Source organism: Melospiza melodia, chromosome 19 (genome assembly GCF_035770615.1).
Source record: "Melospiza melodia melodia isolate bMelMel2 chromosome 19, bMelMel2.pri, whole genome shotgun sequence".
Taxonomy (NCBI): domain Eukaryota; kingdom Metazoa; phylum Chordata; class Aves; order Passeriformes; family Passerellidae; genus Melospiza; species Melospiza melodia.
In genome coordinates this window covers 11,129,392-11,190,339 of record NC_086212.1, presented here as the reverse complement: position 1 = coordinate 11,190,339, position 60,948 = coordinate 11,129,392, and the positions used below count along the sequence as shown (strand labels likewise).

Genomic DNA, 60,948 nt, shown 5'->3' with positions numbered 1-60,948 from the left:
ACAGCCCAGCCTGGCTCCTGGATCAATGCTGTGAGCAGGGATGCTCTCTGCAGCCCTTCCCATCTCATCCCATCAGAGAAAGATTACAAAAAGCAATTTATCCACGTGAACAATAGCCCCCAGCAATGCTGCCGAGGTCAGTGTGAGCTGCTGAGCTGGTGCTCTGCTGTGAGCTGCAGCTGGGTGTCACACACTGACCTTTTCCAGAACACACTGGGGACAGGGAGCACCCAAACCCTCCCTTCCCACGCTCTCCTCCCTGCCCTCTCAGGGACACAGCCCCCTGTCTGCCCAGGTACTTGCTCCTCATTTAACTAGAAGAGAAAACTGTGGACTTTCCCCAGGTCAGACAATACCCACGTGAGTATGAAACCTGGTAGGGATTTAATTGAAGCAGGTTGTGCATGGGGCTCTGCAGTGTCTGGTTTGGTCACCACCCCTCAGCCACTGCGACATCCTTCATGAGGAGAGGGCTCTGGAGGTCTGCTCTCCAAGTGTGAAATCCCAGGGATAACACGGTTCTGGTGCAGGGTGAGGGTTCCAAAGAGACATCTCCTCTTCCCAGCTCCAGCCTGAGGGTCTGCTCTGGCACAGATCGCTGACTGTGGGGCTCCTCCAGCAGTGACCTGGCTGCTCCAGGTGTCACCTGCTTGGGTCATCCTTGCCCAGCCTCTCCTGTGGCATTGTGAGGACTTTCAGGGTGCTCTGCTCACAAACGAGTCCTTATGAATTCCCCACTGCCTGGCTCAGCATGACAGGATTCACTCTCCAGCATGGGTGGGATTCTGAGGGCTCTGAGCTCTGTCCTTTGGTCTGCAGCTGCTCCATCCTGCCCTGCTGTTAACTGTCCTTGGAGGGATCATTGTGGGAAGCAGAGCAATTCTCCAGCTCCTTTGTGATCCCCACTGGGCATTGCTCCACTTTGATTTTCTTTTTTCCTCTCATTGACTTCTTAGATCCTGTAAACAGCCAGGTGACAGCAGGAGTTAGCCACAGAGAAATGGATTTACACTTCTGGAGTCAGCATGGCCTCATCCCAAAACAGGGACAGCACAGGAGGAAGCAAAGCTGAGCACAGGAAAGATGGAGAGAAACCCCTCACATGTGAGATGTGTGGGTATCCAGGGGAGGCTGTTGTGCTCCTGGACACAAAACAATGTGAAGCAGAAACAGGCAGAGAACTGACCTGGTGCAGAAGCATCCCAGAGCAGCAAGATGCATTCTGTGGCTTTCTCCCTGTTCCAGTGTGGTCCATGGCTCATACCACATGCTGGGAGAGCTGCCCCTCCATCACCCCATTGCTGCCCCAGCTGCACCCACCCCTCACTTGGGACATTCCCATCCAGTCCCAGAGGGTTGTGTGTGCCTGCCTGGGGCTGCACAGCACTGCTGTGCTCCTCCCCATTGCTCCAAGTGTTTGGTTTTGTACAGCAAACCCTCTTGTCACCAGCTGTGCTGCTGTCCCCTGAGCCAGCAGGGCCCTCTCAAGGCCAGGCTGGTAAAAAGCTCCCTTCAGGCTTAAGCAACAGCCCTCTGTACATTAATGGCTGGGCCAACACTTGGCTGTTTTTGCCCCCAGGACAGAGTGGTGAGCAGCAGGGTTTTCTGACAGAGCATTTTTTGAGGCCTGACAGACAAACTGTCTTATCCCTGCCCTTATCAGGAGCAGTTTTCTGCTTGTTCACCTGGAGGGAACACGGGTACAACACATTCCTCTGTCAGCAGGGAAACCTCCACAGCCACACTGGAAGATCAACAGAGCTGGCAGGAACCTTTCTCTGACTGTCAATAACTTACCCCTGGGAATTTGGCCTTCCCCAGTCACCACCCCCCTGACCAGATAAGCAAACACAAGGGGTTAAGCTCTGTTAGCTTAGGTGCTTGGGGTGCTCTCCTGGCCACCCTGCCCACGCTGTCCTGGCTAACCATTAGCTGGGGCTCCTCTGCCTGGAGCTATGAGTGCTGCAAAAACACGGCTCAGAGGAGAACCCTCCTCTGCCCTGTCCTGGGGCATTTCTCACAGGAGTCCCTCTGGAAGCAGCAGGAGTTGTAGCCTTGAGCTGATGCCCCAAGGAACTTCTCCTCCCTACCTTTTATCCAGGGATCCTGTCCTCTTTTTCTCTTCCTCTGCTGCACGTGAACTTTGTCTTTGGTGCAAAAGTATTTCCCGTCAGCCTCAGCTTCTTGTTGGATCTCATCTTCATACTTCTCCTACACCAAGGAGAAGAACAGTCAGTCTACAAACCAGCCTGGCTTTCCCAGGGAGCTGGTGGCTTTGCCAGGGACCTTTGTGACCATTGCTGTGAGTGATGACAAATGCAGTGCTCATAAAGACTTGACTGGCTGGAAAGAGCGGCACTTCTGCCCCTCAGCAGCAAGTTGTGCAACAGGGTGGGAATGAGGTTTGGCACCTGGTGCAGGAAGAGCCATCGCCTTCTGGGACAGCCTGTCTGATATCTCTGGGAGCCACCAGCCTGAGCTGATGGCTGAGAACAAACCAAACAAGCAAACCAACCAACCAACCAACCTCACTGTCCGTTGTGTCTGGCTCATCGGATTCTTGCTTCCCAGACTCGGCATCATTGTCATCTAAAGAAACACAAAAGGAAGTTTTTTTGGCTGGTGGCAGGCTTGACAAGCTCATGAGCAGATGCAGAGCCACTGGCCCAGGCTCACAGAGCCACTGAGGCAGAAAGCAGCTTCAGCAATACACTGTGGTGTGAAGCAGAGGCACTGGAAGCTACATGGCCTGGAATGAATGTTTAGGAGTGATCCAACAAGACTCTGTTGGGAAAGCAGCTCCCAGGAAAGCTGTGTCCACTGGACTTTGCTACACCAAGGTCACAAGAGCTGTCCCAACATCTGTGGCTACATACAGGAGGGAAACTGGGGGGTATTTTAAGCCCCAGATTGCACTTTCCTGTTTGAGCCCCTGGTGGGGAGAAGCATCTTGGGGTGAAGAAGCCAAAAGGGACAATCCCACATTTGCTACTGGTTCAGTCAGCAGCTCTTGGCAGGGAATGTGTGTTGAGGAGCAGAGGAAGGAAAGGCAGGGGAGATGCTGCCCAGGAAAAGCATTTCAGTGTGCACAGCCCCTGGGGCTGCACAGCCCCAGACATGTGCCTGCACACACCCCACTCTGCTCACACTCATCTCAGAGGCTGGTGGTGGTGGCATCACCCTGTCTGCACACACAGTGACACACCTCAGCTGGCCATGGTGGGCACAAAGGGCTGTGCCCCATTCTGAGGGGCAGGGGCACCCCCAAAGCTCAATTCTTATTGCTCATCACACCCAGCTCTAGCCAGGATAGAGCTCAGCAGGGCAGCCCCCTCCTGCTGGCCCTGCAGAGGTGGGAGAGCAGGTGATGCTGCTTCCAGGCACTCCTGGATTATTCCCTGTAGCCTGATCCCATCCTCACCTTATCCTCCTGCAGGTTAAGGTTCACTAGAAGGTGCAGAAGTATTTGTGTATTGTTTCCCGGGCTTTGTGTCAACCTTAAGGTGAGAACTGAAGAAAGTCCTGTATTCCCACACCCTGAATGTAATCAGCTGAAATTCTTCTGCCATGATGATATCTCCTTAGCATGTAAATCACACAGGCCTCTTTTTTTTTTTCTTTTTTTTTTTTTTCTTTTTTTTTTCTTTTTTTTTCTCCACTGTGAAAAATCCTGCTCTGGAGAGTGTTCCCAAACCACTCCGACACGCCCAGACCAACTAATCCAGGCGAGCTCAACTTTCTGGCCGAGCCAGTAAGGCTGGTACTGAGCAGCAGACGTGCTTCCCACCCTGATCCCCATGGCTGCTGCCTCCCACCTGCCTGGACAGACCTGGCACCTGGGGGTCAGGCAGGGAGAGAGCCCTGGGAGGGCTCTTGTGGAGGGTGGGGGGAAAGGAAGGAAGGAAGGAAGGAAGGAAGGAAGGAAGGAAGGAAGGAAGGAAGGAAGGAAGGAAGGAAGGAAGGAAGGAAGGAAGGAAGGAAGGAAGGAAGGAAGGAAGGAAGGAAGGAAGGAAGGAAGGAAGGAAGGAAGGAAGGAAGGAAGGAAGGAAGGAAGGAAGGAAGGAAGGAAGGAAGGAAGGAAGGAAGGAAGGAAGGAAGTGGCGGAAGGAAGGAAGTGGCGGAAGGAAGGAAGGAAGTGGCGGAAGGAAGGAAGTGGCGGAAGGAAGGAAGTGGCGGAAGGAAGGAAGTGGCGGAAGGAAGGAAGTGGCGGAAGGAAGGAAGGAAGGAAGGAAGGAAGGAAGGAAGTGGCGGAAGGAAGGAAGTGGCGGAAGGAAGGAAGTGGCGGAAGGAAGGAAGTGGCGGAAGGAAGGAAGGAAGGAAGGAAGGAAGGAAGGAAGGAAGGAAGGAAGGAAGGAAGGAAGGAAGGAAGGAAGGAAGGAAGGAAGGAAGGAAGGAAGGAAGGAAGGAAGGAAGGAAGGAAGGAAGGAAGGAAGGAAGGAAGGAAGGAAGGAAGGAAGGAAGGAAGGAAGGAAGGAAGGAAGGAAGGAAGGAAGGAAGGAAGGAAGGAAGGAAGGAAGGAAGGAAGGAAGGAAGGAAGGAAGGAAGGAAGGAGGGAAGGAGGGAAGGAGGGAAGGAAGGAAGGAGGGAAGGAGGGAAGGAGGGAAGGAGGGAAGGAGGGAAGGAGGGAAACCATCCTGATCTGCCCGCTGCAGGTTCCAGCATCCCTGGCTCTGTGCTCAGCTCTCTGTGCTGTGTCATCACAGGACATGCTTTGGAGCAAGGGGACAGACAGGGGTGGTTTTCCAGTGCTAGTCCTGCAAACTTCTTGCATTTTCCCCATCTCTTCTGGGGCATTCTGAGCTGCTTCTTCCCCGAGAGGAGTGGGTAATGCTGGAGCAGCAACTTTGTCCTGTTGCTGCTCATTGTGGAGTGGGTTTTTCTAAGAGCATTTTTCCAATGCTGACTCCTCAGCTCCTGGAGAATTCCATGTAGATTCTCTGCTGAGTGTCCAAGGACACCCCAGGGGTGTTGGACACAGACACTGGGCCTTTCTCCAGAAAAACCAGGATTACTTTCTCCCCATTTATACTGAGCCTGAATTTCGGACTTATCTAGGGTAGAAAATGGAGCTCTCAAGGACAGAAATGTGAAACCTGAATTTCCCCCAAGGCCCAGAGGAGCTGGGAGCACTTGGTGCCTGGAGGGTGGGATTGCAGGTGTGTGCAGAGCCCAGCAGAGAGCTCTGGGCTGGGAAACGCCTTCACCTTTCACTCCTGCCTTCTCAAATGTCACATTTGCCTGGGGCTTCTTACCTGCATCTCCCTTCTGTGCGCTGGCATCCCGCCTCAGCCCGGCCTCAGGAGGGGCCTCTGGGTCACCTGGGGTGGAGCTGTTTGTCAGATATGCCCGTGAAAGCCTCAGCTGTGGGACACAGGGACACAAACACCGCTGTCACCAGGCAGGAGAGGACTGTCCCCAGCCCTCAGTTGATGACAGTGACATCCACAGGGACGAGCATCACAGAGATGCTCCTGTTCCTGTAGTGTTTGCAGGGAGCCCAGCACCCCCTGCAGCAGCCTGTGGGAGGGGGCACAGCCACCGCCTGCCCTTGGGCATGGATGGAGCCCTGGATGGGCACTGGAGGAAGGTGTGGAGTGAAGCCAGGGCTGAACAACCACGGCCCTGCCGTGTGCAAACTGGCTTCACACACACCAAACCCATCCTCCCACAGTGCTGCTCACAGAGGTGCCAGCAGCAGCGCAGGGGATGCAGGGGATGCCAGCAAGAGCTGTACTCACCACAGCTGCATCTTCCTCCTCCTCCTCCTCCTCCTCCTTGGCAGCCGCGGGCAGTGCCCAGCGGTAGGGGCAGCGCAGGCGGTCCCGCTGTGCCCCGTGTCCCCCTGCGGGCACGGCCGGGCTGTCCCCGGGGCTGTCCCTCGGGCTGCCGTCCGTCTGTCTGTGCCTGGGGTCGGACAGGTCCAGCGGGGCGTCCCCATCCTCGTCCCTCGCCTCCTTCCCCCTGGCTCGCGGCTCGGGGCGCTCCCTGCCCCGCCACAGCTGCCTGGAGAACAAACTGCTCAAAGTGATTAACTCTGATAATTGATAAAAACATCGGTCTTGTAAGCCAAAGACTGAAGACTAAACCGCCTTGTAGAGTTACCCCACCATCCTACCTCAGGAAGAAAGGATTCAAACCCTCATCTCCAACTCCCAAAGTTTTAACCACTTCCTGACCACTTCCTGACCCTTCCACTAAAGAGCCCGAATCGCCCCCCGAGACAACCCTCACACGAGCTCCAACGCCACAAACAGAGTCAACAATGTGGGAATCCATAAAATTAGAGGGTTTTGGGAAAGCTGCAAAAGGCAGGCCTCAGACACCGCAAGAATTGTGAGTAGAGCTAAAGCAACAGTCATGAGGTAGGTCAGCAGAAAAATTATTTAAACTGTAGGAAAAACAAGGGCAAATAGAACAATAGCCTGTGTATTAATGCTTGTCTGAATAGCTCTCTAAGCTGCAAAAAGTTTATCTAGCAAGATATTAGGAAGGGTAAAGCTTAAGAATGGAGCTCAGTGCATTGAGGCTTACGAGTGGGTATCGTATTCGAAATAAGCAAGCATTGTTTTAACCAAAGGTACCTGTGCTTGTGGTGATTGGATAGAACTACTGTCAATGTGCTTTCGCTTTGTGTGATTGGTCAAGAAGCTTATAAAGTATGTTGTAACATTAAGTTTTCTGGCCTGCTGCCTGGATTGTGAGCTGCTAGCATCTTCCCATTATCACAACCATGTAATGAGACTGATGCTGAAAAATAAACAGCTCGGGACACTTTCTATAGTAGCCCCGTCTCGTTTGTGTCTGTAAATAACCCCCCTCTGCCGACATCAAACAACAATCCTCACCCCTCTTCCTTCCCGTCCGCAGCATCCTCCAGGAACACCCTCTCCTCCTTGCAGCCCACGGCCATGCCCAGCCACGGGGACAGCGGCCGTGTCTCGGTGTCACCGTGTGCCCTCTGGCCCGGCCGTGTCTCGGTGTCACCGTGTGCCCGCTGGCCCGGCCGTGTCTCGGTGTCACCGTGTGCCCGCTGGCCCGGCTGGCACTGCCGCAGCAGGAGATGCTGCAGCCGCTCCCGCTGCTTCAGCAGCTGCAGCTTCTCCTCCAGCTGCTGGTCCCTCACGTACACCATGGTGGCAGGGAGCTTCAGCAGGGCTGCCTGCTCGTCCCAGGGGTCCCGGCAGCGTGTCCTGCCCTCGGCAGCCTTGCTCCTGAGCGGGTGCATGGGGAAGGCGCCGCTGTCCCGCTCGCCCGGGGCGCAGGGACCCGCCAGCCCCAGCTGGTGCAGGGACAGGTGCTTGTGCAGCAGGCACAGCTGCTCCCTCCGGGCACTCAGTTTCAGGTTTTCGTAGGATGGAGCAGCCTTGGGGGAGTCTGGGTTGCTCGCTGTTAAATAACTAAAAAAAGGGTGGAAAAAGATTTACATTACAGATCATGTCAGGAAAAACCCTTACACATTAGCACCAGAGCTTTCCCGTGGTTTCCCAGCTGTGCAGGGATGTGTGTGGTCTCTCCTGCTCTTTCCATGCCCTGTTGCAGCTCTTGGTCAGTACACCATGTTTGTGTTTGGGGTCTGTGCTGGGGAGGAGGGTCCTGGTGGCCAGGGGCATCAGGCAGCCAGCAGTAGGAAGCCATTCCCATCCCACGCAGCATGGGAAGCCATTCCCATCCCACGCAGCATGGGAAGCCATTCCCATCTCACCATCCAGCAGCAATTCCCCGTCCCCAGGCCATGGCAGCTCAAGGCAAGGGGTTGTGTTAGGGTAAGGTAAGTGACCTCTCACATCAGCACTGCTGCTGAGAAGTCACTTTTTGAATAAAGTCTTACAGCCAGCAACATCCTTACTAACCCCCTGGGCTTTCTTAGCGCCTGAAGACCCCCAGGACAGAGGGACAGCCCACCCTCCCCTAATCCCACTCAATGGGAAACTCTTACAGCTATCCTAGGAAGGTTGGGGCAGTGCAGGAACCTGCCCTGCATACCCAGTCCCTGCTGCTGCTGGTTATTTGGCAGCTTCCATGAGTGCAAGCTGTTCCCAGGCGTGCTCTGCAGAGCTACTCACACTCTGGGGAACTCTCTGTCTGCAGGTGAACTCCCTGGCCTTGCTCTGTGCTCCTGAAATCATGGGGAGGATTAGCCTGGGAAGTGCTGAGCCCTGCAGGAAAGCCCATTAGAATAGATAAGGAGGAGGAGCAGGAATTGCTGCCTGCCTGGGACGGTCCTGCCTGCATGTGGGGACACCTGGTTCACTTTGTGGGTCTGTCTGAGGAGCTGGAATAACGAGAGCCTGACCTCGTTGGGCTGGATTCCAGTCATTTTTCACTGCTGTAAACTGGGATATCCCCCCCTTCCCGAGGCTGTGGGGGAGGTTTGGGGAGGGAGGAGGGCAGGCACGGTGAATGCTGGCCATGCATCCACTGAGGGTGCTGCAGTGGGTCAGCCCATGGCTGCCAGGTACTCACGCCTCCAGGCTGGGGCTGTGCTCTCGTTCTGGAGGGAGAGGAGCTTTCCTGGCTGGGGGAGACACTGCTGCCTCTGAGGGACTCCTTTCCAGGAGGCAGGGTCTGGAGCCAGCTCTCACCAGGGCAATGGTTCCGTGCAGCTGGTTGGAAATCCTCTGGGATGCCTGTGGCAGAAAGTCCGGGTGAGCCATTCTGGAGGGAGCCTGCCTGAACTGGGACACATCTCCTCACCAGTGACAACGAAACAGGCAGCTCCTGTGTGCTCTGCTTGATATGGTGCTGGGCAACACCTCTATCAAGTTTTTTATTCATTTTCCAGGAAATTTTCCCTTCAGGTACTCTCCATTTTCTGGCTGCACTGATTTGTAGCACAGGAAGTTTTGCATCTCAAGTCATGATTCAGTGGCTTAACCAAGATAAGACCCTGCAAATTCCTTGTCCCATAGTCAGGCCTTTTTACTCATGCAAGGCTTTATTCCTGCAAGCTCCTGGCACACACTGCTCTGGTGGGTGTAATTCTGCTGGGCCAGGACATCACTGTCTCCATCAGCTGCCATGAAAGGCTCCCCACATGTTCTGACTTGACTTTCCCCTGCCCACCTGGAGATGTCACCAAGCCTTTCTGTGATCCCTATTAATTATCCCCACAGCCTGCCTGCAGCCTTACCAAAACCCCTTTTCACCTGCTCTTTCAAGTTTTTTTGTGGAGGTCGAGTAAGCAAAACCTGTGCCAAAACAGAGGTATCTGTGTGGGCGTGTGTGTGGACTTGAGTTCCCAGGAGCAGGTCCAGGTCCTGCAGTCTCATCTCCAGTGCCCAGTGTCACCATGTCACTCAGCAGCCCTGGGCTGACACCCTCTCTGTGTTTGTCCTTGCAACCACTGAGTGCCAGGCTCTGGAAATGACAAACTGCCCAAGTCTGGCTGATTGTTCCACCCCCCAAGTGCCTCCTACTCTGTCCCTGTCCCAGTCTGATCCAGTTCAGATGGCCACAGCAGTGGGGAAAAGGCCTGAGGACATCAGGCTACCTCTGACAACTCACTATTTCTGCAAGGCTGACTTCTTGGAGGAGAGTGCCTGGAGAGGTCCTGCTGCTTGGGGAGCTTCTCTGGAGCTTCTCTGGAGGCTTTTCTGTAAAAAAAAAGACACAACCAGCTGCTGTAATGGTCCCCCAGAGCTGCTGCAGCCCTGCCCTGAGTGGGCTGGAGCCATGCAGCCTCCCAGGAATGCCACTGGCTGCTACCAACCACTCTCAGTAAAGGTTTTGAGTCAAAATTACCTTTTGGCTCAAGCCAGCACCTGGCTGAACGTGCCTTTTGTTGCATGAGTGGGTGGCAGGAAGGCAATGCCATGGTCTCTGCATGAATTTTCTTTCATTGGGGGCACCAAGCACTCTTCAGCTCTAATGCAGAGCAGGGTGTTTCTCCCCTGACCTGCATTTCCCCCCCATCAGCTTTCCTGCCCGTGGCAATGCCCATCTGAGCTGCCAACAGCTTGGTCCTTGCCCTCCAGACCCTTTCCCAGGGCAGTTTTGCACCATGGCTCAGTCACTTTTGACACCCCCAGGTCCCTCAAGGGTGGCAGGAGCGGCAGCACCCACCTTCACTGAGCTCCAGCTCTGGCACGTCCTGCTGGGCTGCTGCTTCCCTGGGCTCTGCCTTCTCTGTGCTGGCATTCCTGCTCACTGGGGACAGCAGAGTCAAAGGGGAGCTTGGTGTGGAGCAGCTTTCTCTAGAGGACACTCCTGGGGTCTTTGTCCTGTCCCTGTTGGAAGGAAAAGAGCATGAATGAAGGAGAAGGAAAGGTTTGGAGCCGCTGTACTGAGAGCTCTGAGCCTGATACACAAATACACGTATTTATCTATGTGTGCATGTGGATATTCCAGATCCTCAGCCTCACCTCCTTCCACTGCAGCTTATCAGCAGCCCAGCTGCAGTCTGGAGCATGGACAGCATGCCAGCCCCACTTGGAGGTGTGATTGCCCCACTTGGTTGTGGGTAACGTCGGGTTGGGTAAGGCAGGACCCAGCTGTGGCTGTTGCAAAAGCTCTGTGGGAACCTGGCCCTGCCTGGGCTTTCAGCCTGATGGAAGGGAGGGTTCAGCACAGGGATGTGGTGTCTGCCCCTGTCACCAAACCAGGATGGAGAGGGTGATGCTCAGTGCCACAAGGAGTGCCTGAGGCTTGGGGACACACACAGAGCCCTGGCAGGACTCTGATGCTGAGGTGTGGATGTTTGGCTGGAAATCCTCCTATCCAGCATCTCGGGGGAGAGCAGAGCAGAGCAGAATCACTCAGTGCTCAGCAAGCCCAAGCCACAGCTCTGGAAGCACTGGGGAGGAAAAGCCAGAGTTTCTCTTTAAGCAGATGGTGCTCCCGTGCTCCAAAGGAAACACATTTCTAAACTAATCCCTCAGTGCTAATTCCTCTGGACTTTAAACCCTTGAGGAATGAGCTGATTTGTATATATTGGCCAGCCTGGCAGGTTACTTGGCTTCCAGCACAGTGCACTGCTGGGCTGTGAACCTGTTGGTGGAGATCCCTTCTCCCTCTTTAACCCCATCCCTGTCCCTTGGGTGTCACTGTCCTTCCCCCAGAGCCACCTGCTTCCTGCAGACCCTCTCTGGCTGCTGCAGGAGGGGAGCTGGTGCCACGGAAAAGCCATGGAATGCCAGGCTGAGCTCCATGCAAGCTGCCCAGGGCTTTGTTTCCAGGGGGTTAAATATCTTTGTTCCCCAAAAATTAATCACTGGATGATGGTGAACAGGGCAGTGAGCAAAGGTTAACAAGGATTTTGAGACTCTTAGGGATTTTTCCATGTCTTACATACGCAGGAACCCATGGGAATTAGGTGCTAAAATACCCCTGAGGATGCCCCAGTGTGGACCTTGCCCTGCCCAGCTCTGGGGATGCCCTTGCCAATGTCCCTTGTAGAGAATGAAACCAGGAAAGTGCTTACTCCAGGCTCTGGAGCCTCTTCAGTTCCTCCTTGAGAGTTTTGTTCTCCTCCCTCAGGCGATTGGTCTCGTTGGCTGCAGGGACAGAGGAGGGGCTGTGAGTTCAGGTGCTGCGAGGATGCTGCTCACAGCTCGCTGGGATGATGGAAGGGGAGGAGGGAATGGCACCGACTCTAGGAGGGATGCTGAATTTCCTTCCCTCTCTGTAAAAGTGCTGGGGCTAAGGGATGAAGGGGAGCAACTTTCTGACTCAGGTTTCATCAGGATTGGGTCTGCCTGCAGATCCCCAGCTCAGGGGAAGAGCCAGACCCAAAACCAGACCCAGACCCAAACCCAGACCCAGAGGAGGCAGTGGTGGGTTGGGCACAGTGAACATCTGTCACAGACATATTTCATGAAAATCCTTTTGCTAAGATCTTTTCTCCTGAGAAGCTGGGAAGCTTCATCTCCTCCATGTTTTGCTGCTTTAGAATGTAATTCAGAGAATTGTTCACCCAGCATGTGAAATTGTTTTTACTTGGTGACCAATGACAGCCACCTGTGTGGAAGCTGTAAGCAGTCACAAAATTTTATCATTCCTTTCTTTGCTAGCCTTCTGATGAAATCCTTTCTTCTAGTCTTTTAGTATAGTTCTAATATATAATTTTCTTTTAATATAATATATATAATATATAACATATAATATATACAATATATTATATCATTAATATATGTATATAATATGAATAATATATCTAATATATAATATATAATATATATTATATATTATATATATTATATATATTATATATATTATATAAATAATATATATAATATATATAATGTAAATAATATGAATAATATGAACAATATATATATTATATATATAGAATATAGAATATAGAATATATTCCAGAATATTGAATATAGAAGAATAATAAAATTATATAACAATATAATAATATAATAATATAATATTATAATAATATAATAAATCAGCCTTCTGAAACATAGAGTCAAAATTCTCATCTCTTCCCTCATCCCAGAACCCCTGTGAACACCAGGGCAGGGTGGTGAGTGGGTGCTGTGTTAGGGGCAGGCCTGGGGGTCTCAGGGGGGTCACACAGAGGCCAGAGGGAGATGTGAGCACCCAGCCCTGGCCACAGAGAGCATGGCTGGGCTCCCAGGCATGGTGCCCTGCCTTGCTCCTGCTCGAAAGCAGCACTCAGGCAGCAGTGCCACAGCAGGGGAGATAAACCACGGGCTCTTGGCACCTCTCCATCCCTCCTAAATGCCTTATCTCCTTCACCCCATGACCCTCCCCGGGCTGGCCAGATCCCCAGGGAAAAACACCCAGTGCTGGGAGCTGTGCCAGGGGCTCAGGAGAAGATCCATCACACGTGTTGCTTGATTTCATTTACCCATGCTGAGCTGCTGCTGTGACTTTCCTGTCTTTGCCAGAGTGTTGCTTCTGCCGTGCCAATGCATCCTTTCCCCAGGCAGCTGACACAGCCTGGAATCTCTCATTTTTCTGGAGGTGTGGAGGGCTGCGACCCCCAGCTCTGATGATTTGTGTGAAGCGTCATGTCTCCTTGCTCCCTCCCTTCTCCCCATCCCCAAGCCCTTCCCAGATTCCTGCTCACCACGTACAAATATCTGGGAGAGGGATTGACTGGCAAAGACTCAGCCTGCCAGAGCCAAGCTCACGGCGGATGTCAGTACGTACAGAGGATGAAGATGTGCTGCAGGCTCTGGAAGTGAGAGGTCTCATACTCATTCTGCTTCTTTTTGGCCAGCTCCTGGGTGACCATGCATCTGTCACAAAGGCCAGCTCGCAGCCTGCAGGAAGGAAACCCCACAGCTTGTTACCACACGAGAGAAATAAGTTCCTGCCCTGCCCATGGGGAAGGGTGAACACCCAGACCATCGCTGAGAATCACCCCCACAGCCCAGCACTGGCCTTTGCACCCCTCCAGCCCCACCACACCAGCTTAGGAAAGCTCCTATGCACCTGCCCAGACTCCTCCAGCTCTCCCAGCAGGCGAGTATGGGAAAAATAGAGGTTCATGTGCTGCATCCCAGTCCTGGGGAGACAGCAAACCCCAAACTTTCCCCCAGGACTGTGCAGTCGCTGCCACTCAGCAGCACCTTAATTAAAAAAAAATCTTACCTGTTTTCTAACACCTTTACATTTTCTTTCAGGACCTTCTGTTGTTCCCTTAATTGGTGATTTTTAGCAAACAGCTCTTCAATTCTCTGAGCATCGCTAGTTGAAGAAACACAACAAAAAAAAGCAGGGTTGTTAGATTACTTCCCAAAACCCGTGCCTTCATTCACAGTGCCCTTTTTCTTGTGTGGCAGGAGGGGAAACAAATGTGTTGGAGCCTGGATCCTACCCCTGACACCCCAGTTTATTCCTCCCACTAATTGTTCTCCAACGGGGAAAGCACCGGGTGGCACAAGCATCACCTGCCTGTGGGAAGGCAAACTGGAGCTGGGCTGGGATCACCCCAACCCTGCCTGGAGCCAAAATTTGGCAGTGCCAGAAGAACAAATGGTGGTCTTTAATGCAGCAGTGTTGGAGAATAGGTCAGAAGTCTGAAATCGCAGTGGTGTAACCACCCCTGTGCCCCAGCATCGCTCACCGGCACTTCTCTGTGGTCAGCTCCGTCACCTTGCTGTGCAGACCTGGAATAATGGACAGACACACAGACATGGGTGTTTGGGGCCAACTCCCCAGCACTCAGAAGCAAACAGCACTGATGGAATTTCAGGAAGGTTCATGGCTTTGCAGAAATCTCACCCATCCACAAGCCTGAGCTCTGATAAGGAATAACACATTGCATGTGTTAAACACAGCCACAGTTTACTGTAAGTGGGAAAAGTTGTACAGAATGTGAGCTCCTTTTGTATCCCCACCATTTAATGAGTCTGCATCTCCTTTGCAGACCCAAAAAGTCTGGTTTAGTTTTGTTTCTACTTATTTCTCTCTACAGCCTGCATGTCCCAGGTGGGCAGTATTTTATAGCTTTCATGGTTGGAAAGCATCTTGGAGAATATTTACAGCTGAAAGGCTTTCCTTGATGGATCTGCAGACATTGTATCCTGTCAAATCCATTTTATGCAAAGTAGATGTAAACATGTGGTTTAAATTGCTCAACAGTTTCCTCTAACTCTCACACGGCTTGAAATTACACAAGAGAAGAATGAATTCATAAGCCAGAATCATCCAAAAGTGCTGAAGTTTTGTTCATAATATTGATACTGGGAATTATTCTAATAGGAAAACAATTGGGTTTGGCACTTGGTTGCTTAACCTAATGGGTTTTATTTTAATAATGTATGGCCTGAGAAATAATTTATTCCCTAGAGGAATAAGCTATCCAACCTGACTCAAACGTTTTCTTTAGCAGAGCTTCATCTCCTGCTGCTTCTGTCTTATAGATTATTGCATCTCTGTGCTGTCCCTTTGATCCCTCAGTATCCAAACACACTGCAATCCCCACTGATGGAGCAGATGCCCAGCAGGTGTGAGTGTCACCCCTGCAAACTCCCAGCTCACCAGACAATGACAGCAGGGGCAGGAGGAGCCAAATGCCCCCTGGTTAATGCTGGGAGCACCTGGGATTCCTGCAGGGGCTGAGCACCTCCATGGCCTCCTTTCCACAGCATGGAGAGCAGGAAAGTCCTCTCTCTTCTGAGAGAACAAGTTACTTCTTCATTCAAAGAGTCACTTCTTCCTCAGTATGCCAACGAGAGGTACAAATGTGCCACCAGTGGGTGTTGTCCCCTGAGGGGCAGGCTGTGACCTCATGTCCCAAGCCATCCCCAAGGGTGCTGCTTGCTCAGCACTAATCCCCAAATCTCCCTAATCCACACCTGCTCCTCCTCCCTTCAGGTTATTTGACACCAAAGGGATCAAGGTGGTTTTACAAAGAAATGGATCTTGGCCAGGTTTTGGTAAGAAAATTTTGTCTGCCTACCTTGAACCTCTTTCTCATGGATTTCCTTGAGCTTGTTCAGGAACTCTGCAAAACTCTCTGTGGTCATGGTCAGGGCTGAGCCACACACCAGGCTGTGTCCAGTGTGGGGGTGTCCTTCTGCTTCAAATTTCAGCCTAAAATAGAAAGAAAAAGTCCAACAAAAGAGATGTGCCTGGTGCATGTGGTGTTCTGGAAAGGACAAAGCCCAAAGCTGGGAAGGGAAATTGTTTGCTAAACCATGGGATGCATTTTTGTCCACCCTGCCTCAGTGCTGAGCATAGCAAAGAGCATTTCTTAGATACTGCAAGAAGCCCAGCTGGAAAATCAGGCTTTTCCTCTACTTGTTGAGCTGTTTAAATTGCATTTCTCTGGGATGAGGCGGGGCAGGGCATCTTCTTGAGCATAAAGAAGGCACTGCAGAACTCGTGCTGGGATCACATGGGGACTGATGATGGGGAAATTCACAGCAGATCTGGTGCTTGAGCCTGATAGACTCATCTGCTGGGATGCTCCCTTGCATCCCTCATCCCTCTGGCACCAGGCACAGCTTTTACAGAGGCAGCACACAGCACTCAGGCTTCCCAGTGCCATCACCCAGCCTTCCTGCATGGCCTCACTGGCTGCAGCCTCCTCCAGCCCTTGGGAGACACCCAACAGAGCTTTTCCACCCAATTTTACAGAGAAACCACCAGAGGTGATGCCCAGAGCCAAGAGCTGCAGGAAGCTGTCATGGGCACATCCATGGGGTCCTCTGGAACCACCAAAACCACACTGGGAAAGAGGAACTTCCACATGAAGGTGTTCAGCATCTCCTCATGGGGACTTCTCCCCCCAAATCGTTCTGGGTTACTGAGTCACGGTGAGTAATTCTGATCATAACAGAGCACCTGTTAGGTGCCTTCAACCCCAAAGAGATCCCCCTGGAGCTGGGCAGTGAAGGGTGGGCTGGCACCCAGGCTCTGCATCCCCACGGGAAGGTTGTGCTGGGTCCCAGAGCTCTCCCAGCCCGGCTCCCGCCCGTGCCTTTATCTGCATGTGCAGCAGGGACGTGCCAGATCGCCTGCATATGCAACATGTGGGCATGCAGAGCTGGAAGAAGAAAGTTTCCCCTAAAGCATCTGATTTTCAAAAGAAATGAGGCACGTGGCAGCAAGCAGCAGCAGCGAGCTCGGCACGCTTGGGTCGGGAGCGGTGCCTGAACACAAACCCTCCTGAGCCACCCTGCCTGGCTTGGAGCAAATCTGCTGCAAACTGAGTGCAGACCTCATTCTCTGGGGAAACAACTGGAAATATTCATCACTCCTGCCTCCCTGGGCATAACTCATCCATTGCCAGGCCTGGGTGATGGAAGCCAGCAGTGAAAGCACAGTGTGGCTTGTCCAGCTTGGGATCTGTGAAATGGGTCTGGGAGGTGATCTCTGCCTCAAGAGCCACAGTGAAGAAGCAGCCAGGGTAAATAACATGCAGCTCTAACAGCAAAAACCCTCCTGGTGTTAATGGGATGTGTCGCAGACATCTTTTCATGAAAAATCATTTCCTTAAGATTTTTCCTCCTGAGAAGCTGAGAAGCCTCAAAAACAAAATGTAAACCATGGTTATCTGCTGCTGTGGAATGCAACAAGTAGATCTGTGATTAGCTCATGTTAGTTTGTTTGTGATTAATGGCCAATCACAGTCAGCTGGCTTGGACTCTCTGTCCGAGACAGAAGATCATTCTTTGGCATAACTTTGATCATAACTCTTTGTTATCATTCTTTTCTATTCTATTCTTAGTTTAGCTAGCCTTCTGATGAAACCTTTTCTTCTATTCTTTTAGTACAGTTTTCATGTAATATATATAATAAAATAATAAATCAAGCCTTCTGAAACATGGAGTCAGATGCTCATCTCTTCCCTCATCCAAGAACCCCTGTGAACACGGTCACAGGGATGCACTTCCCAGGATCACTGAGTCCTAAATGAGACTCTGCCCTGGGCAAAGCACCTCCCCAGGGCTGAGATCAAACCATCACAGGGCTGACACCTCAAGTGCCAGCTGGGAAGGCTCTGCAGGCACTGATTCCCACTGCATTCCCCAGTGCTGTAAGCTGGGAAGGGATTACAGCTGGTGGCTGCATGTGCTCCTGTTGCCCTTGCTGCTGCTGGACCAGCTCCTGCCCACCTTGTACCAAGGGTTCAGCCCTGTCCCCAGGGCTGGCATCTCCTTGGGCTGAACCCAGAATTCTGAGGCACGCGGGTTCAGCTCAGCCATCCCGGGAGGGTGACACCCAGGCTGGGACTGTGCCAGCCTCTGCGCAGGGAGTGGGGCTGGGCTGGTGTGTGGAGGGAGGTGTGGGGGCAGCCCAGGTGTCGCTGCTGGAGCGGGATCCCTGCAGCTGTGACTCAGTGCAGAGCCCGCAGATCAGGATTTGGGGCTGGGCTGTGGCAGCAGCTTCACTTCCATGCACAGCTGAGGCTGTGGTGCCACCAGGATTGGGGTTTGCTCCTGATTTTCTGTTCCTCTGAGCCCTCAGGTGAGTGGGGACCTGCTGTAGATCCAATCAGCAGGGAAAAGCTGCCAGTTTTGGTGCTTTTCGAGATGCCAGAGTGGGGACCTGCTGTATATCCAATCAGCAGGGAAAAGCTGCCAGTTTTGGTGCTTTTTGAGATGCCAGAACCCCTCTCTGCCTGCAGATGGAACAGCCACTCTGCGGCAAACCTGGTGAGGATCTCAGCTCTCCTCTGTGCTGAGAGATCCTTCATGAGCGTGGCTCCCAGGTGTCTTTTGCCAGGATTCAGCATTTTCCTGCAGCAGAACAGCCCCAGTGACAGCACAGGCTCCCTGAGGGCTCAGCTTTGCTCCCTCTCACGCTGTGGATGGGTGAAGCTGTGAAGCTGCAGCTCCTGCTCTGGAGGATTTATTGAGGGAGATTTACTGCTGCAGCCCAGAGCACAGAGCCCCAGAGTGTGGAGCTGGCTCCCTGAGACAGGGATTTCATTTGGAGCCCTTTGCAGAGCTGTCACTGTGATGTAGAGCTGCTGGTGCTGCATGCAGCCCCGTGGCAGGGCTGGAGCAGCCCTTGGGCACCCCAGCAGGGCTGGGAGTATTTCACAGTGACAGTGCCCTCTGCAAACAGAGCCCCAGTGGCAGAAACCAAAGGCAAACTCCTCATCCAACCCTAAACCTGGAGGGTTTGGGAAGCCCAAGATGGGGGGAGCTGCTGTTACCTGCTGTGGCTTTGCTGCTCTCTGCATCCCTCGATGCTCACTCAGGGTGGGACAGGGCTCCAATTTGGGTCCCTGGGTGTCTCCTCTCATGCACAGGGCTGGAGCAGCCCCCAGCATCTCCTGGGTACCAGTGACAGGGTGCTCCTGTTGTGAAGGGGAAGCAGCAGGGAGGTTATTTCTGTCCCATTGAGGGGGCTGGGGAAGGGGTGGGTTTGGGCAGCTGGCTCTGACGGCACAGCCAACCCTCATTCCTTGGTCCCCAGGGAGTTCCTGGCCTCTCAATGGCATCCCCAGCACTGCCTGTCACACTCACAGTGTGACATCCCACCCTGAGCCCTGTCTCCTTTCAGCAGGATAAAGCAGCTCATTAGCTAAACGAGCTTAAGTCATTAAAAAAAAAAAAAAAAAAAAAAAAAAAAACAGAAAAGAAAAAGAGGAAAAGGCATGACAGTGACATTCTGAAACTGTGGGATCAGTGAAGCTTAATGGATTAGGTATTTCCACCAGCAGTGCTGGAGCTGCTCATATCCAGGCTGGCTTGATGGCACACACCTTTCTCTGGGCAATGCTGGGCAGAGCTGCTCTGACCAACCAAACTTTCTCTCCTTGGCTCCCCTGCTATGTTCCTGGTCTAATTTTAGAGTTACAAAACAAGTGTGTACTCAGAAAAACTGCCTGAACACTCATGGAAAATCTGCAGTCCAGGAGTATTTCACAGGCCAGTGTGGAGCTGATGCTCTTTGCTGGTGTACTTCACTTGGCAGCTTAGAGAAGGCTTTTTTGGTACATTGGGGGATTCTTCTTTTTTTTTTTTTTTTTTTTTTTTTTGCTGGGCATTTATTTATTTGCATGACTTAACATGGCACAGACTGCCCTGAAATGGAGCCCAGTGCCTGCTCTCCACCGTGCTGGGTTTGCTGTGGGTGCCAGATTGCAAAATTACCTCCCAACAGGTGAGACAGGAGGAGCAGCCTTGGCTCTTGCCTCTCCAGGGGGGAGGATTTGCTGCCTTCCTCTACGTGGCACAACCTGAAAATCCTCCCCAGAGCAGAGCAGAGCAGAGCAGAGCAGAGCAGAGCAGAGCAGCTGCTCCGTGCTGCTCCACCAGCCCAGGGCCCGTTTGCTGGCTGCTGCAGGGGGGTCCCTTTGGGCTGATGTGGGGCTGCAGCACTGCTCTGGCCTGTCCCAATGGCCCTCTGGGTTTGTGGCACAGCCCCCCGAGCCAGCCCAGCAGGATCAGCAGCACAGGGGATGCTGGCCCTGCTCACAGACCTGTCCCATGCAGGGAGAGCTGAGCTTCAGCAAACCCTCCACCGTGCTGCTCCAGCCTCAAGTCCCAACCTGCACCCTCTGGGGCTCTGATTTACTTCTAGCCCAGAAAGTCTCTGTTGCCATAATAGAGCAGAGCCCTGGTGATCACAAACTCAGCAGCTCCATTTCTTCCTACCACCCTGGCCCTGTGGAGGCAGCTTCTGCTTTTCCAACTTCTGTGGCAATCACCAACCCCCCAATTTGAGTTTTCTTCCATTTCCTCATTTCTGCTAAGAGTCCTTATTCCCCTCAAGAGTCCTTGTTATTCCTTGCCATAGGGACATCCCTCCCCTTGTTATTCCTTGCCATAGGTTCATCCCTCCCCTTGTTGTTCCTTGCCATAGGTTCATCCCTCCTCCCAGCAGAGCCTTGGCTGCCCTGGCCTTGCAGGGTCACTAAAACCAGAGCTGTTGGTCCTCTGCAATGCCTGAACACACCCAGGGGTCTGACTGGCTTTCACACAGCAGGGTGGGCAGTCTGGGGGTCTCTCCTTGCACTGGCCCCATCTGGAAGGGAGGTTTTGTCCTCCCACTCTTGCTGCTTTGCTGAGGTTTGACAGTAAATATTTGTTCTCCTCCCCACTTGAGGACCAATGACATTTGGAGCCACCAGCCATGCCATGGTGCTCCCCAGAGCCTGGTGGGCTTTGGGCAGATCTGTGGGCAGCCCTGTGTGCCCACAGGAGGATTCAGAAGATGATTAAAAGTATTCACTTGTCTGCCTGTGCATCTCGGGGTAACCACAGCTTCTATAAACATTCCTCAATTAACACCTCAAAACGCTCTGGGAAGTGGCTAATGGGGCATTATCGCGTTTTTTGGGCGCTTTAATTGAGGAGTGGTGAGGCTCAGGAGTAGCTCAGGGCCCTGTTGGGATTGGAGGCACGTGGGCACTGCCCATCCCAAACCCTTCCACTGCCACCCCTGGAGCCCTGGCTGGGCAAAGGGGCAGGGAGATACCCTGGGAATCTCTGAGGGATGGTGGGTGTCACCCAGCCTCTGCTTGTGGTCCCATCACACTGCTCGTGGTGCCTGGAGAGCATCTTGGTCCCTCTGCCTTCTCCTCCCCAGCAGCATGGCTCAGAGCCCACGCTGCTCCTGACATGGGGAATTCACCATTCCTGGTCCTGCAGGGGAAAGCAAGTCCTGTGTGGGCACAAAGATTCCTCCCAACCACACTTCCACAAAGTGGCACCTCAGCTGCTGCTGTGTGAGGGTGCACAGGCACCCTGAGCCAAGACAATGACATGGAAATGGAAAAACCAGAGCTCTCTGCCCTGGGTATGGAGATAGCCCTGGATATCCCCAGAGGATGGAGTCTTGGGGAAGATCAGCTTTTCTCTTCAGCACCATTTAAAAAAGGAGAAATGTGTTAGGGAGAGCTGGCCCTGCAAACCCCTCCTGGGTGATCAGCCCTGCTGAGCACCAGGGATGAGTCTTGGCAGCTCAGCCCCGTGCTGTGCTGTCCAGCAGCTGGGACAGACAGAGCTGGGCATTTTCACAGACTGAAGCATCTCTGCACGTCCCAAATGCCTGGTGACACACACGGCCACCTAGGCTGGGCCTGGAATCAATGCATCAGTGTCCTGCATCCTCCAGAGGAGCATCTGTGGCCATCTCAGGACATGGCCCATCGTGGCACTGCTCCAGCAGAAGGGACAAGGAGGGGGCAGTGGGGACAGCTCAACCCACAGCAGCACAGCCCCGTGCAGTGTGTGGGCACATCTCTGCCCGGCAGCAATCCCACCACCACTTCCTTCCTGCTGGGCTGCAAAGAGGGAAGGAGGATGCCAGCCCTGGTAGCACTGCAGCTCCTGCCTGGGGCTGCTGCAAGACCAGGGAGCTGCAGCCTCTGAATGTCTGTGCTGCCTGAAGGAACAGATCTGCACAGCCCAGGAGGGCCCTGTCAGGATGTCCCACAGGGGACCTGGCCCAGCTAGCAGGGGTCACCACCACCCAGCTCGAAGCTGACACTGAGGGAAAAAGCAGCAAATTTTTCCTCAGCTTTGGCAACAGAGATGAGTTCAAGGTGTGAAATAGAGTGGGTAGGGAGACTGCCCACTCCATTTAAAGCATTTACTGCCCAGCATGTGCATGGCTTGGGGCAGGCCAGGGCTGCCTGAGGTGCTGCCTGGAGGTGGATCAGGTGTGGAAGGGGGTGATGCCCCCAGCACTCACACCCAGTGCTGCCTGCCCAGGATGGGCACGTCCTGGATCCCACACAGCCCCACAGCCCATCCCATATGGCCCCAGCTCTGCTCCCCACGGCTGTCACACTGCTGGATGTTTGCTCAGAAAGCTTTTCTGTTCCTGCCTCTGCTCCCCCCTTGCCAGATGCAAACACAGCTGGGGCTCCCTGGTACCCACACAAACCCTGACACCCACAAATTGCTCTGACCCTCCACAGCTGTTTCACTCCATCTGAGTGGAACTGGATGCTGTTTCTCAGCATTGAGGGTCGCAGGGATATCCCATTACCTTTCATGCTGAGGTGGAAGACGCCAGAGGAGGAGTTTTTAAGAGGAGAGCCTGGGGTCGTGGCTGGGCAGTGCTGCACAGCCCAGGTAGGCTCAGGTCTGCTCCCCACCGACCCCCAGAGCTGCCACTGCCCCAAATCACCGGCTACACAAACCCAAATGTCCTCCTTGAGCCCTCAGAGGGGACAGAGAAGCAAGCAAACCTGTGGCACACCAACCTGTGCCCATCAGATGGGAGCTGGAGCAGGCTCCGTGTGCCGGCACCGAGTGACAGCTCTGCCACGGCTCTGCTGAGCCCATTTTGGGCAGCTCCCCATGCCTGGCTCCCTTCATGCCAGCTCCCTTCCCAGCTACACAGCCCTGCCAGGATGCTGGGGGACAGATAAAACCAGTGCAAGCACGATACTCACTGTGAGCCCTGGGCCTGTGTCTCTCCCTCGGCTCCTGGAGAGGTTTGGGTCCCGATCAGGAGTCGGTCATCTGGGACACGGGAGGCAGGAGTGAGCAGTGTGGGTGAACTTGCACAGACAATAAGCCCTAATTTTTTCCTTGCAGCCTGACTGGTTCTACTGGTTTGCGTTTCTTTGCCCCAGCAGCAGAAAGGAGGCTCAGCTTGGCTAAAGCTGCCCAACAGGTTCTGCTGCAACACTAAAAGCGGCAAGACCAGTATGGTGTGAACCCAGATAGAGATTTGATTGTTTTCCCATAATTACAGCTCAGCCTGTGCTGTTGGTTGAAGTCAATCGCATTAGCAAACAGACCCTTTTAAATAATTCATCCAGCATTAAGATGGGAAGTTCTTTTTGTACGAGTTTTATACAACTTGGCGCTTTTTGAGAAGAGGAAAAAAAAAAGAAAAAAAAGAAGAAAAAAGAAAAAAGAAAAAAGAAAAAAGAAAAAAGAAAAAAGAGAAAAAAGAAAAAAGAAAAAAGAAAAAAGAAAAAAGAAAAAAGAGACAGCAGCAGCATTGACTAAACCAGAGTGGCTCAGCCCAGGGCACACAGCAACCTCCAGCCCCAAAACTCAGGAGATGGAAAGGGATGTGCCCAAATTGTCACAAATGGTGCTTCAAGTGCAGCATGAAAGCCCATGATCATACTGGATTTTCTTCTGAGGGCTCTTTGCGGTGGTTAGGGATGCTCTAGGGACCAGTGAGGAAGGGTTGGGTGACTTGGGCTACAATCCTGGCCAGCTCCAGCTTAGCCCGGGTTTCCTCCCAGCTCCAGCTGCTGACACAAGCAGCTTTCACCCTAAACCGTGGGCTGGTGGAGCCCAAGGCTAAATGGACACTTCCTGAGCCTTTGAAGTGCAGCCACTTCAGCATCCCCTGGGGAAAACGCTGGCACGGATTCCCCTGGCCAGGCTGGGCAGGGACAGCCTTCCCCCGCAGTGCTGCACACAGCAGGAGATGCGCTCGCTCCCCATCAGCCTGGCAGCGATAAAAAGGAATGGAAAGTTGTTGCCCACGTCTGTGGGGCCCAGGCAGCACATCCTGCTCTGCCCAAAGCTGCCCTGCGAGGAGCGGGGCCCTGCTGAGCTGGCACAGCCACTCTGAGCGTCCCTCTTGCCTAATAGGACACGTAACCCGAGCAGGGTGACTTCCCTGCCACATTTCCAGAGGAGAGGGAGAGCTCCTGGGGAAGGGCATTTGGAGCAGGGAGGCTGAGCTGCTCCTCCTCGGAGCCATCCATCCCATGGCATCCCCAGAGCTCAGTGCCATCCATCCCATGGCATCCCCAGAGCTCAGTGCCATCCATCCCATGGCATCCCCACAGCTCAGAGCCATCCATCCCATGGCATCCCCAGAGCTCGGTGCCATCCATCCCATGGCATCCCCAGAGCTCGGTGCCATCCATCCCATGGCATCCCCAGTGCTCGGTGCCATCCATCCCATGGCATCCCCAGAGCTCGGTGCCATCCATCCCATGGCATCCCCACAGCTCAGTGCCATCCATCCCATGGCATCCCCAGTGCTCAGTGCCATCCATCCCATGCCATCCCCAGAGCTTGGTGCCATCCATCCCATGGCATCCCCAGTGCTCAGTGCCATCCATCCCATGCCATCCCCACAGCTCGGAGCCATCCATCCCATGCCATCCCCAGCAGTGGTGCCATCCATCCCATGGCATCCCCACACCTCAGTGCCATCCATCCCATGGCATCCCCAGAGCTCGGTGCCATCCATCCCATGGCATCCCCAGTGCTCAGTGCCATCCATCCCATGGCATCCCCAGTGCTCAGTGCCATCCATCCCATGGCATCCTCACAGCTCAGTGCCATCCATCCCATGGCATCCTCAGAGCTCGGTGCCATCCATCCCATGGCATCCCCAGCAGTGGTGCCATCCATTCCATGGCATCCCCACAGCTCGGGGCCATCCATCCCATGGCATCCCCAGTGCTCAGTGCCATCCATCCCATGGCATCCCCAGAGCTCAGTGCCATCCATCCCATGGCATCCCCAGAGCTCAGATCCATCCATCCCATGCCATCCCCACAGCTCAGTGCCATCCATCCCATGGCATCCCCACAGCTCAGATCCATCCATCCCATGGCATCCCCAGAGCTTGGTGCCATCCATCCCATGGCATCCCCAGTGCTCAGATCCATCCACCCCATGGCATCCCCACAGCTCAGATCCATCCATCCCATGGCATCCCCAGTGCTCGGTGCCATCCATCCCATGGCATCCCCAGAGCTTGATGCCCACCAACATCTCAGACCCTCTGCTGCTCCCAATCCCCTCCATCCCCCAGCAGTGGTGCCACCACGCTGCCTCACACCCCAGTGCTGAGCTCTCTCCTCAGCCCTCGGGGTCTCTAGCTGGTCAGAGTGACCCCAAGAAAAGTTGGAAAGTCTCTTTTCCCAGCCTGGCGGTCAAAGGAGTCAGAGCTCTTCATTTCTCGGTCTCAAGGTTGTTTATTGTATCTTATCTATAAAATTCTTTCTCCTGTCCTGCCAAGGTCCACTCAGCAAGACAGTCTGAGGCACTCTGCCTCCTTTGCGGCGGTGTTATCTTTTTATACTAAAAACTACGTGTGCATTATTTACAATTCCCAATACCTATCACCTATGTTAGACAGTGAGCTTCTACTCTAAATCAATCTAAAAATGCCTACATCACAGCAGAAGATGGAGGCCAAGAAGAAGAAGAAGGAGAAAAGCTGAACACACCCAGATCCCTCCATCTTGCCCCCCTGAATCCCCACTCTAAAAAACCCCAAAAATCTAATTTTTCACCCCATGATAAATTCACTATCATTCCACTTAATTTATCGTGGCTTGCAGATCTTCATCTAAGGTTGGTAACTTGCTCCATGGGTCATAATCAAAACCACAGGGGCATTTTGGGCTCTGTGCCAGAGTCTCTGAGACCCCTGGCAGGGGTCTGGGCTGCTCAGGACAGCCATGGGGATGTCCTGGGTGCTCAGCCAGCCCAGCAGAGCTCTGAGCATCCTTGGCAGTGTTTCCCTGTGGCAATCACATCTCAAACGGTGGCTTGGGGCTTTGGTCCTGCTCATGGACAGGTTGGGCAGGTGGGGGCAGCTGGGGCTCCCAGGAATGTGGCTGCACACCCATCCCATGGAAATGGGTGCCTGTAAACAAGCAGCTGCTCAGCCAGCCGTGGTCCTGGGCAGACCTGTAGGGGCTGTTTGGTGATTGCTCTACGTGCATGAAATTCCTGACTCATTCCTCTGCAAGAGGGACCCAGCACAAGGTTAAGGGGGTGTTTTCCATCCAAGCCTTTTTATGAGCCACCTGCAATGGGCAGAGGGAAGCTCTTGGCTTTAATATTCCCTCTTTCCTTTTGAACTCTTTGTTTTATTGTCGGAAATGACAATTAGAGATTGACTGCTTGATGTGGGCTGGCACCTCGGGCTGGTGCTTGCGGTGGTGGAATTAATGGCAACCACATGGAGGAGAGATCCCTGCTCAGACCAGCCTGGTGACACCATGGGAGGGGCACTGGGGGAACTGGGAGCTGTGGGGCTCGGGGAGATCCCCTGCAGCAGCCAGAGCTCTGAGCAGTGACACGGGCACCCAGGGCACCGAGCCATGGGGGCACTGACACCATCCCACACCTGCCTCTGGCTGGAGCATCAAGGAGAGAAGCACCAAAAGAAAGGTTTAATGGGAGCAGCTGCTCGTGGGCCTGGGCAGGCTTGAGCAGAGCAGCTGTCTGGAAGTGTTGTGCCGGTGCAGAATGGACATTTCTGGGAATCATCTCCATGTTACCTCCTCTTGTCTTGCAGGTGTCTACTGATGATCACACAGATTGCTCACAGAAACCAAGGTCTGTCTGCTTCCTGGCAGGTCTGGGCAGGAAGGGATTTCTTTACATTTACAGACTTGGGGAAAAAAAATCAAGCCCTTTTTCTAGAAGGAAAACAATAAAATAAAAAGGGGACACAAATCCACTGATGCAATGTGAAGGTATTTGATTGAAACTGAGACAGGTGGGTGCAACTGGAAAGCCAGGGAGATGACAGAGCAGCTTTACTGGGCAAGATGAGAAGGACCTTCAGTAGGTTCCAACCTGCTTTCTGGATATGTAGTGGGGAAACTGCTCTGATGGTGACAGAACTCATCCCCAGAGCTGGGTCGTACTGACCCCCACCCAAAGGCAAAGGATTAGAGCAAGTTAGGCTTTCAGGAAAAGCAGGTCAACAAATTTAACATCTGTTATGGATGCAGCTTATTCTTCACTGCACAGGATCAACAGAATGGAATAAACCCTGTTTCAGGAAAGAAAGCACATGGTTTGTTCCCATTGAAGGGGACACCACAGGGCACTAAAGACACCCAGGGGAGGTGTTCCCTATGGGCTGGGCTACCTGAGCACAGAGCAGAGCTCTGATCAGATGCTGGCACACCCAGGAGCCCAAGCCAGCAGGTGATTTCATGGGGACACGGCCGGAGCTGGGGACCAGCATCCTGCAGCATCCCTGACAGGAGCTGACAGCTGGGCTGGAATGGGCCATGGATGTGCATGGAGGCCCCAGGTGAGGATTTGCTAAAGCCGTTCAGGGTGCTGACAAAACCATCCCCTCATCACTGGCACGAGGGATCAGGCAAACAGCTCCTCTGGGCAGTGTGTGCCAGCACCTGGAGGATTTCTCCCTGATATTTAACCTAACCCACCCTCTGCCAGTTTGGAGCCTTCCCTCTGGTCCTGTCACTCGTCTCATGTCAGCCTGAGGGCACTTCCCAGCCTGATCCTCTTGGGCTTTTCATCAAATCCCATCCGAGCAGACCCAAAAGAGTTCCTGCAGCAAGAGCAAGGGAACAGCACCGCTGGGCAGACACTGCACATGGCAGACACAGGAACAAAGGCAAAATGTGAAGAGGAGGTAGATCAAGGTCACCAGCCTGGTTCTGCAGGGAGGGAAGGAAATATCCCCCGGATGAGGGAATTTCCATTGGCAGGAACCCCGAGCGGCTCCGGCAGACACAGCACGCACATAGCAGGAGCTTCCACCAGAGGCTGCTCGATGGCTTCGAAACATCTCTGCCTGCAGCTGCCTGCCCAGCACACAGCCCCGGGACACGGCCCGGGACGGGATTTGGGAGCCGCGGGCTCGGAGGGCTCCCATCACCCCGGGCAGCACCCGAGGGATGGAGCATCCTTACCTGCAGCACCAGCGCAAGGGGGTGCTGGCTGCTGTTCTCACCTTGAAAGGGTGAAAAGGCTCTGTAAGAGTGAGACAAGGAGAGGCTTAGCTAAGCCGCTCGTTTTCTGGTGTGCTGAGCATTTAAATTACAGTAAATAACAAAGGCAGCCTTTGTGGGCTATGGTTGTGCCACTTCTCCCTGGATTTGCATGGGGTGGCACTGAGTGACACAGGGTGCAGGTGAACAAGGGATGCTTTAACCCTGGAGGTGACCACACGTCTCAGAAACATGCACAGAAAAAGCCACCTTGAATTTCCATTCCTAAAAGACACAAACCCAGATCAGCTGGGAAAAGGGCAGCCAGGTGTGAGGGTTTGCTCTCAGCTGGAAGGAGAAGCAGATGAGCCCTTTCCACTCTGTCTGAGCTTTCCTTCGCCTTCTCCAGCCTCCACCATCTGGGCTGCACGTCCCCGGGTGTGCAGCTCTTGCCTTCCAAGGTGCTGGGAATGTGCAGCAGAGTACAAAGCATCATCAGCCTGGGTGGCAGCTGTTCCGAGCGAGCTGCAAAGGGGTGCTGGGAATGTAGCTGTCCGTGCCAGGCTCTGGCACAACCTGTCTGGTCAGGAAACACCTTGTAGGTTTTTGTGATCCCACCTAAATTCACCTGTTCCTGTTCCTCTTGGTCACATTTTGCCAATAAACAAAAGTTAAAATATTTTATACCCTGAAAAAGTCTGTCTGTGTGGGTGGTGTGGCTTGCAGAGCTCAGGGTGCCTGGCTCCCTGCTGAGGATGCTGAGGGCTGGGTGGGCTGTGCCAAAACTTGAAACAAACACTTTTAAACTTTACAAAAGTGTTCTTTTTTTTTTTTTTGTCTCATCCATCTTAATGCCAGCTCTCAGCCAGCAGAGGCTCAGCCCAGGCTGGGGGCTCACAAACGAGCTGAATTGTTGGGGTTCCTCTCTTCACCTCTGCCTTCCCCTCCCTCTGCAAGGAGGAGATTAATGCAATTGGGGTTTTGTAACCATTTCCTCTCCCATGAAAACACGTAGGGGGAGTTCACAGCTGGCTCCCACTGCCCAGGGATGGAGGACAGCCAGGCAGCCCCTCTTCCAACTTGCATTCCCATCCAGGCTGCACCAGGATGCCAATCTTGGCAAATCTTGCCCAAAATTCCTCTTTTTTTTTTCCTATGGGTAGAAGGGAGCCAGGTCTTTTTCCAGCTGGCTCCCACTTGACTAAACCAAGGAGGACCCTGCTGTCCTCTGACACATCCTGGCTCTCTTTTAAGCAGTCATGACCCATAGTTTGAGAAACTCTGCACTTAACAGTCCTTCCTGTCTCTTACTCCTCCATCTCTGCTCTGTCTCCTGCAATATCCATTTTCCCTTGCCCCTCCCTCCTCCCCTGGCCAAAAAGAAGTAAAAAATTAAGTGTGAATTTCAGAGCAAAAGATGCTTTTGGATTTTGTTTTTTTTTGCAGAGACACTGAGAAGTGAATGCAAAACCCTTCCCATAAATTACAGTCCCATGAAAATGGCTCAAATTGCACGGAGTTTGCAAATTACAGAAGATGCAAATGTCAATTGAAGAAACTCTGGCAGTAAATATTTTTCTCAACTGCTTCGTTAGCAAAGCTTTTCACTGGAAAGGGTCCTGCTCTCCAGAGCTGGGGAAGGATGACAGCTCTTAGGCTTTAAATGGTTTACCCATAACACACAATTGTGTCATTTATCCCTCTGTAATTAATTAATCAATAATATATCAGCATTAAAGACAAGAAAACTTATTTTGAACTTCATTTCTGGCAGAGATCCTTGGAAAGAAAGAAGCTCCCTAGCTCTCCTTGGCTCCCCCTGATGTGTTATCTCCAGTGTGGCAGCACCTGAATACCCAACATAACAACCCTGAATGTGCCAGAATTGGGTCATTTTTCTGTTTCCATCTCCTCTTTCCCATGATGGAAAACCAGCAGCAAAGTGCTCATGCCACAATAAAAAGCAGGAATGAGATGATCTGCCTGAGTCCAGTTGAAGTGGAAAGAGCAAATGTCAAACCAGCTGTGGAGCATCTAATCCACTGATCCATCACTGGTTTCTCACCAATCTCTAATTATTAATAATTTTTAAAAGAAAAACATCCCTATAAAACATAATTCTTTGGTTTGCAGGGGTGGGTGATCAACTTTTAGGTAATCTACAGCAGCTCTCCCTCAAACGTGGCGCTGTCAGTGAGGTGGACATGGCTCTGCCATGCCTGGGATTTATGTCCCTTCCTCCTGAGCACAGACAAAGACAACACCATCACAAGTATTTTAAAGAACCTCTGCAAAATCCTTCTCCAAGTGTGAAAACCCCTTTGTGGAATGTGCTAGATTTGGGCCAACTTCTCCCCCACAAGGGCTGTGTGCGATTCAGAGCCTTCCAGGATGGGTTGTTGCAGGCTCCCCTTGCCTTGCTGTGGGTGGGATGGAGCTTGGCACACGGGGGTGGGATGGATCCTGCAAACCTTCCCTCTGCCCTGCATCTGCCCGTCCTGCCTGGAGGGCCCTGAGCACATCCACCCCATGAAACCACTGCAGCCACACACTCCTGGGTGCCCCCCAGGAGCACCCAACTCCTCATTGCACATCTCCCATCACACAGGTCCTTTGGGGAAGTGTTTTAGCACGTTCCTCTCCATCACCTGGTGAAAGCAACACCCACTCCATGATCTTTGCAGCAGTGAATGTGAACCTAGGAGTGAAGGGCTTCACTGCCTGCCCCCATGCTGGCCTGGCTGCTCCCATGATTTATGCTTTGATTTGGGAATGCCTCTTCCTGCCAGGTGATCACATGGGCCCTTGCCTGCACATTATTTTTATATTTGCTTTTGCTTCCCTTGCCTCCCTGCTTCCCCCTCAAAATGGTTTTCATTTTTATTAAAGCAATTTATTCTGGCGGTTGCCAAAAGCTTATCGGGTTCGGCGCACGTTCAGACAAGTTGAGCATGGTGATTTTGGAGCTGGGGGGTGCTTGGGGTGAAGAAAATGAATGAAAGCAACTCCAAAAAGGCAGTTGAGCAGAGCTGGAGTGATTGTGGCCCAGCTCCAGCACCAAGATTTCAGCTCCAGTCGAGGGTGGAGGTCAGGAGCAAGACAGTCTGCATGGAGCTGGGGAGGAGCAGAAAAGGGTCAGAGGGAATGGGGAGAGCTGTTTCCACCCCCTTGAGCTGCTTGCCATGTGGCCACTGCCAACCTGGAGCTGTTGGTATTTAAAATGGCACGTAGAGAGGCGTGCCTCCTCCCTCAGAGGGATGTTAATGAGCATCCTGTTAAGAAACTCCTTGGAAACTTCAAGCGAAGACAAATCCTCTTGGTTGATAAATTAATTTTCTCCCTTTGCTTGACCCGTCAGTCTGTGCTGCCAGCAACGCTCCCATTAGCTTTGGCGGAGTTTGCCAACATCTGCTGAGATCCAAGACCCACAGAAATCCACTGGAGCCTTTCCATGGGTCTCGAGGAGCTTTGGGTCAAGTCTTCTGCCTGTGGGATGAGGCCTGGGGCCTGTGCGCTGGCTGCCTGCACGGAGCCTGCCGGTGAGTGATGAGCTGTTGAACAATGTCTTCATCTCTGGGCAGGGCCGGGAGGAGGGCTGGGGATGCTAACTGGAACCAGCCTGCAATGAAGTCATTTGTTTCACCGCGCTGTTTCCCTTCTCCTGAAGGTTCCCAGGCAGCGATGGCTGCAAACCTCCAGGGCTCTTGTGCCGTTGTGTTAAAGCTTCACCGCCTCCGAGGACGTCACCCAACTCCAAATATTGCCCCACACCCTCGGTCCCACCACAGGAGACCTCCCGCTGCTGCTTTCCTGCAAACACCGTGGCTCTGCTGGGAAAGGGCTGTGGCAGATGCCAGCAGCATGAGGCAGAGCACAGCCCCTGGGAAGGCTGCCCTGTCCTGCCCAAAGAGAGTGAAAAATCTCCCGAGCGCCGGTTTTCGAGCGCTCCTCGCGAGGCGGCTGAACACAGCTTTTATCAGCATATGAGAGCTTGCAAAGATAACACTTCAAAGGAAACACGTTCTAAACACACCTTTAAGAGCCTTAAAATGTAATTCCATAAATGTTTGTGTTACTGGGGCAAGAGATAAAGCCAAGTGGTATTACTGAATTGTAGTGGGGCTCAATACCAGCAAACTTCCCTCGTGTCCCTATCAGATGAATGGTTCACTTATTAATCTGTATCTGGGTGCAGTGGAGCCCTTTCCTCTCTCCATAATCTTTTTCCCCCATCTCTGTGTGCTGGCCACTTTGCTGCTCTGACAGGAGCTCGCTGTGGGTGTGAATCCCAGCAGGATTGTGTCTCTGGGTTGATACAGAAACCCTGTCCCTGCAGCTTCACCCCGCTCCTGAAGATTAACAAAAACCCCAAGGCTGTGGGGAATTATCAAAAAGCAATTGTCACTTAATTGGTGATGCTGGTCCCAGTGGTTTGGAAGTGGTTGATTCCTTTTTCCTCTGCTGTTGGTGGATCAGGACTGTGATGTCTCCCTGCTCCAAAGGATGGAGGGGCCATATTTGCATAGGTTTAGATTAGGGCCATATTTACGTAGGTTTAGATTAAGGATTAACAAGAAATTCCCTCCTCTGAGGCTGGTGAGTCTCAGGCTGCCCATAGAAACCATAACTGCCCCATCCCTGGAAGTGTCCAAGGCCGGATTGAATGGAGCTTGGAGCAACCTGGAATAATGGAAGGTGTCCTGCCCATGGCAGGGAGTTGGAATGAGATGGCCTTTAAGGCCTCTTCCAACCCAAGCCATTCTGTCATTCTATGATATTTCATCATTATAAAAATTCTAGTAGAGATTCCTGACACCCAAGGACTATGGGGTACAAATATTCAATTTCAGGTGTATCAAAGAAATAATAAATAATAATAAATCAGAAAGACAGGACAGAAGCAGCCTGAATTTAATTCCTTCCCAACACAGTGATCAAATGAAAATGACTCCCACTAACACAATTCCAGAGAGCCTTGGCCCTGCCTGGGGCAGGAGTGAGGGAAATCCATGAAATCTCTGCTTTTGTTTTACTGTGGGTATGTGTTCACATTGGGCTGAGAGTCTGGGGGGGGGGACTGAGAGAGTTTTCCAATTAATTAATTAATTTCCCTGCAGCTTGTTTGGTGCCTGCACTGGTTATCAGGGAAGGCAGCACATCAGAACAAAGCATTGTCCTGACACCTCAGAAAATGTTGAGCCCTGGGAGCATCAATCCCAGAGCTATTTTAGGAAGTGGGTCCACCCACGCTGGCACATGTGCAGCCCTCCAGCTGTCTGGGCTGGCAGCAGGATTTGGCCATTAATGGAAGATTTTGTGCCTATTCACCCAAGCCATCCTTGGCTCAGGCTCAGCAGTTTTCCTGCAGCTCAGGATGGGGGGATCTGCCAGGGGTCCCACACCCATCAGTGCCCAGGAGCACGTAGGAGCCAGGTAAAGGGGTTTGGTTCTGAAGGGCTGCACAGCTCTGAGGGTTTTTCCTGTGTGAAGAGGGGAGATGAGGAGTTTTCCAGCAGAGCTTCTAGCCCCCACCCACAGGCACATCCCTGGCAGCACTAATGGCCCAGGAGTGGAAATCAATGGTGGTGCAATGGCAAAACAAATTGATCCAAACCCTCCTCTCATGGACAAAAGTTTTCCAGTATATCATTCAGTGCATTTAGTCTCAAATACTTAATTAATTTCTGGAGGTGTTTTCTTCTTTAACCCCCCACATTCACTTTTCTTTGACCTGTCAGACCACTTTTCAGTTCTCTTCTTCCTCCCAAAAGAAAACTCTCTGGATTTCTTTGGATGTCAGAAATCAAGTCTTTGAATGTTTGGGTTTGATCCAGAAACACTTCACTCACTCAAAGCCAAAGGAAAGGCATTTGCAATTGTTTTTTTTTTTGCACTGCACAGTGCAGAAAAGAGAGAGCAGGGATGAGGGGTGGCCCAGGGTGTGCCACATCCCTGGGACCTTGTTTCCACAACTAGGACCCAAAAATCCAGCTGTTTTCCCCCCTAAATCCACCCAGTCTGTAGGGAGCCCTGCTGAGGACGTGGTTTGCAGGGAAGGCTTCTCCTCCCTGCAGAAAATCAGAAAATGTCTCTGTCATCCCTGAGACCAAGGGAGCTGGGAGCCATCCCTCCCCTGGGGCTGGGAGATTGCCATCAGGAGCCAGCAGAGATGAGGGATGGCAGAGGAGAAATCCTGTGTTTTCTCTCCAGGAGGTGTTTTCTCTCCTTTATCTGCTGCACAAGCCATCCAGGCTGTGTGTGTGTGTGTTAGCTCTCAGTGCCTGGGACACTTCACATACTCCCTGCTGCTCAGCATCCCAGGGCAATCCCAGAAAAGGCACTGGCTGCCTTTTGGCAGCACCATTGCCAGCTCAAGAGCTTTAGCCAGGGCTGTGAGCACCCATCCTTCTCCAAAATTCCCTTTTGGAATCCTAATTCTGTGCCTCCTCTGGCTCCTGGTGCTCAGGATGAGTCCCCAGCCTGTGGGGTTGACAGGTCAGTGCCACAGCACAGTAAACTCAGCCATTAATGGTAAAAAAAGGCTTACTCATTTGTGTAATCTTCCTTAATTACCAAAGAAAAGCAGCTGCTCTGAGCCCACCCAGAGGCTGCAGTGTCAAACACTTCTCCCCACGGTGATTGATGGGATTGATGCTGGGTCCCCAAAACTCAGACTGATAGGAGCCTGTTGAGGGGATGCTGATGGGCAGGAGGAGGCACCTGGAGGGCACCTGGGCTTCATTTTCAGCCCAGAGCTCCTCAGCCCATGGCTGGGAGTGTTTCCACCAGGGCAGTCCATCATTCTTATTGTAGCTCTTCACTCATGAGAAGAAAACCCATTAAAATACCACTCCTACTATTTTTGCTTTCCTTTCAGGCCAGGAAGAAAGCTTCACCCAGTTTCATTGCAAAGAAGCTACTTTTTATTCCATTTTCTTTATATGCTTTCCTTCCTCTGAGAGCCAAGTGCTGTCCATGGGCACTGCCCAGGATTTTGGATCTCTGTGTCCGTCAGTGCTCAGTGGAAATGAGGGACAGATTTCTTTAGTTGTGTGACATCTTTGCAGCATGAATTGCCTCGTGTTTTACAGCCCTGGCTTGCTGTGCACGCACGCCAGAGCTGATAATTTTTGACTAACAGTGGTGTTAAATCATCAAATAAAAACTAATGAAGGAGAGAGCCTGAAGATGTGATGATGATGAGGGGGAGGAATTCAGAGTAGCAGAGGGCGCCAGGCATCATCCACGCAGGGCTGCTGAATTTATGTGTGTGTTAATTAACATTTTGATTCATTAGGCTTGGCTCGTGGTGGGGATTCATGGATGAGAAGGCAATTTAGGGGCTGGTGCCAAGCAGGAGAATTTTCTCCATCTTCCATTCTCCCCTTCTTGTGCTGGTGAGGGATAGAGGTGGATCTTAAGCTTAAGTGGAAATTAAAAGAGGCTGGAAATGGGAAAGTTTGGGGGCACAAGGCAAGAGTTGAAGCACTTGAGAATGGCCACAGAAATGCACAAACAAGGCTCCTGCCCACACCAAGTTTTCTGAGACATGGCCATGGGTAAGAGAGCTCACCAAAATCTGGCTTTTGGGTTCCCAGCCTTCATTTATACCTGTACAAAGCACTGCACATCTTCTACTGGATGTCATTCCTTGGCACAGAGAGGTCACTGCCATGGGCAGAGCCATGACCACATCACTCATGTGCAGCCAAGATATATATATATATATATATATATTTTTTTTTTTTTTTTTACAGAAGGAATATTTCCAGGGTGTTTTACAGAGCATCAATATCCTTGATATGTACTGCTTCTTTTATCCCTTTGCATAAAAAGCCAGGTGTACATTTTTTTTTTTTTTTTGCCATGAATTTTGGGCAGCCGGGACTGTGAAGAGAGAAGAGTTAAAGCCCAAACATTTCAGAAATCTCTAAAATGCACCTGTAATGGTCTCCTCATCCATCACTGCACTGTTATTTTAAGCTGCAATACCCTGGGACATGCCAAGGCTCCAAGTGAGCATTGCATGTACTCTTTTCACAGCTTCCTAAAAATTATTAACCACAATTAAGAAGGTGGACCAGCTCCTCATGGGTGTAAATCAGCCCAGAATACTCCAAGCTATCAAGCTTTGTCATTGTACAGCAGCAGAAGATTAGACCTGAGATCCAGACAAGGAAACACTGATCCAAGAACCAGAGGGAAAGGAATAATTCTCCCTGAGGCTTCCATATCTCCTCGACTCATAAACACAGAAAATAACCTGATTAATTCTAACTCAATTTCAAGAAACAAAAGGCTCAAAATCAGAAATTGGTGGTTATTGTGGCCATTCTGTTTTGCCAAGGGCCCATTGCCCAGGTTTTTTACTGATAATGCTTTTCCTTCAGATAAAAAGCCCAGCCAAGTTACTCTGCTGGCTCACTGTACTTTTAAGAAATGCATTTGGCCTCATGAGGATGCATCAAAATTTTGATGTTTAGCAGAAAATAAAAATATTTGCACTCAGTTCATTTATAGAGCTGCACATAAAAATCCTTCCCCTCGGGGCATTTCCAAGGAAAAGACTGGAAATAAAAATATAAATTCTAAACAGCAGTAAAATGTTTATCGCTTTGGGGGTTATGAGTGTTCAGCTTTTATTACTACAAAAATCAATTTACTGATCTTGGGTTTACTGCAAAATCACAAAAGTGAAAAGCTGAATTCATTTGTTGTCCAGGGCTTTGCTGCCTCTCCCTTCCAGTGTTTGGGGTGAGATGTGTCCTGCACCTCCCTGCTCTCCAGAATTCCCTCCCTGCCTGGCTGCCCACCTGAGCCCCTCCCACTGCACCTCTCCAAGGAGACCAAGAGCCCAACCTGAAAAAACAAAGTGGAAAAAATAAGGAAATGGCCAATTTCCTCTGGCAGGGGTTTTGGTTGTCTCAGGAGCTGCAGTTTGGGATGGGGGTGCAGGATATTGCTGAGGGAAGGGGCTGCTGAAAGGATCCTGTGTGTGAAAACATTCATGTGGACTTCATCTGTGGATTATCTGCTGGAAAGTGCAAATCTCCATGTGCACAATGATATTGTGATGTTGTGTTGGTCATTCCAATGGGCAAAATAATAAAATAAGAAGAAGAAAGGAGAAGAAGATGCTCAGATGTCACTCTGCAGTGACACTTCAGTGGCATCATTCAGTGCAACCCAATGCTCCCGTGTAGCCAGTCCTCTCTTTTAATTTCCAGAGTTTTTAAGGGAAAAAAAAAAAAAATCAATGCATGTTCTAACATATTTAGTGGAAGACTGTGCAAATAGTTTGGACAAAAATCTTTAAAAATCTTTAAAAATCTTTAAGCTTGCTGTCCCTCAGCAGTGTCCCAGAAGGGATTCATGGCTGTGCTGCTGCGATGGTAAAACTTTGCAAATCCTTCACAGTCTGACACATTCACCTCCCAGAGTCCCAGCCCTCAATCCAAGTATTTCATACAAAGAGAATTTCAGCCCTACTGATAATTTCTGGGGAAAAAAAAAATTTAGCAGAAAAATATTTTTTTTCTCCAAATATTGCAGGAGGGCTGGGTCAACTCTACAAAAAGTCAAAGCAAATGTTTTGGGGAGTGATGAGGAGGATGAAAACCCAGTGAGTCAGCAAATAGCTGGGGATAGCAGCAAGTTCTGGGAAGGAGAGGAGCAGGAGAGGCTGTTGGGGTGGGAGGGTGAAACTCCCACCTGATATTAATAGCTTTGGCCAGCTCTCCGTGCTGAAATGTGATCAGAAAGCCATGGAAACAGTGTGCAGGAGGGAAGGTTTGTACGTGCTGTGCTGGCACTGCTGATGGGCAAATTGATTTAAAGGCTGTTTTGCCCCAGCCTGTGGCCAGTGGCACCCAGCAGCCTTTGCCCTGTGAGCTGAGCTCACTGTGCTTCCACCCTCCCAGGAGCCCAGGGCACAGCCTGGGTGTCTGAGGAGGGGTCGGTGTCACCTCTGTGGGCTCTGACAACAGGAACCTGGTGTGACCGTGTTCACAGGGGTCTGAGGATGAGGGAAGAGATGAGGATCTGACTCCATGTTCCAGAAGGCTTGATTTATTATTTTATGATATATATTACATTAAAACTATACTGAAAGAATAGAAGAAAAGGTTTCATCACAAGGCTGGCTAAGAATAGAATAAAAAGAATGATAACAAAGGTTTGTGGCTCGGCTCTCTGTCTGAGGCATCTGACTGTGATTGGCCATTAATTAGAAACAACCACATGAGACCAATCACAGATGCACCTGTTGCATTCCACAGCAGCAGATAATCAATGTTTACATTTTGTTCCTGAGGCCTCTCAGCTTCTCAGGAGGAAAAATCCTAAGGAAAGGATCTTTCATAAAAGGATGTCTGCGACAACCTGGCCCACCCCAGGTGCAGATGGGACTCCTGCCCTTCCCTGTCCCCTCCCCACTTCCCCAGCATGCCACCCCAGGTGGATTTTCCAGCTCTTGCACCTAAGGTTTATCTGTCTATCTTGCAAAAGATGGAAAGTGCTTTATAATTTTTTATTTATAAAATTGTAATTTTATAACTATTATAAATTGTTATAATAAATTGTTATAATACATTATATTATAAATATAGTATTATATTATAACAATTTATAATTGTTATAATATAATACATTATATTGTTATACATTATATTATACATTATATTATAACAATATAATATATTATATTGTTATAATATAATGTATATTATAACATTATATTATAACAATTTATAATTGTTACAGGGGTCATCTAAAAACCCTGTCAGGATTAATTGTGCCATAATCGAATCCCCCCCTCCATCCCAGCCTGGCACAGGGCTGGATGAATCAATTGGGAGCAACCACCACTGACAGACCCCACCAATGTGGGAGGCATGAGTTCACAAATAATTCATTAAAAGTGTGCATGTTGGAGAGGATTAATCTTCATTTCCTTACAAAAAAAAAAAAAAGAAAAAAAAGAAAATAAAAAGGTGTCTTGGCTTGGAAGGCAGCAAATGAGATGGGAAAAGCATTAAACCACACCCTGAGGCACACAGAGATGCTCCTCTTGGCTCTGCTCTGCTCAGGACACAGATATCCCAGATCCTGCACCAAAAACCCTCTGCTGGCAGCTGGTGAGAGCAGGGGAACGCCTTTCCATGCTGCCACAGCACCCCAGTGTGAGCAATGCCACCATTTCCAGGCTCCTGTGACAATCAACACCCGAGTGTTTATTTATCACATTTCACAGTAAATGTCCCTATTCACCCAGCTCTGCAAGCCAACAGGGATTCCACCATAAATATCGCCATTAACCAACCTTCCAAGCTGCTGATTTCCAAACAGAAAAGTGCAGATTTTCTGTAGATTATTTAACAAACTTCTCCAAGTCCACCCACCCCTCTCTGCTCCCTCAAACCGCGATGAGAACCACAATGACACCGAGCTGTTTCCCACACAACTCCTGCGGAAGTTCCACCAGAGAGATTTCATTTCTTCATTTCCTCCAGGAGCAGCTCCCATGAAACATGGGAGGTGAGTGCCACCTCCAGCCCTGCTCCTGCTACTGGAGCCAGCAGCTCCTTGGGGGGAACCTGGAAACTTGCTTTACTGCCTGCAGAGATAAACACTGGGGCTGGAGAGCAGAAACACGAGATGGCAATTAGCCCAGAGCTATTAGCTGGGCCTCAATATCATGCACTCCCAGCTTTCCTTGATCCACTGGAATTTATATGACTGTTAATGGGCACTGTAAATCGCTGTCAGCGTGGATAGCTCAATCCTTGCCTTTTTGGAGAGGTGAAGCAATGGGGGGAAGTGGAGGGGAAGGTGGCCTGAGATGGACACAAGGAGCTGTACAACAGCTTTAAGGCGCTGCTGTCTGCTGGCACATAGCAGATAATAAAAATATGCTTTAATTTAGAATGTAAGGATACGGTGTCAAAATAAAATGTCTCAAGGACAAGGAGGGAACATAAAAAAGTCACAGCCCATGCTGTGAGCATCAGCTGCACATCATAAAGATACATTAATGGTATATTTCTTTAAAAGAAATTTTCATACTTTGGAGTTTTATGAGAAATAAGATTTTTAAATATCAAAAGTGGAAATTTTACGGTTGGAGGGGAAAAAATGTTCAGACGAAGGTGATGGGAACAGCAAGAGCCCAGAAATAAAACATTGGTACCTTTGCAGTGACCAAGGGGGTGACCCTGCTGTGCTGAGCCTGGTGTGCCAACCCTTCCCTCCACCCATTCTGCAGCCATGGAACCAGTGGGATTTTTTATTAAATGGGACCAGTGCCAGGCCTCAGAGAAACAGGCACAAAATAATGTTGGGTTGTAAAACAACAGGCAAGCAAAGCTGCTTCAACCAGATCCACCTTATGTGCCAGTGGTCAAAAATAAAATCAATGAAAGAAATGAGGTTTTGACGTAAAATTCAAATGTTAGAGATATAATCTATTAATCTGGGTGTGGATTATTCTGGTATTATTCTGAGATCAGAGAAATGTTATAGAAAAGCACATTGGAGCATCTTTGCTTCCTGGGTTCATCTGGGCTCTGGAACAAGAAAGAATCCCACGAGTTCATTTTTATCAAGGGAAAAAAACATTTTTAACCCAGTGACTAAAATATCCATTCCTATTGTTCCACCTGTCTGTCAGCCACTGGGAAGAATAACCTGGCATTTCCTTCCTGTGTCCTGCAGCTAAATCTGCAGGTTTCAAGGGAAAGCTCTCAAAAAATGGGGAATTTCTAAAAATTTGATCCCATGTGCAAGCATCAGTGGCAAGCAGCTGTTGTTGGCCACTGCTCATCAGCATGGTTCTAAAATGGATTTCACTGACATGATTGTGAACAGGATCAGGGTGCTGGGATGCTCCTGAGCTGGTTTGCAATCATTGGCTGCTTTAATATTTGGCTTTAGAGAGTTAAACTGGAAGAGGGGAGGTTTAGAGGAGATACTAAGAAGACATTTATCTCTGTGAGGCTGGTGAGGCCCTGGCACAGGGTGCCCAGAGGAGCTGTGCCTTCCCCATCCCTGGAAGTGTCCAGGGCCAGGTTGGATGGGATTTGGAGCAATCTGGGATAGTGGAAGATGTCCCTGCCCATGGTAGGGGTGGAATGAAATGAAATTAAATCTCTTGGAACCCAAACCATTACAGGATTCTATGATATTTTTCTGCAGCTCTTCTAATTCCTAAAGATGAAGAGGTTTTGCTGCAAAGCAGAGCAGAAGGGTCTGAAAAGGATGGGCAGTGCTTGCCCAGGTTGCATTTGGGGTCTCAGGTTTGCAGGATGGTGCCTGCCCTGCTCCAGCTGCACACAGAGAACTGTGCCAGCCCAGGCTGGGAATGGCAGATCTGGAGCAAGAAGGACTAAAATTCCATCCAAACCTCTTAGACATTTCAACTATAAAGCCAAATTTGCAATGTCTTGGAGAGTATCTTGTGCTTGTGTAGTGTGGCTACACAAGCACAATATACTGTGTGTATGTATATATATATGCATATATATATTTTGTATATATGCAATGTCTTGGAGAGTATCTTGTGCTTGTATAGTGTGGCTACATTCATGATGAGTAAATATCAATACCCTGCACCCAAAACCTCTCTCAGGGCACTCAGTGTCCATCAGCAAACCCTCACAAGAAGAGATCCCTCCCTCCATCCTGGCTTTTATAACCTGTGCTCAACCCAGCTGTGCAAGAATTGCCACTGTGAGCATTTCCCTTTTAAACCTTTTGGGAGAAACATCCTTAAAATAAACCAAGCCTTGTTCTCTTGGGCTCCTGATGCCACCACAGGACAGCCCAGGACCAGGAGGATTCTCCATGAGGATAAGGTGGCACCTCTCTTTCCCATGGTCCATAAAACGTGCCTACCATTCATTGCTGGGCTGCTCAGAGCCTTGTGTGGTCCATTATATTTTATGCCAGTTTCCTAAACATTCACAGTTAAATAAACTATGATAACACTTCATAAACATTTTTCTAACATGCGGAATGTTTGACATGAATTTCAGCTATTTTAAAACTAATAAACAATTGTCAATCGGATGTTGGAGACTAAGCAGAAGCCACAACTGTTCTTATGGAACATCAAAGGCATAATAAATATCTGATTTTTTTCTTTTTTTTAAGTGGGGCTTTTGTACTTTTGCCTATGAGCCTCTGTCAAGAGCGTGGAGGGATGAGCATGGGGCTGTGGGTTATTGACTGTTGTGCTTTGGGTTTCCAGCAAAAAACAGGAGAGGTTGCACTTCACGGGACCAGCTTGCACTTCAGGAATCTCCTGGTGTTTTGAAAACAAGCTGAGCAGACACCAGGCTCCTGTAAGTGCAGATGCACTTTCCTCTCACAGGTGAAAGGCACCTTGCAGAGCCCCACTGGTTCTGGCATCACTCCTGGGCTGAGCATGAGCAGGGGCACAAAGCTCACCCCCAAAGGGCATCTCTGCAGGGTCTGGCATTCCTGCAATACCCACACCATGTCCCTCAGCATTTGGGACAGGGCAGCACAGAATCAGCCACGCCAAACACTCACAGCTCCTCCCCAGAGCAGGACCAGCCCTTTGATCATGCCCTGATGGGTGGGAAGGGGAGACAGCTCAGAAAAATATGTGTCAAGAGAAATACCACGTCAGTGGAATAATTTTTTTTTTTTCTGAGGAGTGCCCTGGGTTGAGAAAAAACAAAAACAAAACAAAAAAAAAAAAAAAAAAAAAAAAGGAAGAAAAAGCTGATTTCAAATAACAGCTCATTTAGCAAGAGATACTCTGCCTCCTTTAATCTATTGTTCATCCCTACTGGTTAAATGTTTCCCGCCCAACAACAAGAGCTTGTGAGCTGCAGAGAGGAAACAAGCACAGCCTAATAATTACCAATATTTATCTCTGGGCACATTCATCAGGGGGGAGGCACCCCCAGCAGCAGAGCACCAGGCCTGTGCTCATCTTTCCTGTGCCACGAGGGATGTGCACCTCCAGAGAGATGAAAGCTGCTCCCCTGTTTTTGGGATGATGGATGGTGGCCAGGGCTGGGGAGGACTGCAGGGATAACTGTGCTGCTTTTCAAAAACTGCAGAGTTTTGGAACCAAATCTGAGGGAAAGTTGTGCAGCCTGAGGAGCAGATGCACCGAGATCTGTGATTTGTGCCATGACACAAGACAGAAGCACTGGACAGGTCCTTCAAAGCCACCCGTGAGGCTCACAGGGATTGGAGATGCTCTTGCCAAGATCTTCAGAGCCAGCAATCCCCAATGCAGGGCTGTCCTTGTGCCTGGACAGCTCTGCCTTCTGCAGCCCCTCTGCCCTCACAAACTCAGTAAAACCCCGGAGGTCCATGGGATGAGCAAACAGGAAGGCATGGAGCTGTCAAGCAGCTCTCCCACCCTTCCCCAGCTCCTTCTGTGGGCTCCCAGAATGTGCGATGCCATGAAAACCACGCAGGGAGCTGCTGCAGCTTCCACTGCTGGCTGCTGCTCTGCTCCACCTGACAAAACCCCCTCTAAATCCACACCTTTGTGAGCAGATGCCTCATGCTGCTGCTCAGGCCTTGTTTCAGTCCCTTCTGCCCGGCTCTGTCACTCCTTGCTGACACATCAGTGGCTCTCACATCTGTGCTGCCACTGAGAGCCTCAGAGAGCCACAGGAAGGGTTTTGCTGGCCCATTTTCAGCCCTCCTGCCGTCCTGGCTGGGGCAGGGCCTGCACCCAGCTTTTCCCAGCAGCAGGAAAAGGCTGGTGAGCCCCACTGGAGCCAGTCTGGCTGCTCTGGGCTGAGCTGGGCGCTGGGGCAGATAAGTAAACACTTGCAGCTCTGACATAAATTACTTCAGTCCTTGACAGCAGGACACTGACCAGGGTCGCCTGATAAGGGAGGGAAAGCCTTGCATGTCTCTCAGTCCCACTCAGATATTTCACAATAAATGTCACTGGGAAAGAATAGACACTTCTGTAGCCATTAGGCAGCTGCATGTTCCTGTCACCTTGAGGAGAAGGGACGCATTGTCAGAGCTGTCGGGGCAGGCAGGAACCAGCTGTTAATCTGCTCTGACATCCTTTTTCACAGAGAGAGTGTGAACGGGGCGTTGCAAAAACCCTCTGGAAAGGTGATTAAAAATAGGCCCTGCATGAACATCTACAGGGTCTGGCACTGTGCTGCTGCTGCTGGGGAGCCAGAGGAGCAGGATGGAGGCACTAGCTCCATCACAGTGCCCTCTGCCCATGCCTGTCACCCTCAGCTGGAGTCACACTGCCCAAGGACAGGCCATTTCCCTTCCCTGAGTGTTTCAGGCACTGATTGCTCAAGCCCAGGGGCCACAGCTGCAAAGCTGGCAGTCTAAAAACGAGCTGGATGGAGCAACACTGCTTCACCTAGATGGGTCCTGGCAGATGCAACAGTGACACCTGAGGATGCCACCAGCTCGACCAGGACACCCTGCTCCTCTGCCAGGCATCACCCAAGGGAACCTGCCTGCAGCACCAGTGTGCAGCTCCCTCCACTGCTCTGGAGGAGGGGTTCCTGCTCTTACAGACCCTCATTCCCACACTGATGACAGAGATGGGGTGCAGAGGTGCTGGGAACAGGAATCCAGGGAGTCAAATGCACCTGAGGGATGGCTCTGGAGTTCCTAGAGGGTCCACCTGGGAATCTCTGTGCCTTCACTGCAGGCAGGCAAGAGACACAAAGTCTGGGCAAGGGGCAGTGTGTCTGCTCTTCCACAGGGGCTCTGGATTAAGTGGGATGTGGGGTTGGAGCTGTATTACCTGCTCATCTTAGAGCCTGGCTTCAAATGATTGCCCAAGTCAAAGACCCCTGCATCCACACCATCTCCTTTTCTGAGGGACATTATTGACCAAGGTACAGGTTTCTGTAATGGAAATGGGTTTGGGGTTTGTCCCGGTGGGTGAGATCCCTGCAGAGATGCTCCTGGGCTTGTTGCTTACAGAGACACTTTGCCGGCCCAGCTTTTACTCTGTGTAAGTCACCTGCACACACTGCCAGATCTTTCATCTACTCTTGATCACCACATCCTGCAGATCTTCAGGGTTTGCTATGAAGTTTTTTAGAGGCAAATCCCTTTTAGTACTTCAGATATTAGGAAATCATGTATGGAAGACATCTGCTTAGTGTCTAAAGCATATAGGACACTCCTTAAAGGGATACTTCCCCTGATACCTCCTGTGTGACCATTGCAGGAGGGTGCTGGTCAGTCCGGCTGCAGGCTGCCACATCTTACCAGGCTCCCACCATGGCACAGGCTGTACCCTCAAGCCCCTCACCCCCTTGGGGACCTGGCCTTGGCTCCTGTCCGGGAACGAAAGGTCTGGCTCATGCTGAGAGATGAAAGCTCCCTCGCAATCCCATGTTCAATATTTGATTGTGCTCCACTGCTTAGCCTTTTAATGTGGTTCTGCTTATTTTTACAGGTTTCCCAATCTGCCCCCTCCCCAGATTGTTTATATATTTGGAAAGCCTTCTGTTTAGTGCCTGTAATACCCCTGACGTTCTTTCTCTGCAGTGGTCTTCCCTCAGCCTCTCCTCTGCTGAGACTTAACTGGGATTTGTTTCAATACTAATCTCTCAAATTGTTTATTAAACCACCTCCTGATTTATCTGCCACAGATTTTTCTTGAAGTTATAAAATTTCAATCAAAATTCCTCCGGGCATTCTGCATTCCCCTCTTACGATCACTAAATCCTATTTGTTCTTGGCCTGACCCCCCTGGCTGCCAGCCCAGGCTGGGGCAGTGGGAGTGCACACTGCAAGCCAGTGCCTCCAATTGCCCCAGCAGCCTCCAGACAAGGAGACTTCTTGAGTTGCTCTCAAACCATTTCTTCCCTTTCCACCTCCAGCTGAAGGTGCAAAGCTTCAGCAAATCTTCCCCGCAAGCTGGAGAGAGTTCCCTCCTTCTTCCATCCCCTGGCACCTAGTTCCAAGCCCCTAACATGCTAAATAATTCCTCTTCCACCTTGGTGTTTACATTCTTCAGATACTTTCTGCTGCTTTTCATGTCCCAGCTCATTTGGCCCTTTGCTGGGGGGTACCCAGCTCCTTTCATCTCCGCCCATGGAGCAGCCCTGGCTCCCTCCAGCCTGCCCAGAGCAGCAGCTCCAGCACTGCCCAGGCTGCTTTCTCCCCCAGAAAAGATTTATCCGCCCTCCCCAGTTCTTTCCAGGATGAGGTTGGCCCAAAGGATGAGCTCGTTCCCTGTGCCTGGATCCTGGTTATCCATCAATGTTCCTGGCTGTCTCACGTCTCTTGGCATAAATCAGGTATCAGTTGGATCAGGCAGTGGCTTATCTCCATTTCTGGCTCCACAGGGAGTACAGCTGACCAAATCCTGCTTTGAGAGGCAGTCCATGGATACACTTCATCCATGGCAAAGCTTCATCCTCCCAGGCTCTTCTGTCACCAACTCTACAGCTTTCAGACACAGATGAGGACAGAAAATATTTCACCTATTGGAAAAGAAAAAAGTTTGGTGGTCAGCCCTTCAAACAGCTTTTGGGATCTATTTAAAAGGAAGGAAACTCTCTAATGGTCTGAATACCAAATAATGTCACACCAGGGATTCAAATCCTTCCAAGGGTTTTATTCTTGATATAATTTAATTATATACTTGCTAGAGCAAAGGAATGATGAGTCAGTAATTGGAATAACACATCTATGCAGAGAAGAAAAGACTCACATTTTTAGTTTAATAGACACAATTTCCCCCAAACACAGTTACTGACCAAAGTTAGCCAAACCAAACAGTCCACCTACTGTACACAGGGCACTTCAAAGGGAAAATCAGAAGAGACAAAACCGATATGAGAGGATGAGGAATCGCAGAGGGTGCTTATCAGGATCCCTTTCAGTGGATGTTCCCATGTTTTAGTGGGAAAAAAAAAAAAAAAAAAAAAAAAAGCAACAACAACAAAAACGACCCGGGAACGTGAGCCTCTGCGGCTGATAGAGGATTTTCCTCTGGCTAGACACAGAGTCTTTAAAAAAGCTGCGGCAGAGTGTGGGATCATTAAACACCTTCAGATTCCTTCCCCGCTGCCAATCACGGCATCAGCACCCGCCCCCTCGGTGGCGTCTGCTGATGCCGCTTTGAAAAGCTCCCCATTTATCACTGCTGGGAGAGATCCTGCTGAGACCGCTGGAGCCTGCTGCTTGTCAACAGGGCACCTTATCTTCTCCAAACATTTACTTAACCCTTTGTCTGGCAGGCCGGGAACAATGGGAGCTGGGGATCCCGGTTCCAGCCCAGCCTCCGCCGGTCCTGCCCGCTCACAGGCGCTGGGATGGGCTGGGCAAAAGGAGGATGTTGGACACCACCAGCCTCCACCTCCATGGAAAAGGTTGTTTGCATCCTGGCAGAGCAGAGAATTCTTTTTGAGTTGTGTTCCACCAGGGGCAGATAGAAAGAGCTTTTCTAGCTCTAAGCAGGTAATGAAATACATCACCAGAAATTAAAATAGTCCCCCAAAATCAGCTATGTCAGCCCAGAGTTGCTGCGACACTACTTGGAATGACATGACCTTCAGAAGATGTAGTTCTTGCTGTGTACTGCTCAAAAGTTAATACAATTTTACTCTAAACTCATTACCATTTTAATAAGAAGATTCCAGATGTGTCTTAATTTAACAGCTTATTTCAAACCAGGTTTACTTATAAAAGCTGGTGCTTTTTTTTTTTTTTTTTGAGACAGAACTTTTCTATGATGCAGTGAATGAACCAGACTTACAGGTTCCCAGTGGAGATGGGCCTGACACTTGCAAGAGGAAAATGAGATCTCAGCTCTTGACCTGTGTGACGGTGTTCACAGGGGTCTGAGGATGAGGGAAGAGACAGAGATCTGACTCCATCTTTCAGAAGGCTTATTATTTTATTATATATATTACATTAAAACTATACTAAATGAATAGAAGAAAAGGTTTCATCTCGGAAGGCTAGCTAAGAATAGAATAGAATGGAAAGATAACAAAGGTTTGTGGCTCGGGCTGAGAGCTGGGCTGTGACTGGCCATTAATTAGAAACAACCACATGATGCCAATCACAGATTCACCTGTTGCATTCCACAGCAGCAGATAATCATTGTCCACATTTTGTTCATGAGGCCTCTCAGCTTCTCAGGAGGAAAAGAATCCTAAGGATTTTCACGAAAAGATGTCTGCGACAGATGTACAGTCCAACAGGAGAGAAACCCACAGCCAGATGTGCACCAGCACGCACAGAGCCAGCCCTGATGAGGCCCCTACTGCCAGGAAAGATGCCTGTGGGGGCACAGATGAGGAATTTGGGCATTTTGGCATGAAGGACCCCAAGGCTGCACATCCCCACGTGTTCCCCAGCCTTCAGCAGCCCTGCAGGGACAGACACACGGGCCCAGCAGCACAGAAGGATGGAAACCCCTCAGGACCCTGAGCACATGGAGAGGAGCTGTCCCAGCTCAGCTCTCCCAGCTGTGAAGGGCCTGGCTGGCCCAGGCTGAGGACAGTAACAAATGGCAGCGTGTTTGGGGCTGGGTTTGAAGCCTTTGTGCTGTCGCTGTAGCGCTTTGTGCGTTATCTGTGACAAGAGCCGGGAGTTCACATCTTTATCTGGGAATAAAGGCTCACAGATCATGGCAGTGCTTGACAATGTGACAGCCTTGGGAAATCTGGAATACACGAGGAGACAAACAGCCCTTCCAGCAGAGCAGTGGTGGCAGGCTGGTGCTCCTTTCTCAATCCCAGTCTGGATTAGGAGGTTCTTTGAAGTGTTTTTAACTATCTGCCTTTCACGTACTCGTTACCAACCTCTCCAGAAGAGAAGCGAGCTTGGATATCTGCAGGCCATCCCTCCAGGACAGGGGAGCATGGCCACTCCATAAGAAACTGGTGACCCAGGCAGAGAGCTCTGGTCACATTCTGAGGGGCACCAGCATTTACCTTCAAGCATTGCCCACAGCAGAGCCATCAATGGAGTTACTCCATGTCCTGAATTTAGGCAAGGGCCTAAATAGTACTTAAAGCAGTCTAATTTCTGGTTTAAATACTATTCACTAAACTAGGAAGTCTGCCATGGACATTATATTGGACAACATGCACTGAATTTTTTCTAGTGAGAACTGGGCCCCTCTACATGTAGAAGAGTTCTATTCAGAATTATTCAGTTACTCAGAGAGCTACACACTGGTCTCAGATCTACAGGAAATTTTAGTGATATTTTGTTACTTTCTGTCCCATTTCTGGACAGTAAAAGTGCCAACTTGCTCCAAATGATAACTTATTTTTTTCTAAAGATCTGTGATTGAGTATTGGTGTTTCTTCAGTTCTTCTCCACTCCCATATGCCCGTTCTGCAATTTTGGACAAGGAAAACACAAGCTTTGTACTGCTAAAATGGAGACAAGATTCCCTTGGGATGTTTAAGTGATATTGTGATAGAGACAGAAGCACAGAAATGGGTCAAAGAAATGGTGTTATATTTGCCTGAGAAGCAAAAGAAATCCAGGGTGTAAGTGGCTCAGATAGCTTTGGGTCTAGAGGGACCTTTGAGGGAGAAGGAAAGCAGACTTTGGATGTAGCTTGTACAGCCTGGCAGGAGCTATAGGAATGTGGCATATATTTAGCCAGCGTGCCTTGAACTTCAGAGGACACTGCTGTGCAACTCATCACTCCCATTCCCCGTGTTTTCATTGAGGAAGGCTTCCAGGAACTGCCAGACATCTGATGTGTTCCTGTGGGAGTGCAGACAGTCCCTCTGGCACAGAGACACCTTTTGTTTCCCAGCGCGTTGCTGGACTGGCTGCTCAAGTGGCTGTCACCCCGACACGGCTGCTGTCCCCCAGCAGAGTGGCACTGCCCTCCCTTGGCAGCAGGAGCTGTGCTTGTCCCTGGGGCAGGGTTTGGAGTGCAGCCCTGCGTGCCTGGGCAGCATCACCCAGCACTGCCTGCCCTGGCTCCATCCCACGCTGATAACGGGGCTGCGGCTGCTCCTGCCCAGCCAGGACCGGGGAATTGGCCCATCCTGAGCCAAGGGAGGGCAGCCCTGCCCACAGGGATGGGGTATGGTGTCCCCTGTCTGACCTGGGACAGACCACGGCTCCACCTGTCCGTGCACAGCCACGGGGCCCTGGTTTCAGGTGGGACAAAGGCAACAGAGCTGCCATTGCACTTGGATTGTCACAGAGTACACACAGCAGTGCAATTTAAACTCTAACAGAAGCGTTTAAAGATGGTTTTCTACACCTCACTACTGCTGGGCAGGGATTTGACACTGGCATTGGGCTGCCAGCATACCTGGAAGAGAGAGCTAGTCTGAAAACACATGCTCTGTTCCTCTTGCAAGCATTGAGCTGAATAAGTTTCTTTTCCCCCTAACCAGAGCTATTTTGGTTTAGTTTAACAAAGTAGGGTGGCTACCAGGAGTTAAAAACACAGTATTGCTTTTTTCTGCAGGTTGCAAAAGTCAAATCTCATCATTTGAGAACAGACATATCTGCATCAATCCACCAAGACAAGAACTGGTTTTTGAGCTCCCCCTCTTCAGAGCCCTCTTTCCCCAGCCCTGCCCAGAGCAGCAGTGTTGCTGTGGTGGTGGCAATGTCAGGCAATGAGCTGGCTGCTGTGCAAGGATCACAGAGCTGACAGCAGCTCACTGGGTCTGAGGCATGAGGGAAGCTGGAAAAAGGGCATTAAACCCATTAAACCTCAGTTAAAACACCAGGAGGCTTTGCCAAACAGTAATTAACTGGCTGCCACGGACCAGATCAGCTCAGTAGGTTAGTACCCACCAGAGCTGACTGCTTCACTGTCACACAGACACTCAGCTTGCCACAGCTGTGACAGGAGAACCAGTGAGAGCCTAGGATTATGTTCTACACATGAAAAAACCCCCATGTTATTAATTTAATTTGATAGAAGATGGCTATAAAGCAACAGGAAACAACATGAGATACATCCAAAACTGTCATCAGGAACCATGGGAAGGACTAGAATAAGAATAATCACTTAAAAGCGCTCAGCTGTTATCACAACAAAACTGCTGAAGCAGCCAGGACTGCCTGCAGCACCCCAGTAACCCCAGGTACAGATAAATAGCTGCAGGTACAGCTCCACAGGTGAGCTTCCCTGGGCCTGTCCTGCTCACGTGCCCACCTCTCATTTGGGCCACACCACACTCATGGATCACCCTTTGCACCCTTAAGCACAGAATTAATATTTTATGCACAATTAGTAATTTTTCATTCATTGCCACTTCTATGAAGCGGGTCCAATCTACAGTGAATTTGTCTAGAGTGATAAAAAAGTAATTTTGAGTTCCTACACTTTCATTGATTCAACATTTTCCCAAATACTCTTCCCAGTTCTTACATTGTTTCCCTACCTGTCATGGTCTTCTTTTAGACATAATTTTGTTATCTATTACTTTGATCCCAAAATGGTGAGGGAGTGCTACATGAAAAGAAAAAAAAATAATGGGAAATAGGCCCAGCAAATGAAGTTAAGGAGAGATAGGAAGGAGCCAGGATCTGTCAGCTCCCCGGGGCCCTGCAGGGTGCCTGGGAATGACAGACAGCATTTTCCTCAGACGAGGCCAAACACATTTCTTGATAAAGTAATTAAGCAAATGTGTTGAAACAATGTGAGTGTAACTTGCTGCTGGCTCTGTGCATGGCTGGGGCTGCTCCCGGGGCAGGAGGCAGCCCTGTGGGCAGCAGGGCATTCTGCCAGGGCCATGGGACCAGGTGAAGAGCAATCTGGGAGTGGGTCATGAGCACTGTGCCCAAGGTGCCTGCTCCAGGGAAGCTCAGTGAGTGCCCATCTCTGACCATTGTATGGAACAAGGATCACTTTGTGGGGTTTGTCTGACATAAAGTGGGGTGCTGAAGTGGACTGTGGCATGTCACTGTCCCCATTAGCTGGGATAGCCTGTGAGAGTCCAGGCCCAACAAGAGATGTGATATTTTGTGGGTCACACTGACAGGAGTAATGAGGGATGTGCTGCAGGGACCTTTGGGCAATAGCTCTGGGTAAAATCAGCTGCAGATATTGAATTACTGCTGCTGGAGTACTGGCAGGAGCAAAAAGGAAGATGTGGAGAAGAAGGAAGCCCAGTGCACCCATCAGGTGAGCTGGGAGGCAGCAGCTTTGGGTACCCTGAGCTCATTCTGTGTGCATCCCTTCAGTGCTGTGCCTGCAGCCTTCCTCCTCTGCTCACACGTGTGATCTGGGCCCTCACCATGGGACATGTGCACCTTTAGACCTTCTCCTCTTTGATGACACAAGAAACATCACTGAGTTTAGTTTGATGTCCCCAGCATTCCCTGCCTTTGTATTTTTCCTGCAGCCAGAAATAGAGAGCAGGAGAACAGTGCTAGGGCAGCTGTTCCCTGCCTGGGCTGGGGACTCCCTTCCTCCACCCCCTTGGAGCCAGACCATCAGCAGCAGCAAAATGAAATATTCCCATCCCACATGCTCTCAGGATGAAAGATTACATCCTACCCTTCCTTCTCCTCCCTCCTGGTCCTCCACTGCCTTCCAAACATGACGTTGGGCCACGTGTATCCGCTCGCTCAGACATCACAACCTGGACTTGACCCCTGAGGTTCTGGCTCCACCGAGTCTTCCTGGCCATTTCGGGCAGCAGGAACCTCTGTCAGCACTGCTGATGGATGGGTTCACTGGGAGAGAGGCCTTCAGACAAAAAGTCTCTCAAACACAGCGACAGGGAAAAGCAAAATAGACCCTGAGCAGCAGCAGCAGCTTGCGGTAAGCAGTCTGTGGATCAGAGCTGGAAAGAGCTGTCCCTCCTCAGGGACAGTGGATTGTCACCATCCTTTTCTGCAGCCTGTGGTGTGCTTGGAAAGCTTTTTCTCTTGCCCAGGTGCGTGTTGGCTTTCAGGCTTTCCCACTCTTCATCTTCACCACCAAGGGCTGGAAATGAATCAAACAGCAGCAAATGTTTCTCTAGTGCATTGAGAAGCACAGATGCGCAGGGACTGCCCAGGTGGAGGAACTGCCACCACAGGCACAACACCTGCCTGAGGCCACAGCTCTGGTTATGCACAAATGAGCCCCCGGGAATGATGATGGTCCATGGGTATCTCCAACTAACTGTGATCAGCCTGGCTTGACCAGCAGACAACTTTATTATGTCAGGACAGCTTCTGGATGGGATCCACCTCCTCAGAGCTGTGCTATCTGCAAGATGTCACTGCACCCAAGGTGATCTGGCATCCCTGCCCAGCACCCACCCCTCACAGCCTGGCTTGGGGTGGTGGCTTGAACTGCAGGAATTCTTGGAGAGAGACATCAATCCTTGACTCCTCTGCAGTGTTGGGGAATCCAGTGCAGCCAGAAGAGGAAACGAGGGCAGAGGAGAGAGGATCTGACCTTGTGTTTCTGCCTCCTTTTCCAGATTAAGCCATTTCCTTATAAGAGACACACACCCTGAAGTCCAAATATTAGCTGAGTTTCCGTTTCAGGTGATGCCATCAGCAGCAAACCCAACCCAGCACGCGCCTGTGCCTGCTCCCCATTGCATGACACCTGAGCATGGAAACCCCATCAATTGTTCAGACAAACCTTTCGTTTGTGTGTGCAGTGCAGATGGCAAGGTCCTTCAGAGCACTGGAGGGGACAATCACAGCAGGCCTTTGCTGCTGCCCTGGCTGCACAAGGAGCAGAGCAGCTTCTGGGACAGCTGAATTCATGTCACTCCTTCCTCCACCACCGAAGCAGCAATGAGCAGCCCCATTGTGCAAACCATTTCCTTCAGCCAGGGGTTCAAGGCTGAGCACTAATCCTTTGGGAATATTGGCTGTGCCCAAGGATGAGGGGTTGCTGCTGGATGTGACTGTGCACGCTCCAAACCCTTGCCCTTATTGCCCATGCCCCTCGTTCACCTGGTGCTTTATGATGGGCTTTGCCAATACACATGAAATTTAATTTCCGGTTATTAACCCACAAAAGGGTATTGCTGTCTCCAGAATTACACTGCTTCCAATTAGTGCTGCCCTTTGGTTTATGGTATGTTGTTTTTCTGGAAAACCTTTGAACCAGGCTGTGCACCAGCTGAAGGGCATTCTGGGGCAGTTAATAAAGATTAACTCTTTGGAGCAAATACCTGTTCTGATTCTGATTGCACCCTCACAAGGGAAGGGGATCTCAGGAAATCCTATATGTCTCTTTGCTTTCCCTTTTTTTTCCCTCTCTATATATTTTCATTCTTTCCAGTTCCCATGTTTGTGCCTTGCTAAAGCAATGTCCTTCTTTCTGTTGTCACAGTAGAATGGTCGTGACAAAGTAAGAATTTCTGGACATTCAGCCACTGCACTCCTGCTAGAGAAAGCCTTTGGGCTGGCTTTGTCCCATCCCTCTGTAAAACCTGTACAGAGAAGATAAAACCTGTGATAGCAAGAGGAGAGAAAGTGCTTCTTGTCACTTAGGAGCAGTGATACACAAATTTATTTGATGTCTTGCTCATTGTTGACTCTCACTGCTCACCTTTTCCCATACAACCATGAAATTTTATGCCTCAGAGTCAGCTTTAGTGTTTCTTATAATTTACTCACCTCCTTACCTTCAAACTACCAAATACAAAAGACATAAGTGTCCTCAGTGTATGTATTTTCACTCTGACTGGCTTTCAGCTTATGATTGTTATTACATTACCCTTCTATCATGCTGCAAAAGCTGTAGTCTCCCATGTTCATTAATTTTGTTCCTTCACTGGACCTTCCCCAGGCAAAATATTTAAAGTTGAAAAAAAAGAAAATTTACCTTAGGAAATTTAGCTTTCATTGCTGACTTTCAGCCAAACAGCTCTCTAGACTTCTTGCAGCTCCCCCAGGAGACAGATGGTTTGCAGTGTGGGTGTTTGTGCTGTACCTCTGCAAGGCAAGTCCCATCTCTGAAAACCCACTGCTGAGTTCTTGGAGTTCCAATGTGTGCAGAACTCCATTATCTCTAATTTTAAGCGAAAAAAGTGTTGATTTGAGTAATCTGTCAACAGGTTTGATGTTTAGAAAGACCAGATCCTTATGGATTTCATTGCTGTTCAGGAGCATCATGCAAAAAAAGACAAGATCCATGGTGCTGGACAGCCATGGATCAATATAATCCTTGGCCATGCTCATTCCTTATGGAAATGGGTGCCTCACTCTCTGTCTGTTTGAACAGCCTTGTTTAATCAGCTTTCCTGGACCAGCATTTCTCCTAAAATCTGCTCTATAAAGCAAGGAGCTGAAGATTCCTGAGCGGGAATTCTTGGCAGTTCCCCGTTTTCAGCATGGCTGTGCATCTGCAAGGATGTGCAGCAAGCTGAATGACTCCAGCCCTGGTGGGTCTGAGGACATTTATTGTGAAAAGCAGCTGGGGAACCATCAAAGTAATTGCTCTGGGCTGATGTACGTGTTTCTAATGATTCTCACTGCAGAGGGACTTATTCAGTGTCTGCGTTATTTACACAGGACAGCACTATCAGTAAAAGGCCTTATTATCTTCTCTGTATTTGTTTCTGTATCTTTCAGTTTAGCAACTCTCAAATTCAGTGTGGCTTGTGTTTTTTTATTATTTTTATAGCTTGTTTCCTCTTTAGTGATATTATCATGGAGCCAATAAAACTGCTTTCCTTCTACATCTGGTCAAGGGAAGATTTTGCTGGGTACACGAGTCATATTTCTGTAAATGCCTCCAAGTGAATATAAAAAGCTGTTGGAAGCAATTGAGTTTACTGTTGCCTTATGTACTGTCATTAATTAGGAAATAAAGTGAACTGCATTTTATATCACTTGTAATCAAAATGTTACAGTCTTAATGTGAAGTCTTCCAAGTGCACAGCTTCAAAGCAGGCTCTGCTCTCGTACAAATGAGCAGTGAGGAGAAAGGATACAGAGACTCTTTAAATTTTAAAATTCATGGCCCAGATTTTCTGAGCGCTGCCCTGCAGTGAGGCAGGATGGAAACAGCTGCACCAATGTGGTGGGCAGGCAGGATAAGTGCACCTGGATAACCTTTGCCATTGTGTTTTATTCCACCACTGCAGCATCCCAGTAACTCTGGTAACTGGGGATGGCTGCTCTATTGGGAGGAGCCCAATAACAGAGCACCCATCATCAGCAGCCACCCTTTGCTTCAGATTAAACTGATGGTTTCACCCCCTAAGTCTATTCTCATAAAATTCAGAGTTTTCTTCATCCCCTTTCCTGCCTCCCCGTTTAAACACCAATCAAGATAAAATATAAATAATAAAAGAAACACAAACAAAACACTTGAAAAGAAAAGAAGGCCAAAAAAAAAAAAAAAAAAAAGGCAGCATTTCATCAGCAACCCTTTTTCCATAACCTTTAACATTAGGTGCCTTTGTCAAGTCCATTAGGACCATATCTGCCCTTTCCGGAGTTTGAATGCTTTCATATATTTGGCTCCATATGAACAAACTGGTGGAGCAAACATATTAGTAGATCATTTGCCATGTACATGATTCAGATACCCAGACATGTACAAAACCCAGGCAGGGATTAAGCAAGTCTGACAGCACTGAAGTGACTCCAGTTCTGTGTATGTATAAGCGATAATGAACCAAAGGCCCTGTTTGCCTTCAAATAACACACCAAATGATTAATTAGACAGAGGCCATGAGTAATAATCACAATATTATATGCTCCACCATAATGGAACGCTGCTCTCTTCTTGCTTTGTTCCTCTAATCTCTGAGAGGCAAATATCCACTGGGTGTTACCAGCAGAGTGGGAGGCAGATTGTGGTTGCTCACAGGTTATGAGCAGCACTTCTTTCCCACTGTGAATTTATACCCTGGGGACATACAGAAAACCTCTTTGGAAAATACACAATTGCTAAAGGATTAAAGGGATCTGCAGGGAAAAAAAAAAAAGCAGAGTTCTAGTTGCAGATTACAGACTTGAACATGTTCCCATTAAATGAAATGGCAAAGTTTTCTTTGATTTGGTGCTGAATCCTGAATGCTTTATCATCAAGACATTCTTTGCTAAAAGTCTTAGTTTGTCATAGACATACATTAAAAAAAAAAAAAAAAAAAAAAAAAAGACCAGTTGCTCAACCCCTTATTTCCTGTTTGTTCATCTCTTTCTGCTGTGAGGAAAACTGCCCTTTGGAGCATTCACCAAGCAGCTCTTCAGGCAGGGGCTCCCACCCTGGTGATGCTCACAGTGAGCAGGGCACAGGCACTGCCGGGTCCCAGCCTGGAGTCAGCACACAGAGCAGCAGCCTTGGCTTGCTCCTGTCTCCTTGTCCCCCCAAGGAGCAGCAGGGATGGCACATTTCCAGCAGGGACTGGGGAGCTAAAGATGATGTCAGGAGCCACCTTAGTGTTGGTCCCCTGCCCAGAGACCAGGGGCAGCAACTGCACTAGCACAGTTCCAAACTGCCTCTGCAATCCTAAATTCTCTCTGCCATCCCAACCTGTATCTGCAATCCCAAACTGTCTCTGCAATCCCAAATTCTCTCTGCCATCCCAACCTGTATCTGCAATCCCAAACTGTCTCTGCAATACCAAATTCTCTCTGCAATCCCAAACTGCCTCTGCCATCCCAAACTGTCTCTGCAATCCCAAATTCTCTCTGCAATCCCAAACTGTCTCTGCAATCCCAGCCCTGCCTCCCTACCTGGCAAAACAGGACCAGGGGATAAAATCCCCCATTAACACTCAGTGCCTTTATGGTGTGATCCATGCTTCTCCCCAGTTGCCCCCCACACCATACAACAGCCCCAGGGGAAGTGCACACAGTACAGAATCAGAAAACGCTGTCAGGTTTGAAATTCAACTGATGTTAAACCCAACTAGACAGACACACTCTTTGTTTTCCTCATTTAAGCAACAAAACCCATTTTTTTCTGTTTTAGCTATATATAACTTTGCCATCCTACAAGGTTAAAAATATTATAGGCAAATTCCTGTCTTTGCCTATTTTTAGTTGCTATTGTCCCCTCTGACATTTTGGTGCACATATTGACTTGGATGCTCGTGGAGCTGGCAGAGGTTCTGCAGGGGCTGTTCAGTAGGAAGCCACCAGGGAACACAAGCTGTGATGCATTTCTGCATTTTAATTCATTAATTAGAGCTCAGCCCAAGGGAAGCTGGTGCACTTCCTCAAACACCACTTTATCTTCTCCCCCTGGGACCCTTGGTTTTGGAGGGAGGGAGGAGGTGATCACACTCCCACTGCGTGGGAGCAGCCCTAGACAGTTTACAAATGAATATTTGCTTTTTGCTGCTGTATTTTCCTCATTCAAATGACTCCCACCACTCTTTCCTCAAACATTACCTGGCTGGGGGTGGACTGTGCAAGCAGGCTGTGTTCAAGTGAAGCAGCATCAAGTTTTTCAGTCCCCAGGGTATTTCTGTTGCATCATCACTTTCTGGTGAAAATCTTTATCTAGGATTGCAAAGAGTGCTTTCTCATTCAGTCAGTGCAGCACAGTGTTTCCAACATCAGCTCTGGGTCCCTCTCTGCCTTTGGAGCACATTTTGAAGCCACTGATGGGTGGTGTCAATGGAGATGTGAGAGACCCTCACAAGCTGCACCAAGCTCCTGCTTCTTTCAGTAGAACCTGAGAAAATGAGAGTGAAGGTGTCTACCAGACACTCCAGCAACACTGCCTGCATAAGCTTGGGAAAACTGGCAGCTATTAATGATTTAACTATCTTTGTAACACTGCAGCAACCTCTGAAACACAGAGCCAGGCAGCTCTGCCAGCATGAGTCATGAAAATCAGACTTACCCTCACCACGTCTTGATCCACATTATCCCATTCCCTGCCACTTCCCACAGCTCTGCAGCACCCTGCACCCCACAACTGCTCTCCTTGCCAGGCAAATGCCTCCCTGACATTTGCACACCCTCTCTTGTGACCAACCCCGGCAAAGTTGGAGTCTGATGCAGAAGGGAAAATATTCCCTTCACTTGACATACCTAGGTGTTAAAATGGAACAGGCTCGTACAGGGAAAAACCCTGGCCCTTATCAGTGTGACATTGTGGAGTCTCAGGATCATAATCCAGTATTAGTGTGTGATAGAGGTCCTGCTGGTGCTGCAGGGGGAGAGGTGGGACCTTGTGGGTGACCTCTGTGAGTGTCACCTGCCTTAAGCCCCCAGCTCCTCCCTCAGATGGGGATTTGTGGCTTTGGGAGGGGACAGGAAGGTCTAGGACACCTCCTTCCCAGTCACTGCCCTTGTGCAAAGTGCTCTGCGAGAAGGGCAAGCCATGGAATAATCAGATTTCTCCTTCATGCCCCAAAAGCTTCACAAAATTACATCAGGAAGGAGAGTGGGAAATGTGGAGAGCCCTATGCTGGGGAGATGCAGAGGGGCTGAAGAGGAGGTTGGATGCAAATCAGTGTCTTTATCCATTAATCCAACCACCAAATCCACCCTTTCCCCCACTCTGCAGGCCACAATCTCATTTGGGTTCCTGCCCTTTATCCTGGAATTTCTCAATTACTCCGGGTTTCAAGGCCCTCACCTTTTTGGCACCTGGATAATCCATTCAGGGGCAATCTCTGCCCTCTGTGCCCACAGTGAGGGCAGCCCTTGGCTCAAAGGTTATTGTGTGGAGCAGAGTTTGGCCTCTGGTCCTGCTTCTGGAGAAGGATGTTGGACATCAGCTTTCCATGGTCTCTCTGCTCTGAGCATGTCAAGGCTTTGCTGAGGAGAGAGAAGAGCTTGAGGCCATCAAACTCCTACATCCAACTGGGATCCATGAAATTCACCTTGTTCCCTCATCCTGCCATCAAACCCCAGCCAACAGGATCCAAAGGGACTCTGAATCTTTCCTCTTTTTGTAAACAAAGGGATGTACATGTCAAGGCATTGTACTTGGATGTGAACCTGGAGCAGCCCTGTGCCAAATGATGGTTTACAAGCACTAAATCTCTGCTGGCAGGGCTGCACTTCAGTCCCTCTGGCACCCTGGCATCCCCCAAGCCTCCCCAAAACCCTGCCTGCAGCTGTCAGAGCCAAACTGGCCACATGTGCCTGTCCATGTTTATCTTTCTCTAATCACTCTGGCGCAAGGAAGGACATTTAGCACGTCAATCATATTCCCATTACTGTAGCACCTCATTAGTGCAGTGCAGTGAGATCCTGAGAGAAATTCTCTTGAAGGAAAGGGGTGGAGAAACAGGCTGGGGAGCCTGCAAGGTTAATTCCCTGGGGAATTGCTTTATGTTTTAATTCAATGCAAATTCAATCACGTTTGGCAGCTATTTTAAGGAAAAAACAATTACCTTGGGTGCCAAGACACCACGGAGACGAGGATAACTTGGGATTGGTTTGAGTTATATCCCTAAATACAAACCAGATTAAAGTTGTTCCAAACCAAGGGCAGGAGAAACAGGACAACAAATCTCACTGTTCACATGGGCAGCCACACACCACCTCCCCCAATAAACCCAATATTAAAGTATAGTGTGACTGTGGGTAGGTAATGCTAGAAATCCTTATTTTCCTTTATTTTCCACAGTCTGTACCAGACAATTCCATGAAAACAGCAGCCCCTGCTTATTTGCAACCCACCCAGAACCATGGGATGCACAGGAGCTCCTCAAAGCTCCTCAAAGTCCCAGACTGCTGCTGAGAGCATCCATTTATAACAGACACTGGAGATCCCTCCCAGCACTCCAGAAAGGCTCTTTACGTCATAAATTGTGTTTAAAGACTCTTTCAAGGAGACAAGCAAATTTAAGAGGGCAGTTAGCTCCTGGCACTTAGATGCATAACTTTATTTGAGTATTCAATTTCCTCCTTCATTCATAAAGTAAACAATCTGAGTTATCTGAAAGTGACTGTATACTCCTGCAGTGTTTTCTTAAAAGAGTCAATAGGAGCAAGGCGGCATAAAATGCTTCAGGGAGCATGACACAGGAAAACACCAGCCTTTAAATTATACACATTCAGGA

At 50.0% G+C, this 60,948-nt stretch overlaps 1 protein-coding gene across 1 annotated transcript; it reads right to left on the bottom strand.

Moving 5' to 3' along the window:
* Window positions 1-361: 361 nt before the first annotated feature.
* Window positions 362-22,896, bottom strand: RBBP8NL (RBBP8 N-terminal like). The gene is made up of 16 exons (XM_063172011.1): window positions 22,784-22,896; window positions 18,587-18,730; window positions 15,380-15,513; window positions 14,042-14,084; window positions 13,567-13,662; window positions 13,123-13,235; window positions 11,420-11,492; window positions 10,063-10,226; window positions 9,505-9,593; window positions 8,464-8,627; window positions 6,846-7,397; window positions 5,739-6,015; window positions 5,253-5,361; window positions 2,528-2,589; window positions 2,091-2,211; window positions 362-959 (listed from the first exon to the last, which is right to left on the bottom strand). The coding sequence occupies exons 3-16, from the start codon at window positions 15,444-15,446 to the stop codon at window positions 841-843; spliced, it is 2,049 nt and encodes a 682-aa protein (XP_063028081.1). The 5' UTR covers window positions 15,447-15,513; window positions 18,587-18,730; window positions 22,784-22,896; the 3' UTR covers window positions 362-840.
* Between the last annotated feature and the right edge of the window lie 38,052 nt (window positions 22,897-60,948).

Bases quoted from the DNA above. Each gene is read 5' to 3' on its own strand.
- RBBP8NL (XM_063172011.1), bottom strand. From the start codon at position 15,446: ATGACCACAGAGAGTTTTGCAGAGTTCCTGAACAAGCTCAAGGAAATC. The intron at 11,493-13,122 runs GTACGTACTGAC...CTGTCCCTGCAG, and splicing joins GCAGCACATCTTCATCCTCT to CCAACGAGACCAATCGCCTG. The intron at 9,594-10,062 runs GTGGGTGCTGCC...TTTTTTTTACAG, and splicing joins AGAGCTGGAGCTCAGTGAAG to AAAAGCCTCCAGAGAAGCTC.